We start from the raw sequence: 70,279 nt of genomic DNA, 5'->3' as shown, positions 1-70,279 counted from the left end.
TAGCATGAACAATAGACAATTATCATGAACAAAGAAATATAATAATAACCATTTTATTATTGCCTCTAGGGCATATTTCCAACAGTCTCCCACTTGCACTAGAGTCAATAGTCTAGTTACATTGTGATGAATCGAACACCCATGCAGTTCTGGTGTTGATCGTGTTTTGCTCTAGGGAGAGGTTTAGTCAACGGATCTGCCACATTCAGGTCCGTATGTACTTTACAAATCTCTATGTCTCCATTTTGAACACTTTCACGAATGGAGTTGAAGCGACGCTTGATATGCCTGGTCTTCCTGTGAAACCTGGGCTCCTTGGCAAGGGCAATAGCTCCAGTGTAGTCACAGAAAAGAGTCATCGGGCCCGATGCATTGGGTATGACTCCTAGGTCGGTAATGACCTTCACCCAGACTGCTTCTTGTGCTGCCTCCGAGGCTGCCATGTACTCCGCTTCACATGTAGATCCCGCCACAACACTTTGCTTGCAACTGCACCAGCTTACTACCCCACCATTCAAAATATACACGTATCCGGTTTGTGACTTAGAGTCATCCAGATCTGTGTCGAAGCTAGCATCGACGTAACCCTTTACGACGAGCTCTTCGTCACCTCCATAAACGAGAAACATATCCTTAGTCCTTTTCAGGTACTTCAGGATATTCTTGACTGTTGTCCAGTGTTCCATGCCGGGATTACTTTAGTACCTTCCTACCAAACTTACGGCAAGGTTTACATCAGGTCTGGTACACAGCATAGCATACATGATAGACCCTATGGCCGAGGCATAGGGGACGGCACTCATCTTTCCTCTATCTTCTGCCGTGGTCGGGCATTGAGCCGTGCTCAATCTCATACCTTGCAATACAGGCAAGAACCCCTTCTTTGACTGATCCAGTTTGAACTTCTTCAATATCTTGTCAAGGTACGTACTCTGTGAAAGACCAATGAGGCGTCTCGATCTATCTCTATAGATCTTGATGCCTAATATATAAGTAGCTTCTCCAAGATCCTTCATTGAAAAACACTTGTTCAAGTAGGCCTTTATGCTTTCCAAGAATTCTATATCATTTCCCATCAACAGTATGTCATCCACATACAATATGAGAAATGCTACAGAGCTCCCACTCACTTTCTTGTAAATGCAGGCTTCTCCATAAGTCTGCGTAAACCCAAACGCTTTGATCATCTCATCAAAACGAATGTTCCAACTCCGAGATGCTTGCACCAGCCCATAAATCGAGCGTTGGAGCTTGCACACCTTGTCAGCATTCTTAGGATCGACAAAACCTTCCGGCTGCATCATATACAATTCTTCCTTAAGGAAACCATTAAGGAATGCCGTTTTGACGTCCATTTGCCATATCTCATAATCATAGAATGCGGCAATTGCTAACATGATTCGGACGGACTTCAGCTTCGCTACGGGTGAGAAAGTCTCATCGTAGTCAACCCCTTGAACTTGTTGATAACCCTTAGCGACAAGCCGAGCTTTATAGATGGTTACGTTACCATCCGCGTCTGTCTTCTTCTTAAAGATCCATTTATTTTCTATGGCTCGCCGATCATCGGGCAAGTCAGTCAAAGTCCATACTTCATTTTCATACATGGATCCTATCTCGGATTTCATGGCTTCCAGCCATTTGTCGGAATCCGGGCCCGCCATCGCTTCTTCATAGTTCGAAGGTTCACCGTTGTCTAACAACATGATTTCCAAGACAGGGTTGCCGTACCACTCTGGTGCGGAACGTGTCCTTGTGGACCTACGAAGTTCAGTAGCAACTTGATCTGAAGTTTCATGATCATCATCATTAACTTCCTCTCTAGTCGGTGCAGGCACCTCAGGAACATTTTCTTGAGCTGCGCCACTTACCGGTTCAAGAGGTAATAGTTCATCAAGTTCTACTTTCCTCCCACTTATTTCTTTCGAGAGAAACTCTTTCTATAGAAAGGACCCATTCTTGGCAACAAAGATCTTGCCTTCGGATCTGAGGTAGTAGGTATACCCAATAGTTTCTTTAGGGTATCCTATGAAGACGCATTTTTCCGATTTGGGTTCGAGCTTTTCAGGTTGAAGTTTCTTGACATAAGCATCGCATCCCCAAACTTTTAGAAATGACAGCTTAGGTTTCTTACCAAACCATAATTCATACGGTGTCGTCTCAACGGATTTCGATGAAGCCCTATTTAAAGTGAATGCGGCAGTCTCTAAAGCATAGCCCCAAAATGACAGCGGTAAATCGGTAAAAGACATCATAGATCGCACCATATCCATTAGAGTGCGATTACGACGTTCGGACACACCATTGCGCTGAGGTGTTCCAGGTGGCGTGAGTTGTGAAATTATTCCACATTTTCTTAAGTGTGTGCCAAATTCGCGACTCAAGTATTCTCCCCCACGATCTGATCGCAAGAACTTGATTTTCCTGTCACGTTGATTCTCAACCTCATTCTGAAATTCCTTGAACTTTTCAAAGGTCTCAGACTTGTGTTTCATTAAGTAGACATACCCATATCTACTCAAGTCATCTGTGAGGGTGAGAACATAACGATAGCCACCGCGAGGCTCAACACTCATTGGACCGCACACATCAGTATGTATGATTTCCAATAAGTTGGTTGCTCACTCCATTGTTCCTGAGAATGGAGTCTTGGTCATTTTACCCATGAGGCATGGTTCGCACATGTCAAATGATTCGTAATCAAGAGACTCCAAAAGCCCATCTGCATGGAGCTTCTTTATGCGTTTGACACCTATGTGACCAAGGCGGTAGTGCCACAAGTATGTGGGACTATCATTATCAACCTTACATCTTTTGGTATTCACACTATGAATATGTGTAACATTATGCTCGAGATTCATTAAGAATAAACCATTCACCATAGGAGCATGACCATAAAACATATCTCTCATATAAATAGAACAACCATTATTCTCGGATTTAAATGAGTAGCCATCTCGAATTAAACGAGATCCTGATACAATGTTCATGCTCAAAGCTGGCACTAAATAACAATTATTGAGGTTTAAAACTAATCCCGTAGGTAAATGTAGAGGTAGCGTGCCGACGGCGATCACATCGACCTTGGAACCATTCCCGACGTGCATCGTCACCTCGTCCTTCGCCAGTCTCCGCTTATTCCGCAGCTCCTACTTTGAGTTACAAATGTGAGCAACCGCACCGGTATCAAATACCCAGGAGCTACTACAAGTACTGGTAAGGTACACATCAATTACATGTATATCACATATACCTTTAGTGTTGCCGGCCTTCTTGTCCGCTAAGTATTTGGGGCATTTCCGCTTCCAGTGACCACTTCCCTTGCAATAAAAACACTCAGTCTCGGGCTTGGGTCCATTCTTTGGCTTCTTCCCAGCAGCTTGCTTACCGGGCGCGGCAACTCCCTTGCCGTCCTTCTTGAAGTTCTTTTTTCCCTTGCCTTTCTTGAACTTAGTGGTTTTATTCACCATCAACACTTGATGTTCCTTTTTAATTTCTACCTTCGCTGATTTCAGCATTGAATATACCTCAGGAATGGTCTTTTCCATCCCCTGCATATTGAAGTTCATCACAAAGCTCTCGTAGCTCGGTGGAAGCGACTGAAGGATTCTGTCAATGACCGCGTCATCCGGGAGATTAACTCCAAGCTGAGTCAAGCGGTTATGTAACCCAGACATAGTGAGTATGTGCTCACTGACAGAACTATTTTCCTCCATCTTACAGCTGAAGAACTTGTCGGAGACTTCATATATCTCGACCCGGGCATGAGCTTGGAAAACCATTTTCAGCTTTTCGAACATCTCATATGCTCCGTGTCTCTCAAAACACTTTTGGAGCCCCGGTTCTAAGCTGTAAAGCATGCAGCACTGAACGAGGGAGTAATCATCGGCACGTGACTGCCAAGCGTTCATAACGTCTTGGTTCTCTGGGACAGGTGCGTTACCTAGCGGTGCTTCTAGGACATAATCTTTCTTGGCAGCTATGAGGATGATCCTCAGGTTCCGGACCCAGTCCGTATAGTTGCTGCCATCATCTTTCAGCTTGGTTTTCTCTAGGAACGCGTTGAAGTTGAGGACAATGTGGGCCATTTGATCTACAAGACATATTGTAAAGATTTTAGACTAAGTTCATGATAATTAAGTTCATCTAATCAAATTACTCAATGAACTCCCACTCAGATAGACATCCCTCTAGTCATCTAAGTGAAACATGATCCGAGTCAACTAGGCCGTGTCCGATCATCACGTGAGACGGACTAGTCAACATCGGTGAACATCTTCATGTTGATCGTATCTTCTATACGACTCATGCTCGACCTTTCGGTCTTCTGTGTTCCGAGGCCATGTCTGTACATGCTAGGCTCGTCAAGTCAACCTAAGTGTATTGCGTGTGTAAATCTGGCTTACACCCGTTGTATTCGAACGTTAGAATCTATCACACCCGATCATCACGTGGTGCTTCGAAACAACGAACCTTCGCAACGGTGCACAGTTAGGGGAACACTTTCTTGAAATTATTACGAGGGATCATCTTATTTAAGCTACCGTCGTTCTAAGCAAATAAGATGTAAAACATGATAAACATCACATGCAATCAAATAGTGACATGATATGGCCAATATCATTTGCTCCTTTTGATCTCCATCTTCGGGGCTCCATGATCATCGTTGTCACCGGCATGACACCATGATCTCCATCATCATGATCTCCATCATCGTGTCTTCTTGAAGTTGTCTCGTCATCTATTACTTCTACTACTATGGCTAACGCTTTAGCAACAAAGTGAAGTAATTACATGACGTTTATGTTGACACGCAGGTCATAAATAAATAAAGACAACTCCTATGGCTCCTGCCGGTTGTCATACTCATCGACATGCAAGTCGTGATTCCTATTACAAGAACATGATCATCTCATACATCACATATATCATTCATCACAGCCTTTGGCCATATCACATCACAAAACACTTGCTGCAAAAACAAGTTAGACGTCCTCTAATTGTTGTTGCAAGTTTTTACGTGGCTGCTATAGGTTTCTAGCAAGAACGTTTCTTACCTATGCCAAAACCACAATGTGAATTGCCAATTTCTATTTACCCTTCATAAGGACCCTGTTCATCGAATCCGATCCGACTAAAGTGGGAGAGACAGACGCCCGCCAGCCACCTTATGCAACTAGTGCATGTCAGTCGGTGGAACCAGTCTCACGTAAGCGTACGTGTAAGGTCGGTCCGGGCCGCTTCATCCCACAATGCCGCCGAATCAAGATAAGACTAGTAACGGAAAGCAAATTGACAATATCGACGCCCACAACTGCTTTGTGTTCTACTCGTGCATAGGAACTACGCATAGACCTAGCTCCGATACCACTGTTGGGGAACGTAGCAGAATTTTAAAATTTTCTACGCATCACCAAGATCAATCTATGGAGTCTTCTAGCAACGAGGGAGAGAGGAGTGCATCTACATACCCTTGTAGATCGCGCGCGGAAGTGTTCAAGAGAACGGGGTTGATGGAGTCGTACTCAACGTGATCCAAATCACCGATGTACAAGTGCCGAACGGACGGCACCTCCACGTTCAACACACGTACAGTTGGGAAGACGTCTCCTCCAACTTGATCCAGCAAGGGGGAAGGAGAGGTTGATGAAGATCCAGCAGCACGACGGCGTGGTGGTGGATGCAGCAGGATCCCGGCAGGGCTTCGCCAAGCGCAAGCGGGGAGGAGAGGTGTTACGGAGGGAGAGGGAGGCGCCAAGAGCAAAGGTGCGGCTGCCCTCCCTCCCCCCTTTTTATATAGGGGCCTTGGGGGAGGGGCGCCGGCCCTAGGGAGATGGATCTCCAAGGGGGCGGCGGCCAAGGGGTGGCTTCCCCCCCCCCCCCCCGCAAGCCAAGTGGGGGGCGCCCCCACCCCTAGGGTTTCCCAACCCTAGGCGCATGGGAGGCCCAAGGGGGGCGCACCAGCCAACTAGGGGCTGGTTCCCCTCCCAATTCAGCCCATGGGGCCCTCCGGGATAGGTGGCCCCACCCGGTGGACCCCCGGGACCCTTCCGGTGGTCCCGGTACAATACCGGCGACCCTCGAAACATTCCCGATGGCCGAAACTGAACTTCCTATATAAATCTTTACCTCTGGACCATTCCGGAACTCCTCGTGACGTCCGGGATCTCATCCGGGACTTCGAACAACTTTCGGGCTACTGCATACTAATATCTCTACAACCTAGCGTCACCGAACCTTAAGTGTGTAGACCCTACGGGTTCGGGAGACATGCAGACATGACCGAGACGAATCTCCGGTCAATAACCAACAGCAGGATCTGGATACCCATGTTGGCTCCCACATGCTCCACGATGATCTCATCGGATGAACCATGATGTCGAGGATTCAATCAATCCGTATACAATTCCCTTTGTTAATCGGTACGTTACTTGCCCGAGACTCGATCGTCGGTATCCCAATACCTCGTTCAATCTCGTTACCGGCAAGTCACTTTACTCGTGCCGTAATGCATGATCCCGTGATCAACCACTTGGTCACATTGAGCTCATTATGATGATGCATTACCGAGTGGGCCCAGAGATACCTCTCCGTCACACGGAGTGACAAATCCCAGTCTCAATTCGTGCCAACCCAACAGACACTTTCGGAGATACCTGTAGTGTACCTTTATAGTTACCCAGTTACGTTGTGACGTTTGGCACACCCAAGGCACTCCTACGGTATCCGGGAGTTGCACAATCTCATGGTCTAAGGAAATGATACTTGACATTCGGAAAAGCTACAGCAAACGAACTACACGATCTTTGAGCTATGTTTAGGATTGGGTCTTGTCCATCACATCATTCTCCTAATGATGTGATCCCGTTATCAATGACATCCAATGTCCATAGTCAGGAAACCATGACTATCTTTTGATCAACGAGCTAGTCAACTAGAGGCTCACTAGGGACGTGTTGTGGTCTATGTATTCACACATGTATTACGATTTCCGGATAACACAATTATAGCATGAACAATAGACAATTATCATGAACAAAGAAATATAATAATAACCATTTTATTATTGCCTCTAGGGCATATTTCCAACACCCCTATACTTGTGGGTCATCAGTGCCCCCTGCCCCCGTATATAAAGGAGCAAGGGGGGAGGTCGGCCGGCCTAGGGGCGCGCCAAGGAGAGGGGGAGTCCTTTTGCTAGTAGGAGTAGGACTCCCCTTTTCCTAGTCCAACTAGGAAGGGGGAAGGGGAAAGGAAGGAGAGGAGAGAGAGAGGAAAGAGGGTGCGCCCCCTCCTTGTCCAATTCGGACCCCCAAGGGGGGGCAGCCCTAGGCCTCCTCCTATCTCTCTCACAAGGCCCATGTAGGCCCATTAGTTCCCTCGGGGGTTTCGATAACCCCCCGGCACTCTGAATATAGTCGCCCAATATATCAATCTTTATGTCTCGACCATTTCGAGACTCCTCGTCATGTCCGTGATCACATCCGGGACTCTGAACTATCTTCGGTACATCAAAACACATAAACTCATAATATTGATCGTCACCAAACGTTAAGCGTGCGGACCCTACGGGTTCGACAACTATGTAGACATGACCGAGACACGTCTCCGGTTAATAACCAATAGCGGAACCTGGATTCTCATATTGGTTCCTACATATTCTACGAACATCTTTATCGGTCAAACCGTATAACGATATACGTTGTTCCCTTTGTCATCGGTATGTTACTTGCCTGAGGTTTGATCGTCGGTATCTCAATACCTAGTTCAATCTCATTACCGGTAAGTCTCTTTACTTGTTCCGTAATGCTACATCCAATAACTAACTCATTAGCTACATTGCTTGCAAGACTTATAGTGATGTACATTACCGAAAGGGCCCAGAGATACCTCTCCGACAATCGGAGTGACAAATCCTAATCTCGATATATGCCAACTCAACAAACACCATCGGAGACACCTGTAGAGGACCTTTATAATCACCCAGTTACATTGTGACGTTTGGTAGCACACAAAGTGTTCCTCCGGTATTCGGGAGTTGCATGATCTCATAGTCATAGGAACATGTATAAGTTATGGAGAAAGCAATATCAACAAACTAAATGATCATCATGCTAAGCTAACGGATGGGTCAAGTCAATCACATCATTCTCTAATGATGTGATCTCGTTAATCAAATGACAACTCATGTCTATGGTTAGGAAACATAACCATCATTGATTCAACGAGCTAGTCAAGTAAAGGCAAACTAGTGACACTCTGTTTGTCTATGTATTCACACATGTACTAAGTTTCCGTTTAATACAATTCTAGCATGAATAATAAACATTTATCATGATATAAGGAAATATAAATAACAACTTTATTATTGCCTCTAGGGCATATTTCCTTCAACCATCTCATTGGAGCAAACTTGTTGAGACCTAGGAGTTTGTAAAGGTTGTGAACGGAAGTTGTCGATATAGGTTAGAAGATGTTGACAACCGTGATGCATGTAGAAAATAATTGTCTCGGAGAAAAATGTGAGAGAGGGCATGTATAACACTCCAAGTTCAGTCGGGCGGAGTTGGAGAACACAACTCTCACATGCTCCTCGACGTAGCTGAAGCCGGCAAACCTTCATCCGTCGAAACTGGAGCCTAAGGAGCAAGACGCACAACTGTACCATCCGCTCCACATGACTGCGCACTGAGACAAACCTGCAGAAGAAAAATCACAACCCGGACAATCAGATCTGGGGACACACCACCCTTCACATGCCTCCCAACGATGACAAGAAGTACCATCAGAATGAGGACACGGCGAGGAGGAGTTATCCTATGCTGACATCCGTGCCATCGTCTTGCCACCGACGATCAGGAACCAAAACCTCAACCTACTACCACAGGTCTGAAACAGCAGGGATCACTTCCGCCTTCCTTCGCCGGATCGACGGATGGAGGGAGGGGGCGTGATCTCACCGGGGAGGAGGTAGATCGCCGCTGCCACTGAATCCCGTAGGGTTTCACGGGGAGGAGGGATGAAAATGCTCCCAAAAGAAGATTTTTCTTTTTTCCATGAGGAAACAAAGTAAAAGTCAGGGATAAAAGGATGAGAATAACAAAGACTCACAACTTGTAATATCGTGACAACTACAGTCAGGATTCCAAAAGCAAGGGTTCCGCCGATGAGTTCAGCCCTCCCTTTGGTCGGTAGCCATTGAGACGACTGAGAGTGGGGAACTTCGAAGTGTCCAAGTGTCCTTCTTCTGGCTTGCATGAAACGTTTTTATTAGGTTTTATAGTGCCATGGTGTCACTTCACCCTAGCATAGAACCCGGTACTCGGAGGTCAATATCCGAAGCTCGAACCTGAAAACCGAGAAATATTTTCTGATAGAAACTCTAGTAACCTGAAATTTATTAGGAGAATTCAGGTTTATAGTCCCGATACCCGAACAACCCTAATAACCCAAAATTAGGAAAAAGAACAGAAAAAGTTGTTGCTCTAGCGAAGGCCCGGCCTAACATAGCACTCTTTCCCTCGTGACCTAGGCGCCATCCAGTTATTGTTGGCCAAATAACACCCGCGTTGATAACTGTTAGATGCTCAACGCATGGCCGTCTGATCTTGTCTTTGCCGGCCTCTTTCTTCCCATCTCGTTGTCCTCGTTGCAGCACCTCTTGCCTGCACCATGGTCCGCCCAACACCAATGCAGCACCGCTCCCAGCAAAAAGCCGTCGACCAACACACGTGACTCCAGTAGCAACTCCAGCGACCTTGTAGCAGTTGCTCGCAACAATACCGTTTATCATAGAGTCTCCGGCGACCTCGCAACAGTGGCTCACAACAATACCACCCATAGTAGCAAACTTCGGCAACCTCGCAACGGAGCTCACAACAACGCCACCATTGTAGCAACTCTGACGGCCTCACAGCAGTGGCTCATAGCAACATCGTCACGGTTTGTCGCAGCCTCTCCCTGCTGCTCCGGCTCCATGCGTCAACAACTACACATTTTTTATCACGTACATGAATTAGATGTTAACATGCACTCCCTCGGTAAAGAAATATAAGAGCGTTTAGATCACTAAAGTAGTGATCCAAACGCTCTTATATTTCCTTACGGAGGGAGTAGTAGTTACTAGTTATTCTATGTGTGATTACACATTATTTTATCTATTGATTGGTGTATTTATTGATGAAGTATATATTATTCATTGCTTATTAAACCGACAATCGAACCGGTCTGACCGATAAACTAGAACCGACAGCTTTGCCGGTTCGATAATTGGTTCGGTTTTTTAAACTATGAAAATATGTCTATATACATCTGTATGTAGTCCTTATTGAAATCTCTAAAAAGACTTATGTTTAGGAACGGAGGGAGTAGACGAGTCTTGGTGCTTCGGTTTCATTCATTTCTAGTGGATGGACGTAGAGTAGTATATATGGACACTGTTGTAAGGAAACTCTACTCACTTCGTTCCAAAGAATCAAAGTATAGTGCACATTAGATTTTCTATAGTCAAAATTTGTATACTTTCACTAACTTCATAGAAAAATTATCAATTTCTAGAATGCCAAATCATTATCATTAGATTCATGACGAAATATAATTTTATACGGTATAAATTCAGTATTCTAGTTTTTAAAACGTTTCTATTTTTTTAGAATGGGTTTCTCTATAAATCCTGTCAAAGCTTAAGAAACTTGATTTTTAGAAAACCAACTATATATTAAGGAACTGGGGGATAATAAGCCAGATGAAGCCAGTTATCAACTCTCAAGTTTTTTGCAGTCAGCTATAGCGCGACGTCTAGCACTGGACATCGACCTCGCTTCCACAGCGAATGGCCAGGAAGCTCATCGCGCTCCAATGCTTTCAGCTGAACAAGTGCAATCTACTTGCATCATTCACATTCAGGCACCAAACATTCCAGCAGAAGCAAAAAATAGCTATACAAGACCGCACCAAGCGTGGACCCAAAAGCCCACACTGCCCATATGCCCAGCCAAGCAACAATATCCAAAATTATAACTGAAATCCCATTGAACTTTGTGACACTTAGAACTGTATCATGGATCCAACAGACCACTTACAAGACAACGACCAACACAGAGAAAGCTTCTCCACATAAACTATACGATACAACATGCAACAACGACATACAAAGGCAACACATAAACACGCACATATATTACTAAGTAAATGCAGTAGCAGCTGGCCCACGTACATCAGCTACTCTGTTCATTGCCCTTCAGGGATGAAACTGAAATCCACGACTGAAGCGTCTGATACTGCACATAAGACAGGACGCAATTAACTCTGCTGAGTGAGATATCAGATCAGGTCTGTAATTCAGGCTGCACCACCAGAGTCAAGTCGGCTCTCAGATATAGCACACCATCAATGAAGAGGCTGTCATCAGCAATGAACGTCGACCATGGCATTCCGAAAAGATCACCGCATCCCTGCGACCGATCACCAGTCATGGTGTTCTTATATCCGTACTTGCTCACAAATTTTCCTAACGGCTTTGTCCTTGCAGCAAACTCAATATCTAAACATATTGAGCCTGCCGGCTCATCAAAAATATGTAATGATAGGGCAAAGCTGTACGATGTTGCCTGCTCAACCATTTTACAGTTTGCCAAGAGATAGAATTTGTGCCCTGCGAGATGGAACATTTGCGAGCATATACCTCCTGATGGGAAGAGTCGGGAACACTCATCACGCTATAGATCCATGTAAACTCTAACCTGTGGGCAGGGTTGATTAAAAGCAATCACTCTCACAAGTTTGAAGTCGTAAGCTCGCTCAGCAAATTGCCAACATGTTGTCCCGTTTGCTGCAAGAGCACCTTCCATCTGGTTTGGGTATGCTTTGTGTAGAAGTACCTCAGCAATATGCTTAGTTAAGTACTCATGGTCTATATCAACATCTTCACATCTTAGGACCTTCTGCAGTGCATCACAGCTCATATTACTGAAGCGTACCAGTGGAAGTAAGCGATAACTCAAGACCTTGCGTCTTTCCTCCTCCGAATAATAGTATCGCACACGGGCCCACTTGAGCAAGAAGTAATAAACCACATCTTCACATAATACGTGTAGGTCACTGCTCGAAAAGATGGCTTCGATTCCAACAAGAGAGATGTTCATCAGTTCATCTTGGAACCTGAAATGAGATAAATAATGCTATGAGTGACATATAAACAATATAATTAGTGACATCAATGTCAACATTTTCTCCGAAACAAAAAGAAAAAATCATTGCTCCATCAAATAGTGGTCACTTACTTATCAAAATCCTTGTATTTATTGGCAAGGAATCCCTTCGCTGCACGTACTAAACTCTGAACTTCAGCAGCCATTAAAATGGAGCATGGATGGCCTAGGTATAGCAGTGCACATTCTGTGGTCATAGGCCGGCATATGAGTAACTGAGTGCAGTACCTCATGCAAGCAGGAACCTCAAATTTGTCAGCAGCCATTAAGATGTCGAGCAGAAGAGTGGGCTCAATTGTTGTCAGCTTTCCACTGTACATGAATCTTATAAGCTCCATAAGGGAATTTTCTTCTGTTCCAAGTAGAAGGAAAACAGTAAAGGCACAAGGATTAAGAGAACGGTGCAAAAAAGAAGTAAGAAAAGCTCCACCTTGGATTAACCTTTTCCGATCATGGAAAAGTTATATCTATACTATAATAGAAAACGTATGAGTTGGCGGAATCCAAACGATATCAACCATTCGATACAATCAGATCCAATGGCTCATAAATTAAGTTTCACCTTGCAAAGCACCTCATAATTTCATATTAATTACAAAGATAATTGAGAGAGTTAATTAATCCACGAATTGCCCACATCACTGACTACAGAGACGACACACACTGGTGGATACTCTATATGATAGCCCTATAGTACTGGTTACCTACTGCCATTGCTTCGCAATCCACACTACGAGTTTGAATTATCAAATGAAATTAGTTACCATACAATTAATTATTAACCTCAATAAGGAAAGTTCTTCTGTAATTTTAAGAAAGTGCGAACATGCACTTAGAAACGTGTGTGTGAAGTCTGCGTAACTTTCTTTCAAAAAAAAATTCTGCGTAACTAGTCCTACAAGTGGTGGTAGAAACCGTACAAAACATAATATTTATTTACCACAAATAATCAATGTTTTATATACAAAATATAAACAGTAACACAACCACAATAGAGAATTAGAATAAAAAGTAAGAGGAAGAATGTTACAGTTAAGCTATAATATTACCTGAATCAGCAATCCTAATTCTTGGATGTGACTCATCAGATTCTTTCATCCCATTTGTGAAAAGCTAAGAAACTGAAGCTTATTAGAAACATGAACTGACTACATAACAAATACATTTCACATGGCTATGAAAATTACCTTTTGAAAGAAAGGACTTCTTGCGGCAAGAATCGCCGAGTTTATATAAAGGGCCTTTACTGCTGAAATTGCTTTGGCTGCCATGGTTGAGGAAGAGTCAATACTCTGTCCTTCATCAGCTGCAAAAAAACAAGATCAATGAGAAACAAGACAACTAGGAAAAAAATGTACAGAGCGACCATTAGATAGATTTTTTCTGTTAAAATGCTTGGAACATTCTGTTCAATGGTGCAGATTCGTTTAGTCAATCTTCAGATGTATGATAAAATGGTTAAAATTATCACAGAGATTGAACGGCCATTTACTGCAGCCAGCAAACATGCCTGTAGTTCACTGAGCAAAGTGATCATAGATGTTATCCTAATGACCCAACAAGAATTTCATATAACTTTATCAGATAATTATTTGTCAATAGCCAAACTTACACAATGCCTTTTGAAAGGTTTCAGAAACTTGACCAAGAATTTCAGAACCCGCGATTCCAGAAAGGACAACAAAGTAGTAGAACTTCAGGTTTCAGTTCGAGTAACTTCTTTCCAAAATTTCTGAATTGCATCGTTGAGCACTTCCACCGTCCAGTCGCTAGTATCAATTGCAGTGGATTGATCTTATTTTACGTTTGCAGGGACAAGGAGTATTGAAAAAAAGAAGAAGTTAACAGCACTGCCACATCAAAATGTTGGACGAGATATTTGTTGCATCATTGTCATATGTATGGACACTGGAAGACATTTGTTGTTTTCTCTGAATAACTTTGATGTTGATTTAGTCGAGCCCAAATTTCATTGTCATTTGTGTCATACATTTCCACGATAAGACCTCAGGTGAAAACTTACAATCTATGCAACATGAATCTGTAATACTTAAACATAAGAGGTTGTCAAGCAGCCTAATTGACATATTACATGCTTGAACAGGCAAGTGCGGCAACATGGCAGTGGAGACTGCAGAGTTCTAAAGTTTTATGTAGTTCTTCCCTCCACATCTCCTCTCCAAATATAAAGGATCATATTACTAACATATGAAATAGAATTATGAAGTCGCGAAATATTTTCGCGTTCCAAATTCAAATCCATAGTCAAGCACTAACATATATAGTAACAATATGTTCTTCCGTTTCTGGGATACATTCAGAAACATAATATAATTGGCAGATTTGGCATGTGGATAATGTACAATCTCTGGTTCAAAACTAATGTTCATTGGTTAACTACTTTTTCTCTACAAAATTGAGTTCGATTAAATGAGCATGCACCGCTGTCAATATCGGAGACCCTCTCTTATGGGCCAAAGAAAAAAATCGTAGAAGGCCAGTGATCGTGTGCCATTCCTCCCTCCAAGTCATGTCCTCGTTCAAGTTCGCTGACGCAGGCACAGAAAGCCGTTCCCGGGAACAGATTTGTCGCTCGGCCTTAACTCTCATCCACACGCGCACATATTAGCGCATTAATAAACGAACAAGAGATTTGCGGTGTCATTAAAGAGGTGTGTTGCCGTGGTGCTCACGCCTTTGGTTACCGGGGATGTTTCCTCCCGCCCTATATACCGGTCCCAAGGGAGTGACTCTTACATATACACAGCATATATACTAGTCACCCACAGCACATAACTTATGGATTCTCTCTATTACATTGTTTACACCTTATGCTAAACCCTAAAATTAAACCACATTGATAGAGGGTCAGCCTGAAGCCCTGAACCACTTTCAGAAACGAAACTAGGCCAAGCATCACAAATCAAGCGCAATAACCCCACACGCGCACAGATCTACTGTATGTACGAATCGCATCAAACATGCAGGTAATTACAAACGCCTAGATCCATCCAGCGGCGATAAGGGGGAAGGAATTAGGGGAGGGGGTGAACGAGACTCTACGCACCTTTCTCCTGGCTGGCGGCGTCGCGGAGAGATTCTCCTCCTCCGTCGTCGCCGGCGACGACCTCTACCTCCAGAACGATGTTCGAGAACGCCTTCGAATTGAAGGCGAACTCGAAATCGGGAACCTCGTCGCAGCGTGAGAACTGCAGGCCCGTCTCCGCTTCCGCAGGTACCGTCGCAGTCTCGCCGCCGGCCATGCGCTCCGCGCGCGACGACAGGAAGGATGCGCGGGAGGACGGCGGAAACCCTAGCTCCCGGAGGGTTCTTCCAGGAGGCGAGAGGGCCGTCGCCGGTCGGATCTACGAGTAAACAGTTTCAATGATCGCGAACCACTTTTCGAACATTTTTCAGTTTGTCCTTTTTTTCACTGGAACCTTTTTCTGTCTGTTTTAAGATTTGTTTTGATCGGCTGACCTATCGCTTTTTTTTTTTGATGAGTGCTGACGGCTGACTTATCTTTTTTTCTTTTTGACCAAAAGGCTGACCTATCTGCTCTCTTTTTTTAGGGGAACCAACCATGGACACGTACCTATATATGTGAACTAAGTGCCCAAGGCAGACTGTTAGATTTGTGTTGCAGTCGAGGACCAGTACAAGACGGCGTTCTAACATGAAATCATCTATAAATTCCTTGGGATGTCATTCGGCCTCATCAACGCTTCAACAACCTTCCAAAGCATCTTTAATCAAATCTTCAAGCCAGTATTGTGGCGCTATGTACTCGTATTCATCGACGATATCTTAGTACAACCCCATGGAAGAAGCTCACCTGATGCCCTTGCGCGGGGTGTTTGAACTTCTTCAGTAGCACTAGTTACTCCTGAAGAAGAACAAGTGTTCATTCGTCCAACAAGAGCTAGAATACATGGGCCACATTATTGACATTAATGATGTTGCTATAGATGCGAACAAGATCCAATAAATTGCAGATTGGGCTCAACCCACAACACTCAAGAGCTTGCGAGGTTTCCTGTATTTATTCTCTGCTTCTTATTGCTCACATTTTGATCTCCTCTATTTGTGCATCATTCTGAAATCCCTTTGATGGGATTGTTTATTGAATCTAGCCAAAATGATAGATACCTTTGGAAAGTTGCTTAAAGGGAGTTCTTCCACATCTTCTTTCCCGAGAATAAGGTCCAAGTCAAGGCTCCCTGTGATCTGCCTGAGGAGGCCGACATGCATGAGGATGCATCGGAACAAGAGCCATCGCATGCACGAGCGTTTCCTCCCTGCTGCAGCAGCGCTGTTTCTAGGGTTCGCCGCCACGGGAGACAAGGGTTCCCTGCTGTTGTTGTTGGGCGCGCGAGGAAGGTTCGTGGCCCGTCTGGCGTGTTCACGGCGTTGGCGGTCGGCGGGTACGTGATGCCGCCTAAGGCTCCGACACAGGCGAAGGCCGTGCCTGTGACGAAGACGGCTTCGGGGGCTGCTGGAGCTGCTCCGGCGCATGCTTCGGGTTCAGCCGCGCCAATGCCCGCGCGGGCCGCGGTGCCTCCTGCCAGGGCTACGACGCCGTCGCCGCCCAAGGTTGCGCCCCCTCCGCCGCAACGCACTTGGCCTAGGCAGATGGCCGGTGGGCGGGGTGGTTCTGCTCATGGCGCGGGTGGCCGCGGTACGGGAGCTTTTGCGGGAGACAGCGGCAATCCTCCTCGTGGTCATTGGGGTGACGATGGTTTTAATGCCTATGGAGAAGGCCTTCATCGAGGTTCGTCATCTACCGGAGGTGGGCGCGGCTATGCTTGGACAGATCACGGGGCTACCGGTAGAGGTTTTCAAGGACCGCCGGGAAACTTTGCGGAGGGTGCGGTTGGCCCCAATAACCGGTCATTCTGAGGCCGCTTCCGCGGAGGTCATGGCAGCTACTAGCGCCCTCCTCCTTCGCGTCCTCTGCCCGCTGCTATAGGTTCAGCAACGAGCCTAGAGGAGGTGCCTACTGATGGTTCGGGCCTTGGCCGATGTGATGGTGCCGAAGCCCATTCAGCATGGTAATAATGCGTTTGACACGGAAAAGTCCGGTGGTGACAAACCGTCCAAGTAGGCGATTAAGAAGAAAAAGTTGACCTGTTTTCGTTGGAGTGAACCGGGACACGTTATGGCTGAATGCACGGCTGAGTTATGTGATTTATGCCGGAAATCGAAGCATATGGCGGCTGAGTGCCCGCTTCTTTTAGGGCCCAAGCCTTCAGTTAACATCTATGGGGTCTGTTGCTTAGAGTTGATGTTCTCCGAGTCACCAAACACTAGTAGAAAACAGGGCTTTGGTCCAGGCCGGGTCAGCCCATTAGTCCCGGTTCAGTCTAGAACCGGGACCAATATGGGCATTGGTCCCGGTTCATGAGCCCAGGGGGCCGGCCGGGCCACGTGGGCCATTGGTCCCGGTTCATCTGGACCTTTTGGTCCCGATTGGTGGGATGAACCGGGACCAATGGGCCTCGCTCCTGGCACACCACCATTGGTCCCGGTTGGTGACTTGAACCGGGACCAAAGGCTCCCCTTTAGTCCCGGCTCATGTCACCAACCGGGACCAATGAGGTGCCTATATATACCCCCTCGCGCAAGAGCAGAGCACAGTGCTCTGTTTTTTCTGGCCGAGGGGGAGAGGGCTTTGTGGTGCTCTAGCTCACCTCCTATGCACATGAGGTGTTCGATGGAATGCCTGAGCCACACTACATAAGCTTTCTCCTCTCGAAGCTCGACCTCCAAGCTCCATTTCCCTCGAGATTTGTCTAGATTTAGCAGTCCGTCACGCCCCGTCCCCGTCTTCACCGCCGTCGATCACCCGCGCCAATCTCATCACCGACACCACCGTGGTGAGCCTCTTGTTCTTATCTTCTTTCTGAAAGAAAAAATATTCTTACTTGTATGTTTAGATAAATACTTGTATCATTTTCTTACATTTATTATTGCATCTTATATAGTGCGATGGTTTTGGTATCCGCCCCCGTCGGCCCTCGTCCTGTCTATGATTCGGATGTGGTATGTATATTATCTTTATAACTATTGGTTCATTTATTGTTTATGAAAATTATGCCGACCAACGTGACATAGATTTTATTTATCTAGGATGTATGTGAATCGGAAATGCCAACCGACCCTATTGTTGAGAGGTTAAATTTAGTTGAAGAAGAAAACAATTTGTTGAAGGAAAAAATAAAAAAAATTGAGGAGGAGGAGATGATATTGGAGTTGCATGTTGCGGATGTCGTCGATGATCACAAGATCAAGATGGATGCAATGCGCTTGAAGATTAGAAAGATTAGAAAATATGCCATTCATACCGAGGCTTGGTATCATTATGCCGTTGGATCAATTGTTACCTTGGTTGCGATTATGATCGCATTTGTTTTCGCATTGAAATGTTTTACATAGTTTCAATGTATGGTTTAATTAATTAGATGCTCTGGAGAGCTATATGTTGTTAGATGAGAACTATGTATGCACTTTGGTTTTAATGTGATGATGAACTTCTATTAATTTGGACACTTAATTATATATAATGCACGCAGATGAACCAGCAATGGATGTACGGTGACAGACACACCCGCGAGTACATTAAGGGCGTGCATGAGTTTCTCGATGAGGCTGAGGCAAACAAGCAGAATGGTTTTATGTGTTGTCCATGCACTGAATGTGGGAATACGAGGTCTTACTCTAACCGGAAAATCCTTCACTCCCACCTGCTTTACAAGGGTTTCATGCCACACTATAATGTTTGGACGAGGCACGGAGAAATAGGGGTTATGATGGAAGACGGCGAAGAAGAATACTACGATGACAACTATGTGCCCCCTGAATACGGTGATGCTGCAACGGGGGGAGCTGGTGAAGATCAAGAGGAATCAGACAATGTGCTCAATGATGCTGCAACGGGTGAAGCTGCTGAAGATCAAGAGGAACCAGACGATGTGCCCGATGATGATGATCTCCGCCGGGTCATTGTCGATGCAAGGACGCAATGCATTAGTCAAAAGGAGAAGCTGAAGTTCGATCGCATGTTAGAGGATCACAAAAAAGGGTTATACCCCAATTGCGAAGATGGCAACACAAAGCTCGGTACCGTACTGGAATTGCTGCAGTGGAAGGCAGAGAATGCTGTGGCTGACAAAGGATTTGAGAAGCTACTGAAAATATTGAAGAAGAAGCTTCCAAAGGATAACGAATTGCCCGACAGTACATACGCAGCAAACAAGGTCGTATGCCCTCTAGGATTGGAGGTGGAGAAGATACATGAATGCCCTAATGACTGCATCGTCTACCGTCGTGCATACAAGGATCTGAACGCATGCCCGGTATGCGGTGCATTGCGGTATAAGATCAGACGAGATGACCCTGGTGATGTTGACGGCGAGCCCCCCAAGAAGAGGGTTCCTGCGAAGGTGATGTGGTATGCTCCTATAATACCACGGTTGAAACGTCTGTTCAAAAACGAAGAGCATGCCAAGTTGATGCGATGGCATAGTGAGAACCGAAAGAAAGATGGGAAGTTGAGAGCACCCGCTGACGGGTCGCAGTGGAGAAAAATCGAGAGAAAGTACTGGGATGAGTTTGCAAAGGACCCAAGGAATGTATGGTTTGCTTTAAGCGCGGATGGCATTAATCCTTTCGGGGAGCAGAGCAGCAATCACAGCACCTGGCCCGTGACTCTATGTATGTATAATCTTCCTCCTTGGATGTGCATGAAGCGGAAGTTCATTATGATGCCAGTTCTCATCTAAGGCCCTAAGCAACCCGGCAACGAAATTGATGTGTACCTAAGGCCATTAGTTGAAGAACTTTTACAGCTGTGGAATGAAAATGGTGTACGTACGTGGGATGAGCACAGACAGGAGGAATTTAACCTTAAGGCGTTGCTGTTCGTGACCATCAACAATTGGCCCGCTCTCAGTAACCTTTCAGGATAGACAAACAAAGGATACCACGCATGCACGCACTGTTTAGATGACACTGAAAGTATATACCTGGACAAATGCAGGAAGAATGTGTACCTGGGCCATCGTCGATTTCTTCCGACCAACCATCAATGTCGAAATAAAGGCAAGCATTTCAAAGGCGAGGCAGATCACCGGAAGAAGCCCGCCATGCGCACCGGTGATCACGTGCTTGCTATCGTCAATGATTTACACTATGTAATCTTTGGAAAGGGTCCCGGTGGACTAGCTGTTCCGAATGACGCTGAGGGACACGCACTCATGTGGAAGAAGAAATCTATATTTTGGGACCTACCCCACTAGAAAGAACTAGAGGTCCGCTCCTCAATCGATGTGATGCACGTGACGAAAAACCTTTGCGTGAACCTGCTAGGCTTCTTGGGCATGTATGGGAAGACAAAAGATACACCTGAGGCACGGGAGGACCTGCAACGTTTGCACGAAAATGACGGCATGCCTCCGAAGCAGTATAAAGGTCCTGCCAGCTACGCTCTTATGAAAGAAGAGAAAGAAATCTTCTTTGAATGCGTGCTCAGTATGAAGGTCACGACTGGCTTCTCGTCGAATATAAAGTTAATAATAAATATGCCAGAGAAAAAGTTTCAGAACCTAAAGTCTCATGACTGCCACGTGATTATGACACAACTGCTTCCGGTTGCATTGAGGGGGCTTCTACCGGAAAACGTCCGATTAGCCATTGTGAAGCTATGTGCATTCCTCAATGCAATCTCTTAGAAGGTGATCGATCCAGAAATCGTACCAAGGCTAAGGAGTGATGTGGCGCAATGTCTTGTCAGTTTCGAGCTGGTGTTCCCACCATCCTTCTTCAATATCATGACGCACGTCCTAGTTCATCTAGTCGACGAGATTGTCATCCTGGGGCCCGTATTTCTACACAATATGTTCCCCTTTGAGAGGTTCATGGGAGTCCTAAAGAAATATGTCCGTAATCGCGCTAGGCCAGAAGGAAGCATCTCCATGGGCCATCAAACAGAGGATGTTATCGGGTTTTGTGTTGACTTCATTCCTGGCCTTAACAAGATAGGTCTCCCTAAATCGCGGTATGAGGGGAGACTGACTGGAAAAGGCACTCTTGGAAGAGACTCAATAATATGAAGGGACGGATATTCTTGGTCTCAAGCACACTACACAGTTCTACAGAACTCTACCTTGGGGACCCCGTATGTCGATGAACACAAGAACAGTCTGCGCTCCAAACACCCGGAGCAGTGCGACGACTGGATTACATGTGAACACATCAGGACTTTCAGCAGTTGGTTGGAAACACGTCTCAGAGGTGACAACACTGTTTGTGATGAGTTGTACTTGTTGTCCAGGGGACCATCTTTGACTGTATTGACTTACAAAGGATACGAGATAAATGAGAATACATTTTACACGATCGCCCAAGATCAAAAGAGCACCAACCAAAACAGCGGTGTCCGCTTTGATGCAGCAACCGAGAGCGGAAAGGATACATATTATGGTTACATAGTGGACATATGGGAACTTGACTACGGACCTGATTTTAAGGTCCCTTTGTTTAAGTGCAAATGGGTCAATCTATTAGGCGGCGGGGTACAGGTAGACCCACAGTACGAAATGACAACAGTGGATCTGAAAAATCTTGGGTACACTGACGAACCGTTCGTCCTAGCCAATGATGTAGCACAGGTTATCTATGTGAAGGACATGTCTACCAAACCGAGAAAAAAAAAGATAAGGAAGCAAATACATCATACGATGAGCCAAAGCGCCACATAGTTCTTTCAGGAAAAAGGGACATCCTGGGAGTGGACGGCAAGACAGACATGTCTGAAGATTATGAAAAGTTTCATGAAATTCCTCCCTTCAATATCAAGGCTGACCCAAGCATCCTGATAAACAATAAAGATTATCCATGGTTACGGCGCAATAAGCAAATGACACAAGCGAAGAAAAAGTGAAGACTTTCTCCCGCAACTATTATGATGATACCATGCCAAATTTGTAACACACGAGTATGCTATGCCAACTTTTTCAGAGTTCATTTGAAAACTATGAATTTAGGTCGAATTTTCTCTATAGGTGCATCTATGTTCAAATTTTAACTATTCAAATTTGAAAACTAATGGCACTAACAGAAAGTTTATATTTTTTTCTAAAACTAGTGGCACTAACAGAAAGTTTATAATTTTGCTGACCTAAAAGCAAAAAGAATTAAAAAATAAAGCAAAAAACAAAAGAAAATAAATAATACAGAAAACAAAACAAAAAAACTGGAACAAAAATAAAAATAGCAACAATAAGTATTTTGTTGTAAGTAGAAAGAAAAATAAAATAAATAAAGAAACAAAGAAAACAAAAAAAGTGTTTTCAAATTTGAAAAAATGGCACTAACAGATAGTTTATAATTTTTCTAAAACTAAAAGCAAAAAGAATTAAAAATAAAGCAAAAATAAAAGAAAATAAATAATGCAGAAAACAAAACAAAAAATTGGAAAAAAATAGCAACAATAAGTATTTTGTTGTAAGTAGAAACAAAATAAAATAAATAAAGCAACAAAGAAAACAAAAAACAAAAAAGTGTTTTCAAATTTGAAAACTAATGATTCACACAAATTTCAAAGAATTCAAATTTCAAAGAATTCAAATATTTTTATAGTAAATTTAATCACAAACTTGTGATTCACACAAATTTCAAAGAATTCAAATTTTAACTATTCAAATTTGAAAAGTAATGGCACTAACAGAAAGTTTATAATTTTTCTGACCTAAAAGCAAAAAGAATTAAGAAATAAAGCAAAAAAAGGAAATAAATAATGCAAAAAACAAAACAAAAAACTGGAAAAAAATTGCCACCTATTGGGCCACCACGGCCTGAATACAACTAGAAGCCCAACATGGGCCAGGATTCAGGCCCGCAGAAGGCCCAATAGGCCCATAGGCAAAGCAGTGTCAGATTAGGCCCATAGGCCTGCAGTTCAGAGGAGTTCGAGAGGGAGGAGGCAGCAGAGCTTATAAACAGGTGTTGGGCGCTGTCAACTAGCGAGGTGGGACTAAACTTTTGGGTGCGGGGCAGCACAAGGCCATTGGTCCCGGTTGGTGCCACCAACCGGGACCAAAGGCTGCCGCTTCCCGCCCTTTGGGCTGCTGAAAAGAGGCCTTTGGTCCCGGTTCGTGGCTCCAACCGGGACTAAAGGGGGGGCATTGGTCACGGTTGGTGCCACGAACCAGGACCAAAGGCCTGGCTATATATACAACACTTGTCAAAATTTTCATTCAGTTCCTCAACTCCCCGCCGCCGACGCCACCCTCTGCCCCGACGCCCTGCTCCTCGTCGTCGTCGCCCCGTCGCCGCCCGCGCCCCGCGTCGCCCCGACGCCGTCGCCGCCGCCCTCGACGCCATCTGCCCCGACGCCCTGCTCCTCGTCGCCGTCGCCCGCGCCCATCGCCGTCGCCCCGTCGCCGCCCGCGCCCCGCGTCGCCCCGACGCCGTCGCTGCCCCGTGTCGCCCCGATGCCGTCGCCACCGCCCTCGACGCCATCTGCCCCGATGCCGGCGCCGCTCCCCTCTGTGAGCACCTGCCGCCATGCCCCTCTGCCCCGCCGGCGCCACCATGTTTTTTTCATATGTTGCAATATGTTTTTTTATTTTTATTAGTTTATTTTTTTGTTCATATGTGATGTATATGTGTATGTGGCTATAATGTATATGTGTATGTGATGTATGTGGCTAGAATTTGCTAAATATATATGATTTTTTAGGTTATTTTCATTTGTAGAAATTTTTGTTCATATATGGATATTTAGGGGGTCGAGGGTCGAGAACTAGTTTAGGGGGTCGAGGGTCAAGAATGTCGGACATTCATGAGAGAGGCGGGGAAGAAGGGGAAGAAGAGGGAGAAGAAGAGGAAGAAGAATAAAAAGAGGAGAAGAAAGAATAGAGGAGAAGAAGTTCTTCTCCTCTATTCTTTCTTCTCTTCTTTTTTCTTCTTCTTCTTCCTCTTCTTTTTTTATCGGGAACGAGGGTCGTCGAGGGGTCGAGGGGGGGGGGACGGCGAACATTCCTGAGAGAGGCGGGGAAGAGGGAGAAGAAGAGGAGAGGAAGAAGAGGCAAAAAAGAAGAGGAAGAAGAGGCAAAAAAGAAGAGGAAGAAGAAGAATAAAAAGAGGAGAAGAAAGAATAGATGAGAAGAACTTCTTCTCCTCTATTCTTCTCCTCTATTCTTTCTTCTCCTCTTTTTATTCTTATTCTTCCTCTTCTTTTTTTTATCGGGAACGAGGGAATGTCGAGAGTGTCGTCGAGCGGTCGAGGGTCGGGAAACTAGGGCTTACCCGAAGAAGGAGAAGAAGAGAAGAGGAAGAAGAGGAGAGAAAAAAGAAAAGGAAAAAAGAGGAAGAAGAAGAAAAAAAATAGGAGAAGAAGAAGGAATGGAAGAGAAGACTTTGTCAGTTCTTCTTCTCCTCTAGCTATTCCTTTCTTCTTCTCCTCTTTCTTCTTCTTCTTCTTCTTCTTAATTTTTATCGGGGGTTCGAGGGTTCGAGGGGTCGAGGATCGCCGAGGGGTCGAGAGAGGTTTCCTAGTGTCAAAGTATTGAAGAAATCCATTCCTTCATCATTAGCCGGAAGTAACCAGGGCATGTTGGTACGAAGTTCTGCAAAGTTGTTCTGGAATGGAGTCCCGGATAGAATAATCCGCCTTTTGGTATGAATTCAACAAAGGCCTTCCAAATAGCGATATTCGGAAGGCTCTTGCTGAACTTTGTACCAAAAAGCGAATTATCCTATCTGGGACTCCGTTCCAGAACAACTTTGAAGAGCTTCGTACCATCATGCACATGTTACTTTCGCCTAATGATGAAGACATGGTTTTGTTGAATCCTTTGACACTACGCAACCTCCCGACCCCTCGGCGATCCTCTCGAAAATGAGAGGAAGAAGAGGGTCGTCTAGGGGTCGAGGGTTCCAGGGTCGTCCAGGGTTCGAGGGGTCGAGGATCGCCGAGGGGTCGAGAGAGGTTTCCTAGTGTCAAAGTATTGAAGAAATCCATGCCTTCATCATTAGCCGGAAGTAACCAGGGCATGTTGGTACGAAGTTCTGCAAAGTTGTTCTGGAATGGAGTCCCGGATAGGATAATCCGCCTTTTGGTACGAATTCAGCAAAGGCCTTCCAAATAGCGATATTCGGAAGGCTCTTGCTGAACTTTGTACCAAAAAGAGAATTATCCTATCTGGGACTCCGTTCCAGAACAACTTTGAAGAGCTTCGTACCATCATGCACATGTTACTTTCGCCTAATGATGAAGACATGGTTTTGTTGAATCCTTTGACACTAGGCAACCTCCCGACCCCTCGGCGATCCTCTCGAACATGAGAGGAAGAAGAGGATAAAAAAAGAAGAGGAAGAAGAAAAAAAAGAGGAGAAGAAAGAATAGAGGAGTTCTTCTCCTCTATTCTTTCTTCTCCTCTTTTTTTTTCTTCTTCTTCCTCTTTTTTTATCGGGAACGGGGGTCGTCGAGGGACATAGATGTAGTGTCGTCGTTGTCGATATATACCCCCTCCCGATAGCTTACTATGATTAGGTAGCTAGTTCTACGTTTGGCACTAATATATCCATCTGTCATGTTTGAATAATAATTGCCATGTTGTAAATATTTGTAGAAACTATGGACACCGCCCTAGACGAAGCAAAAGAAGCGTTGTTGAGGGACATAATCGCAGAAGGAAGTGATGCCGTCTCGTTTTTTCTCAATGAAACCGATGGTCTGGAAGGAGAGGGTGAACAAGCTGGCTACGGTGACCTAATGCCGGTGCAAGAAGAAGAACATGAGGACGGCTCTGGTGACCCAATGCCGGTGCAAGAAGGAGACCTTGATGACGGCTCCGGTGACCGAACCGAGTCCGGCCAGGTATATATATTAGTTAAGCCTGTGCTGACTAGATGATTGATGCATTCATTGTTTTGGTATGTACACATATTAATTAAGTCGTTGTTCTTTTTTTCAGCCCTCCGGATCGAGCACAACTTCGGTAAAGAGACGAGGCCCGAAGAAAAAGTTGAGCTCGGATGAAAAGTTTGAGATCACAGCAATCGCGCCCGACGGCCAACCGGTTGATCCCATCTGAACAAAGAACGCATTTGTTGCTTAGTGCGGGGTTCTGGTTAGGGACAAGATCCCGATAAGCATCCAGCAATGGTTTAAGCCGGCTACAGAAGACCCTGAGGTGTCTTATGTCAATGATATGCAGAAAAATGATCTTTGGACTGAGCTGAAGTCAAATTTCACCCTACCGCCAGAGGATAATCCAGAGAACCTAGTTAAAGAGCAATTAATCAAGTCTTTTTCTCTTAAGAGGATGGCAGAACTATTCAGGAGGTGGAAGAAAGAGCTGAATAAGTTTGTCAAAAATAATGAGACACCAGAATTCAAGGGCAGATATGAGAGGATCAGAGATCACTGGCCCGCATTTGTGGCCCACAAGACATCGGAAAAGAGTAAGAAGATGTCGGCGACAAACAAGCAAAATGCTGCGAAGAAGAAGCTTCACCATCACACGGGGTCAGGTGGCTACCTCGTAGCCCGGCCTAAGTGGGCCAAGACTGAGAATGATCTGGTTGGTAAAGGGATCGAACCAGAGACAATTACCTGGCCAGACCGTTGCCGGACTTGGTTCTTCGGGGCTGGCGGAACCTTGGACCCTGTAACAGGGAAGTGCATTTGGACGAACGATCAAATGGACATACTAGTCAGGAAGCTTAAGCAGTATATTGAAGCAGCGCAGCAAGGGAAGTTCTTTCCAGACAGAGAGAACGACGAGCTCACAATGGCCCTCGGGAATCCTGAGCACCCTGGACGGACACGAGGCACGCCAGGCTCCATTCCGTGGAAGGTTGGGTTTCCGGACACAGGCGGTTACAAATCCCATGAGAGAAGGAAAAAAGTGCAGCAGACCCAAATGCAGGCGCTGCAAGCAAGGGTATACGCGATAGAGGAACGAGAAGCAAATCGCAGCAAACGTACTGCCGAAGCCTCCCCCGAAGCTACCCCGCCATCTCAGCGCAGAAGCAGCGTGGCTTCCACCAAGCTGCTTCAGCCGGAGCATGCCTTGATGGCTCCTGCCAGCTATCCCGTGGATGCTATCACGGAGTCTCAAAATTGCCACCTTATGATGCAATGGATGAATTTAAAGGTCAAGGCGGCTGTTGGCTCTGTTTATCCTACTGAACCCCGCGCAACTTTTCACTGTCGGCCGATTCCAGAAGGATATGCTAGGGTGATGGTGGATGAAATAACGAAGGGATTTGAGGACCTCCAGCTTGACCACCCTACCGGTGAAGGGGAGACTCGGCTGGGGTCTGGTCTCAAGATTCCATGCCTATGGCGGAAGGAGCTCATCAACCTTCCGAACTAGACGCCTCCGCCTCCTCCTCCTCCTCCGGCGAGTCAGGGCACTCCGCCTCCTCCACCGCTCTTCCTTCGGCGAGTGACGATCAGGGCCCTCGGACGGCTCCTTCTCCGGCGCGTGGCGGCACTCCGCCTCCTTCTCCGCCTGCGCCGACGCGCCCGAGCAGCCAACCTCCTCCTTCTCCGCCTCGTCAGCAAGGGCGGAAGAGACCTGCCGCCGCTCCAGCTGCTCCGGCGCGTCGTAGTCCTTCTCATCCGCCTCGTAAGCAAGTAAAGAAGACAACCGCTCCGTCTGCTCGGCCGGCGTCTAGCAGTACAACCAGAGGCGGGAGGACATACAGATTCGGTCCTTCTCTGAAGACTCCAGAGAAGTTACCATATGAGAGGACCCCGGAGGAGAACGCTGAGATCGCGTGAACCGAAGTGGATGACTGGTTTCAAGGGTTGAGAGCAAAGAGACATCCACCTCCGGAGGAGAAGGTAGATCCGGTGAAAGTGAAGCGCACTCTGGCTGCCCTGGCAAAACCACCCAAGTCTCCGCCGAAAGGCAACTATGAGCGCATTATTGCAAAGACATGGGCCGAAGCGGAGCGGTCGGGAAGTACAGTCAGTGATCAAAGGCTGAAAGAACGACGAGCAGCTGGGAAACAAATTGCCCAGCTCGGTGAACAAGCGAAGCAATCGTGCCCCCCCCCTCAAGGTGCCTAGCGACATCGTCGATCCGAGGATGGTGCCCGGTTATGGCAATATTGACGATTACCTGCCCGACGATGTACATTATGATCCCATGGAGGTGCAGATACACAGATACGAGTATGGGAAGCCTCTCATCAAAGATGAAAAATCTTTAACAACGATGATGCAAAGATTACATGATTGGTATTTGAAAATCTGCAGAGAGTCTGGGGGGAGGAGTACTTTGTATGCGAGAGTTAAACAGGTGCATGACCTCGTTGGAATTGAACTGTTGCCTATTGTTGGGGAACGTTGCAGAAAAACAAAAATTTTCCTACGGTTTCACCAAGATCCATCTAGGAGTTCATCTAGCAACGAGTGATCGGATTGCATATACATACCTTTGTAGATCGCGAGTGGAAGCGTTCAAGGAACGGGGATGAGGTAGTCGTACACAACGTGATCCAAATCACCGGAGATCCTAGCACCGAACAGACCGCACCTCCGCGTTCAACACACGTACGGTAAGCGTAACGTCTCCTTCTTCTTGATCCAGCAAGGGGGAAAGAGAGGTTGAGGAAGATGGCTCCAGCAGCAGCACGACGGTGTGGTGGTGGTGGAGCTGCAGTACTCCGGCAGGGCTTCGCCAAGCACTATGGAGGAGGAGGAGGTGTTGGAGAGGGAGAGGGAGGCACCAAAGATCAAGTTAAGAAGTCCTCCATCTCCCCACTACATATAGGAGGGCCAAGGGGGGGCGCCGGCCCTAGGAGATCTAATCTCCTAGGGGGGTGCGGCCAAGGGGAGGAATCCCTCCTCCCCAAGGCACCTAGGGGTGCCTTCCCCTTTTGGGACTCTTCCCCCTTGAAACCCTAGGTGCATGGGCCTCTTGGGGCTGGTGCCCTTGGCCCATGTAAGCCAAGGCGCACCCCCTACAGCCCATGTGGCCCCCCGGGACAGGTGGCCCCACCCGGTGGACCCCCGGGACCCTTCCGGTGGTCCCGGTACAATACCGATGACCTCGAAACTTGTCCCGATGCCCGAAATAGCACTTCCTATGTATAATTCTTTACCTCCGGACCATTCCGGAACTCCTCGTGACGTCCGGGATCTCATCCGGGACTCCGAACAACATTCGGGTTACTGCATATACATATCCCTACAACCCTAGCGTCACCGAACCTTAAGTGTGTAGACCCTACGGGTTCGGGAGACATGTAGACACGACCGAGACGACTCTCCGGTCAATAACCAACAGCGGGATCTGGATACCCATGTTGGCTCCCACATGCTCCTCGACGATCTCATCGGATGAACCACGATGTCGAGGATTCAAGCAACCCCGTATACAATTCCCTTTGTCAATCGGTATGCTACTTGCCCGAGATTCGATCGTCGGTATCCCAATACCTCGTTCAATCTCGTTACCGGAAAGTCACTTTACTCGTACCGTAATGCATGATCCCGTGAACAGACACTTGGTCACTTTGAGCTCATTATGATGATGCATTACCGAGTGGGCCCAGTGATACCTCTCCGTCATACGGAGTGACAAATCCCAGTCTTGATCCGTGTCAACCCAACAGACACTTTCGGAGATACCCGTAGTATACCTTTATAGTCACCAAGTTACGTTGTGACGTTTGGCACACCCAAAGAACTGCTACGGTATCCGGGGGTTACACGATCTCATGGTCTAAGGAAAAGATACTTGACATTGGAAAACTCTAGCAAACGAACTATACGATCTTATGCTATGTTTAGGATTGGGTCTTGTCCATCACATCATTCTCCTAATGATGTGATCTCGTTATCAATGACATCCAATGTCCATAGTCAGGAAACCATGACTATCTGTTGATCAACGAGCTAGTCAACTAGAGGCTTACTAGGGACATGTTGGTGTCTATTATTCACACATGTATTACGATTTCCGGATAACACAATTATAGCATGAATAAAGACAATTATCATGAACAAGGAAATATAATAATAATGCTTTTATTATTGCCTCTAGGGCATATTTCCAACAGTCTCCCACTTGCACTAGAGTCAATAATCTAGTTACATTGTGATGAATCGAACACCCATGGAATTCTGGTGTTGATCATGTTTTGCTCTAGGGAGAGGTTTAGTCAATGGATCTGCTACATTCAGGTCCGTATGTACTTTACAAATATCTATGTCTCCATCTTGAACATTTTCACGAATGGAGTTGAAGCGACGCTTGATGTGCCTTGTCTTCTTGTGAAACCTGGGCTCCTTGGCAAGTGCAATAGCTCCAGTGTTGTCACAGAAGAGCTTGATCGGCCCCAACGCATTGGGTATGACTCCTAGGTCGGTGATGAACTCCTTCACCCAAATTGCTTCATGCGCTGCCTCCGAGGCTGCCATGTACGCTTCACATGTAGATCCCGCCACGACGCTCTTCTTGCAACTGCACCAGCTTACTGCCCCGCCATTCAAAATATACACGTATCCGGTTTGGGACTTAGAGTCATCCAGATCTGTGTCAAAGCTAGCGTCGACGTAACCCTTTACGACGAGCTCTTCGTCACCTCCATAAACGAGAAACATTTCCTTAGTCCTTTTCAGGTACTTCAGGATATTCTTGACCGCTGTCCAGTGTTCCTTGCCGGGATTACTTTGGTACCTTCCTACCAAACTTACGGCAAGGTTTACATCAGGTCTGGTACACAGCATGGCATACATAATAGAACCTATGGCTGAGGCATAGGGGATGACACTCATCTCTTCTATATCTTCTGCCGTGGTCGGACATTGAGCCGAGCTCAATTTCACACCTTGCAACATAGGCAAGAACCCCTTCTTAGACTGATCCATATTGAACTTCTTCAATATCTTATCAAGGTATGTGCTTTGTGAAAGACCTATGAGGCGTCTTGATCTATCTCTGTAGATCTTGATGCCTAATATATGAGCAGCTTCTCCAAGGTCCTTCATTGAAAAACATTTATTCAAGTAGGCCTTAATGCTGTCTAAGAGTTCTATATCATTTCCCATCAAAAGTATGTCATCTACATATAATATGAGAAATGCTACAGAGCTCCCACTCACTTTCTTATAAACGCAGGCTTCTCCATAAGTCTGCGTAAACCCAAACGCTTTGATCATCTCATCAAAGCGAATGTTCCAACTCCGAGATGCTTGCACCAGCCCATAAATCGAGCGTTGGAGCTTGCACACCTTGTCAGCATTCTTAGGATCGACAAAACCTTCCGGCTGCATCATATACAATTCTTCCTTAAGGAAACCATTAAGGAATGCCGTTTTGACGTCCATTTGCCATATTTCATAATCATAGAATGCGGCAATTGATAACATGATTCGGACGGACTTTAGCTTCGCTACCGGTGAGAAAGTCTCATCATAGTCAACCCCTTGAACTTGTCGATAACCCTTAGCGACAAGCCGAGCTTTATAGATGGTCACATTACCATCCGCGTCTGTCTTCTTCTTAAAGATCCATTTATTTTCTATGGCTCGCTGCTCTACGGGCAAGTCAGTCAAAGTCCATACTTCGTTTTCATACATGGATCCTATCTCGGATTTCATGGCTTCTAGCCATTTGTCGGAATCCGGGCCCGCCATCGCTTCTTCATAGTTCGAAGGTTCACCGTTGTCTAACAACATGATTTCCAAGACAGGGTTGCCGTACCACTCTGGTGCGGAACGTGTCCTTGTGGACCTTCGAATTTCAGTAGGAGCTTGATCAGAAGTATCTTGATCATTATCATCAACTTCCTCTCTAGTCGGTGCAGGCACCTCAGGAACATTTTCTTGAGTTGCGCTATTTTTCGGTTCAAGAGGTAATACTTCATCAAGTTCTACTTTCCTCCCACTTACTTCTTTCGAGAGAAACTCCTTCTCTAGAAAGGATCCATTCTTGGAAACAAAGATCTTGCCTTCAGATCTGAGGTAGAAGGTATACCCAATAGTTTCTTTAGGGTATCCTATGAAGACGCATTTTTCCGACTTGGGTTCGAGCTTTTCAGGTTGAAGTTTCCTGACATAAGCATCGCATCCCCAAACTTTTAGAAACGATAGCTTAGGTTTCTTCCCAAACCATAATTCAAACGGTGTCGTCTCAACAGATTTCGATGGAGCCCTATTTAAAGTGAATGCGGCAGTCTCTAAAGCATAGCCCCAAAAAGATAGCGGTAAATTGGTAAGAGACATCATAGATCGCACCATATCTAATAGAGTGCGATTACGACGTTCGGACACACCATTACGCTGAGGTGTTCCAGGCAGCGTGAGCTGTGAAACTATTCCACATTTTCTTAAGTGTGTGCCAAACTCGTGACTCAAGTATTCTCCTCCACGATCTGATCGTAGAAACTTGATTTTTCTGTCACGTTGATTCTCAACCTCACTCTGAAATTCCTTGAACTTTTCAAAGGTCTCAGACTTGTGTTTCATTAAGTAGACATACCCATATCTACTCAAGTCATCAGTGAGGGTGAGAACATAACGATAGCCACCGCGAGCCTCAACACTCATTGGACCGCACACATCAATATGTATGATTTCCAATAAGTTGGTTGCTCGCTCCATTGTTCCTGAGAACGGAGTCTTGGTCATTTTACCCATGAGGCATGGTTCGCACGTGTCAAATGATTCGTAATCAAGAGACTCTAAAAGTCCATCAGCATGGAGCTTCTTCATGCGTTTGACACCTATGTGACCAAGGCGGCAGTGCCACAAGTATGTGGGACTATCATTATCAATCTTACATCTTTTGGTACTCACACTATGAACATGTGTAGCATTACGCTCGAGATTCATTAAGAATAAACCATTCACCATCGGAGCATGACCATAAAACATATCTCTCATATAAATAGAACAACCATTATTCTCGGATTTAAATGAGTAGCCATCTTGAATTAAACGAGATCCTGATACAATGTTCATGCTCAAACTTGGCACTAAATAACAATTATTGAGGTTTAAAACTAATCCCGTAGGTAAATGAAGAGGCAGCGTGCCGACGGCGATCACATCGACCTTGGAACCATTCCCGACGCGCATCGTCACCTCGTCCTTCGCCAGTCTCCGCTTATTCCGCAGCTCCTGTTTTGAGTTACAAATGTGAGCAACCGCATCGGTATCAAATACCCAGGAGCTACTACGAGTACTGGTAAGGTACACATCAGTTACATGTATATCACATATACCTTTTGTTTTCCCGGCCTTCTTGTCCGCTAAGTATTTGGGGCAGTTCCGTTTCCAGTGACCACTTTCCTTGCAATAAAAGCACTCAGTCTCGGGCCTGGGTCCATTCTTTGGCTTCTTCCCGGCAGCTTGCTTGCCGGGTGCGGCAACTCCCTTACCGTCCTTCTTGAAGGATTTCTTACCCTTGCCCTTCTTGAACTTAGTGGTTTTATTCACCATCAACACTTGATGTTCCTTTTTGACTTCTACCTCTGCTGATTTCAGCATTGCAAATACTTCAGGAATGGTCTTTTCCATCCCCTGCATATTAAGGTTCATCACAAAGCTCTTGTAGCTTGGTGGAAGCGACTGAAGGATTCTGTCAATGACCGCGTCATCCGGGAGATTAACTCCAAGCTGAGTCAAGCGGTTATGTAACCCAGACATAGTGAGTATGTGCTCACTGACAGAACTATTTTCCTCCATCTTACAGCTAAAGAACTTGTTGGAGACTTGATATCTCTCGACCCGGGCATGAGCTTGGAAAACCATTTTCAGCTCTTCGAACATCTCATATGCTCCGTGTCTCTCAAAACGCTTTTGGAGCCCCGGCTCTAAGCTGTAAAGCATGCCACACTAAACGAGGGAGTAGTCATCGGTACGTGCCTGCCAAGCGTTCATAACGTCTTGTTCTGCAGGGAGAATAGGTGCGTCACCTAGCGGTGCTTGTAGGACATAATCTTTCTTGGCAGCTATGAGGATTATCCTCAGGTTCCGGACCCAGTCCGTGTAGTTGCTGCCATCGTCTTTCAGCTTGGTTTTCTCTAGGAACGCGTTGAAGTTGAGGACTACGATGGCCATTTGATCTACAAGACATATTGAAAAGCTTTTAGACTAAGTTCATGATAATTAAGTTCATATAATCAAATTATTCAATGAACTCCCACTTAGATAGACATCCCTCCAGTCATCTAAGTATAACATGATCCGAGTTAACTAGGCCGTGTCCGATCATCACGTGAGACGGACTAGTCAACGTCGGTGAACATCTTCATGTTGATCGTATCTTCTATACGACTCATGCTCGACCTTTCGGTCTTCTGTGTTCCGAGGCCATGTATGTACATGCTAGGCTCGTCAAGTCAACCTAAGTGTTTTGCATGTGTAAATCTGTCTTACACCCATTGTATGTGAACGTTAGAATCTATCACACCCGATCATCACGTGGTGCTTCGAAACAACGAACTGTCGCAACGGTGCACAGTTAGGGGGAACACTTTCTTGAAATTATTATGAGGGATCATCTTATTTACTACCGTCGTTCGAAGCAAACAAGATGAAAAACATGATAAACATCACATGCAATCAAATAATAATAGTGACATGATATGGCCAATATCACATAGCTCCTTTGATCTCCATCTTGGGGCTCCATGATCATCTTGTCACCGGCATGACACCATGATCTCCATCATCATGATCTCCATCATTGTGTCTCCATGAAGTTGCTCGCCAACTATTACTTCTACTACTATGGCTAACGCGTTTAGCAATAAAGTAAAGTAATTTACATGGCGTTTCTCAATGACACGCAGGTCATACAAAAAATAAAGACAACTCCTATGGCTCCTGCCGGTTGTCATACTCATCGACATGCAAGTCGTGATTCCTATTACAATAGCATGAACATCTCATACATCACATATAGATCATTCATCATTCATCACAACTTTGGCCATATCATATCACAAAGCACTTGCTGCAAAAACAAGTTAGACGTCCTCTAATTGTTGTTGCAAGTTTTACGTGGCTGAAGTAGGGTTCTAGCAAGAACGTTTTCTTACCTACGTGAAAGCCACAACGTGATTTGTCAACTTCTATTTACCCTTCATAAGGACCCTTTTCATCGAATCCGCTCCAACTAAAGTAGGAGAGACAGACACCCGCCAGCCACCTTATGCAACTTGTGCATGTTAGTCGGTGGAACCGGTCTCACGTAAGCGTACGTGTAAGGTTGGTCCGGGCCGCTTCATCCCACAATACCGTTGAAGCAAGATAAGACTAGTAGCGGCAAGAAAGTTGACAACATCAACGCGCACAACAAATTGTGTTCTACTCGGGCAAGAGAACTACGCATAGACCTAGCTCATGATGCCACTGTTGGGGAACGTTGCAGAAAAACAAAAAATTTCCTACGGTTTCACCAAGATCCATCTAGGAGTTCATCTAGCAACGAGTGATCAGATTGCATCTACATACCTTTGTAGATCGCGAGCGGAAGCGTTCAAGGAACGGGGATGAGGTAGTCGTACACGACGTGATCCAAATCACCGGAGATCCTAGCACCGAACGGACGGCACCTCCGCGTTCGACACACGTACGGTAAGCGTAACGTCTCCTTCTTCTTGATCCAGCAAGGGGGAAGGAGAGGTTGAGGAAGATGGCTCCAGCAGCAGCACGACGGCGTGGTGGTGGTGGAGCTGTAGTACTCCGGCAGGGCTTTGCCAAGCACTATGGAGGAGGAGGAGGTGTTGGAGAGGGAGAGGGAGGCACCAAAGATCAAGGTAAGAAGTCCTCCATCTCCCCACTATATATAGGAGGGCCAAGGGGGGGCGCCGGCCCTAGGAGATCTAGTCTCCTAGGGGGGTGCGGCCAAGGGGAGGAATCCCTCCTCCCCAAGGCACCTAGGGGTGCCTTCCCCTTTTGGGACTCTTCCCCCTTGAAACCCTAGGCGCATGGGCCTCTTGGGGCTGGTGCCCTTAGCCCATGTAAGCCAAGGCGCACCCCCTACAGCCCATGTGGCCCCCCGGGATAGGTGGCCCCACCCGGTGGACCCCCGGGACCTTCCGGTGGTCCCGGTACAATACCGGCGACCCCGAAACTTGTCCCGATGCCCGAAATAGCATTTCCTATATATAATTCTTTACCTCCGGACCATTCCGGAACTCCTTGTGACGTCCGGGATCTCATCTGGGACTCCAAACAACATTCGGGTTACTGCATATACATATCCCTACAACCCTAGCGTCACCGAACCTTAAGTGTGTAGACCCTACGGGTTCGGGAGACATGTAGACATGACCGAGACGACTCTCCGGTCAATAACCAACAGCAGGATCTGGATACCCATGTTGGCTCCCACATGCTCCTCGATGATCTCATCGGATGAACCACGCTGTCGAGGATTCAAGCAACCCCGTATACAATTCCCTTTGTCAATCGGCATGCTACTTGCCCGAGATTCGATCATCGGTATCCCAATACCTCATTCAATCTCGTTACCGGAAAGTCACTTTACTCATACCGTAATGCATGATCCCGTGACCAGACACTTGGTCACTTTGAGCTCATTATGATGATGCATTACCGAGTGGGCCCAGTGATACCTCTCCGTCATACGGAGTGACAAATCCCAGTCTTGATCCGTGTCAACCCAACAGACACTTTCGGAGATACCCGTAGTATACCATTATAGTCACCCAGTTACGTTGTGACGTTTGGCACACCCAAAGCACTCCTACGGTATCCGGGAGTTACACGATCTCATGGTCTAAGGAAAAGATACTTGACATTGGAAAACTCTAGCAAACGAACTATACGATCTTATGCTATGTTTAGGATTGGGTCTTGTCCATCACATCATTCTCCTAATGATGTGATCTCGTTATCAATGACATCCAATGTCCATAGTCAGGAAACCATGACTATCTGTTGATCAACGAGCTAGTCAACTAGAGGCTTACTAGGGACATGTTGGTGTCTATTATTCACACATGTATTACGATTTCCGGATAACACAATTATAGCATGAATAAAGACAATTATCATGAACAAGGAAATATAATAATAATGCTTTTATTATTGCCTCTAGGGCATATTTCCAACACCTATTCCATTTGAGGAGTTCTATCAGTTTTTCAATCAATTGGCCCTCGATAAAGCAACGATCACCTGCTACTATCTGTAAGTACTACTACTTCTATCATTAAGTCTCTCTATATAGCTCATCTCTTTCATTGCATGTATTTAAAATTATCCTCACTATATTATGCAGAATGAAGATCGCCGAATTGAAGAAAAGACAAATCGGTGATATTGGGTTCATTAACACATATCTCATAGATGCAACTGAGGTTCAATGTCATCCCGGAGATACCGAGGCCAACTTGCTACGATCATTCAAAAAAAATGAAAACAAAGATATAATACTCTTTCCTTACAACTTCAAGTGGGTGTTACTGTCTTGTGCATATTCGGTTTCCCTTATATATTAGTCCAGGTTATAGTAATGTAATTGATGAGTTATGCATGCGTGTGCAGTTTCCACTATATTCTCCTAGAGATTAGGTTTGAGCAGGGAGTAGTAACCGTCTTGGACTCTAAACGAAAAGATCCCCAGGAGTATGCGGACATGACTGAAATCCTCAAGAAGTAAGTTAAATCGATCATTATCCACCATATCAGCAACTTTGTTCATTTCCTAATATCAAGTAATTGTTTTGTTTGACCGGCAGGGTTTGGAGAAAATTCACCAAAACAGTCTCGGGACTGCCGAAGGAGCTGGAATTTAGACACCCGAAAGTAAGTACTATAGTAGCATGTTTCGCGCATCTCCTAGTGATTCAAGCGCTAGTTTCATCAATACCATTTAGCATTCTTGCTTATCAGTTTGATTGACCTCTATTTCTTGTAAAGTGGTTGTGGCAGGAAAAAGGGAATGATTTCTGTGGATACTACGTCTGCGAGTCCATCCGCCACACGACCTGTGAGCGGGGCAGGTACTCTGACGAACAATATGAAGTACGTAAATAACAACATTCACAATTTTATTTTATTACCATCATTTGTATTGAGTTTCATTCATTCATATATATATGTATTGACCCCCTTCTTCAAATTAGATGTTTCGGAAGCGGGGTGAACTCCTAGCACCAGCTCGCATGCGAGCAACCCTTCTTCAAATTAGATGTTTCGGAAGCGGGATGAACTCCTAGCACCAGCTCGCATGCGAGCAATTCAAGAGGAATTGGCGGCATTCTTTATTGACCAAGTGATCGCTGAAGATGGAGAATACTATGTGGACCATGAGTCCGTATGATTATATTTGTAAGAGATAATTATTGTATATATGTAGCCGGTAGTGTCGGATAGATATATGAGAACTTGTTGTTCGACCAATCTCTCGGAGAAGGAGAGGTGATCGATATCACTTCTCTCTGTATGCATATATGTTCATGACGATCTTCTGTTTCCTTCGTTTGCTTACTAGCTAACTAGCGTGTCTAGTCCTCTCTATACGTATGTATAGTACGTAGCATCGACCAAGCACGGACGTAAGAGAGGACACTTCTCTCTATTAATTATAGCTAGCTAACACAATATATGAAACACCTAAATTAACCCCCCAAAACCCCCAACCCCCCCCCCCCCCTTTCAAAACAAAAAAAAAACCCCAGCCACAGAAATGCTGACGCGTGGATGCCTATTGGTCCCGGTTGGTGCCACCAACCGGGACCAAAGGGTCTCCTGCCTGGGCTCTGCGCACTGCCCACATGGAGGGCCTTTAGTCCCGGTTCTAGATTGAACCGGGACTAAAGGGGGGAGGTATTAGTACCGACACTTTAGTCCCGGTTCCGGAACCGGGACTAAAGGCCCTTACGAACCGGGACTACAGGCCCTTTTTCTACCAGTGAAATGTGGCACCTGTGACACCCGTGATTGAAACTTCCTTTCCCAGGTGTGGTGAAGGTGGTTCATGGCCCTCTGACTGAAGCTCAAATTATTCAGCAGTTACGGGAGTTGGCACCGGGTAATTTTCAGTGGTCTTTGCTGAAGTTAACATATCAGACTTACAAAGTGGAGTTTCCTTCTAAAGAGGATCAGTTGAGAATCCTCAAATTTGGCATGTGTAGAGTCACTGGAACAAGTTTTGTGTTGCAGTTTGATGAGTGGAAAAAGAAGGAGCCTCAGGGTACGCTGATACGTCTCCAACGTATCTATAATTTTTTATTGCTCCATGCTATATTATCTTTTGTTTTGGACATTATTGGGCTTTATTATCCACTTTTATATTATTTTTGGGACTAACCTATTGACCCAGAGCCCAATGCCAGTTCCTATTTTTTTCCCTTGTTTCAGTCTTTCGAAGAAAAGGAATATCAAACGGAGTCGAAACGGAATGAAACCTTCTAGAGAAGTTATTTTTGGAAGGAAAGCAACCCGGGAGACTTGGAGTCCAGGTCAAGAAATCAACAAGGAAGCCACGAGGCAGGGGGCGCGCCCACCCCCCTGGGCGCGCCCTCCACCCTCGTGGGCCCCTTGTGGCTCCCCTGACGTACTTCTTCCTCCTATATATACCCATATACCCTAAAACTATCGGGGAGCACAATAGATCGGGAGTTCCGCTGCCAGAAGCCTCCATAGCCACCGAAAACCAATCTAGACCCGTTCCGGCACCCTGCCGGAGGGGGGAATCCCTCTCCGATGGCCATCTTCATCATCCCGGCGCTCTCCATGACGAGGAGGGAGTTGTTCTCCCTCGGGGCTGAGGGTATGTACCAGTAGCTATGTGTTTGATCTCTCTCTCTCTCTGTTCTTGAGGTGTTACGATCTTGATGTATCGCGAGCTTTGCTATTATAGTTGGATCTTATGATGTTTTCTCCCCCCTCTACTCTCTTGTAATGGATTGAGTTTCCCCTTTGAAGTTTTCTTATCGGATTGAGTCTTTAAAGATTTGAGAACACTTGATGTATGTCTTGCCGTGTGTATCTGTGGTGACAATGGGATATCACGTGATTCACTTGATGTATGTTTTGGTGATCAACTTGCGGGTTCCGCCCATGAACCTATGCGTAGGGGTCGGTACACGTTTTCTCGTGATTCTTCGGTAGAAACTTTGGGGCACTCTTTGAGGTTCTATCTGTTGGTTGAATAGATGAATCTGAGATTGTGTGATGCATATCGTATAATCATACCCACGGATACTTGAGGTGACATTGGAGTAACTAGGTGACATTAGGGTTTTGGTTGATTTGTGTCTTAAGGTGTTATTCTAGTACAAACTCTAGGGATGTTTGTGACACCTATAGGAATAGCCCAACGGATTGATTGGAAAGAATAACTTTGAGGTGGTTTCGTACCCTACCATAATCTCTTCGTTTGTTCTCCGCTATTAGTGACTTTGGAGTGACTCTTTGTTGCATGTTGAGGGATAGTTATGTGATCCAATTATGTTATTATTGTTGAGAGAACTTGCACTAGTGAAAGTATGAACCCTAGGCCTTGTTTCCTAGCATTGCAATACTGTTTACGCTCACTTTTATCTTTAGTTACCTTGCTGTTTTTATATTTTCAGATTACAAAAACCGTTATCTACTATCCATATACCACTTGTATCACCATCTCTTCGCCGAACTAGTGCACCTATACAATTTACCATTGTATTGGGTGTGTTGGGGACACAAGAGACTCTTTGTTATTTGGTTGCAGGGTTGCTTGAGAGAGACCATCTTCATCCTACGCCTCCTACGCATTGATAAACCTGAGGTCATCCACTTGAGGGAAATTTGCTACTGTCCTACAAACCTCTGCACTTGGAGGCCCAACAACGTCTACAAGAAGAAGGTTGTGTAGTAGACATCAAGCTCTTTTCTGGCGCATTGCCGGGGAGGTGAGTGCTTGAAGGTATATCTTTAGATCTTGCAATCGAATCTTTTTGTTTCTTGTTTTATCACTAGTTTAGTTTATCAAACAAAACTACAAAAAAATGGAATTAAGTTTGCCTCATACGCTTCATCTTTTTAATATCTTTCGTGAGTATGATGGAAAGGAAAATTGTGCCAAAGTATTAGAAGAAGAATGCATTAATATGTTTGGCACTAAATATTTGAATGATGAGCATGATTGCAATGTTGTTAGTATGAATTCCTTGAATATCCATGATGCTAATGATATGCAAAGCCACAAGCTTGGGGAAGCTATGTTTCATGAAGATGATATTTTTTTTCTCCCCCAAGTTTTGATGAGCAAATTTATTATGATGAAAGCATGCCTCCTATTTATGATGATTATATTGATGAAAGTGGTTTGGAGAGGTCATGACTTTATTTAGTGATGAATCCACTATTTCGGAAGAGGTTCCAATTGATTATGAGAACAAAGTTGCTATTTATGATGATTATTGTGATGACTTGTATGCTATAAAGAATAATGATAACCATGAAACTTGTCATCATGATTTTAGTTTTCAATTGGATTATTCCTCACATGATAGTTATTTTGTTGAGTTTGCTCCCACTACTATTCATGAGAAGAATTTTGCTTATGTGGAGAGTAATAAAATTTCTATGCTTGTAGATCATGAAAAGAATGCTTTAGGTGCTGGTTATATTGTTGAATTCATTCATGATGCTACTGAAAATTATTATGAGGGAGGAATATATGCTTGTAGGAATTGCAATAATATCAAGTTTTCTCTCTATGTGCTTAAAGTTTCAAAGCTATGCTTGTTTTGCCTTCCTATGCTAGTTGATTATTGTTCTCATAAGTTATTTGCTCACAAAATCCCTATGCATAGGAAGTGGGTTAGACTTAAATGTGCTAGTCATATTCTTTATGATGCTCTCTTTATGTTTCAATTCTTATCTTTTATGTGAGCATCATTGAAATCATCATGCCTAGCTAGGGGCGTTAAACGATAGCACTTGTTGGGAGGCAACCCAATTTTATTTTCGTTCCTTGCTTTTTGTTCCTGTTTAGTAATAAAAAATTAATCTAGACTCTTTTTAGATGTGGTTTGATGCTTTTAATTAGTGTTTGTGCCAAGTAGAACCTTTGGGAAGACTTGGGGAAAGTCTTTGCGATCATGCTGTAAAAAACAGAAACTTTAGCGCTCACGAGAATTGCTGCCATTTTTTATTGGAGGGTGCTATTTAGTTAATTCTTTTTGAAGAATATTAATAGACAAATTACTCAGGTCCACCAATTTATTTGAGAATTTTATGAGTTCCAGAAGTATACGTTTGATACAGATTACTACAGACTGTTCTGTTTTTGACAGATTCTGTTTTCCATGTGTTGTTTGCTTATTTTGATGAATCTATGAGTAGTATCGGAGGGTATGAACCATAGATAAGTTGGAATAAAGTAGATATTACACCAATATAAGTAAATAATGAGTTCATTACAGTACCTTGAAGTGGTGTTTTGTTTTCTTTCGCTAACAGAACTTACGAGTTTTTCGTTAAGTTTTGTGTTGTGAAGTTTTCAAGTTTTGGGTAAAGATTCGATGGACTATGGAATAAGGAGTGGCTAGATCCTAAGCTTGGGGATGCCCAAGGCACCACAAGGTAATATTCAAGGACAACCAAAAGCCTAAGCTTGGGGATGCCCCGGATGGCATCCCTTCTTTCGTCTTCGTTCATCGGTAACTTTACTTGGAGCTATATTTTTATTCGCCACATGATATGTGTTTTGTTGGAGCGTCATTTTATTTTATTTAGTTTCGCTTGCTGTTTGAATAAAATACCAAGATATGAAATTCTTAAATGTTAGAGAGTCTTCACATAGTTGCATAATTATTCGACTACTCATTGATCTTCACGTATATCTTTCGGAGTAGTTTGTCATTTGCTCTAGTACTTCACTTATATCTTTTTAGAGCACGGTGGTGCTTTTATTTTGAAGAAATAGATGAACTCTCGTGCTTCACTTATATTATTTTGAGAGTCTTTAGAACAACATGGTAGTTTGCTTTGGTATGAAACTAGTCCTAATATGATGGGCATTCAAGAGGGATATAATAAAAACTTTCATATAAGTGCATTGAATACTAAGAGAAGTTTGATACTTGATGATTGTTTTGAGATATGGAGATAGTGATATCAAAGTTGTGCTAGTTGGGTAGTTTTGAATTTGAGGAATACTTGTGTTGAAGTTTGCAAGTCTCGTAGCATGCACGTATGGTAAACGTTGTGTAAAAAATTTAAATCATGAGGTGTTATTTGATTGTCTTCCTTATGAGTGGCGGTCGGGGACGAGCGATGGTCTTTTCCTACCAATCTACCCCCCTAGGAGCATGCGCGTAATGCTTGGTTTTCGATGACTTGTAGATTTTTTTCAATAAGTATGTCAGTTCTTTATGACTAATGTTGAGTCCATGGATTATACGCACTCTCACCCTTCCATCATTGCTAGCCTCTTCGGTACCGTGCATTGCCCTTTCTCACATTGAGAGTTGGTGCAAACTTCGCCGGTGCATACAAACCCCGTGATATGATACGCTCTGTCACACATAAACCTCCTTATATCTCCCTCAAAACAGCCACCATACCTACCTATTATGGCATTTTCATAGACATTCCGAGATATATTGCCATGCAACTTTCCACCGTTCCATTTATTATGACACGCATCATCATTGTCATATTGCTTTGCATGATCATGTAGTTGACATCGTATTTGTGGCAAAGCCACCGTTCATAATTTCTCATACATTTCGCTCTTGATTCATCGCAATCCCGATACACCGCCGGAGGCATTCATATAGAGTCATATCTTGTTCTAGTATCAAGTTGTAAATAAATAGAAGTGTGATGATCATTATTAATAGACCATTGTCCGGAAAAAAAAAGGGCCAAAAAAAGTCAAAAAAATGCCAAAGAAAAAAAAGGCCAAATAAAAAAATTAAAAAATAAAAGGGACAATGTTACTATCCTTTTACCACGCTTGTGCTTCAAAGTAGCACCAAGATCTTCATGATAGAGAGTCTCTTATGTTGTCACTTTCATATACTATTGGGAAATTTTCATTATAGAACTTGGCTTGTATATTCCAACAATGCTCCTCAAGTGCCCTAGGTCTTCGTGAGCAAGCAAGTTGGATGCACACCCACTTAGTTTCTTTTGTTGAGCTTTCATACATTTATATCTCTAGTGCATCTGTTGCATGGCAATCCCTAATCCTTGCATTGACATCAATTGATGGGCATCTCCCTAGCCCATTGATTAGCTGGGTCGATGTGAGACTTTCTCATTTTTGTCTTCTCCACATAACCCCCTCATTATATTCTATTCCACCCATAGTGCTATATCCATGGCTCATGCTCATGTATTGCATGAAAGTTGAAAAAAGTTTGAGATTACTAAAGTATGAAACAATTGCTTGGCTTGTCATCGGGGTTTTCCATGATGAGAGCATTCTTGTGTGACGAAAATGAAGCATGACTAAACTATATGATTTTGTAGGGATGAACTTTCTTTGGCCATGTTATTTTGAGAGGGCATAATTGCTTAGTTAGTATGCTTGAAGTATTATTATTTTTATGTCAATATGAACTTTTATCTTGAATCTTTCGGATCTGAATATTCATACCACAATTAAGAAGAATTACATTGAAATTATGGTAAGTAGCACTCTGCATCAAAAATTCTGTTTTTATCATTTACCTACTCGAGGACGAGCAAGAATTAAGCTTGGGGATGCTGATACGTCTCCAACGTATCTATAATTTTTGATTGCTCCATGCTATATTATCTTCTGTTTTGGACATTATTGGGCTTTATTACCCACTTTTATATTATTTTTGGGACTAACCTATTGACCCGGAGCCCAGTGCCAGTTCCTGTTTTTCCCTTGTTTCAGTGTTTCGAAGAAAAGGAATATCAAACGGTGTTGAAACAGAAGTTATTTTTGGAAGGAAAGCAACCCGGGAGACTTGGAGTCCACTTCAAGAAAGCAACGAGGAAGCCACGAGGCAGGGGGCGCGCCCTCCACCCTCATGGGCCCCACGTGGCTCCCCTAACGTACTTCTTCCTCCTATATATACCCATATACCCTAAAACTACCGAGGAGCATGATGACCCACAAGTATAGGGGATCTATCATAGTCCTTTCGATAAGTAAGAGTGTCGAACCCAACAAGGAGCAGAAGGAAATGATAAGCGGTTTTCAGCAAGGTATTCTCTGGAAGTACTGAAATAAGTGGTAACATATAGTTTTGTGATAGGATAAATTGTAACGAGCAACAAGTAACAAAAGTAAATAAAGTGCAACAAGATGGCCCAATCCTTTTGTAGCAAAGGACAAGCTGAAAGAAACTCTTATAATAGGAAAAGGGATCCCGAGGACACATGGGAATATCGTCAAGCTAGTTTTCATCACGTTCATATGATTCGCGTTCGATACTTTGATAATTTGATATGTGGGTGGACCGGTGCTTGGGTGATGTTCTTACTTGAACAAGCATCCCACTTATGATTAACCTCTATTGCAAGCATCCGCAACTACAACAAAAGTATTAAGGTAAACCTAACCATAGCATGAAACATATGGATCCAAATCAGCCCCTTACGAAGCAACGCATAAACTAGGGTTTAAGCTTCTGTCACTCTAGCAACCCATCATCTACTTATTACTTCGCAATGCCTTCCTCTAGGCCCAAAGAATGGTGAAGTGTTATGTAGTCGACGTTCACATAACACCACTAGAGGATAGACAACATACATCTTATCAAAATATCAAACGAATACCAAATTCACATGACTACTCATAGCAAGACTTCTCCCTTGTCCTCAGGAACGAATGTAATTACTCACAAAGCATATTCATGTTCATAATCAGAGGGGTAATAATATGCATATAGGATCTGAACATATGATCTTCCACCAAATAAACCAACTAGCATCAACTACAAGGAGTAATCAACACTACTAGCAACCTACTAGCACCAATCCCGGACTTTGAGACAAGAATTGGATACAATAGATGAACTAGGGTTTGGAGATGAGATGGTGCTGGCGAAGATGTTGATGGAGATTGCCCTCTCCCGATGAGAGGAGCGTTGGTGATGATTTCCCCCTCCCGGAGGGATGTTTCCCCGGCAGAACAGCTCTGCTGGAGCTCTAGATTGGATCCGCCAAGGTTCCGCCTCGTGGCGGCGGAGTCTCGTCCCGAAAAGTTCCTTCTTCTTTTTTCTCATTGAAAGACCACATATAGAAGAAGATGGGCGTCGGAGAGCCACCAGGGGGCCCACGAGGTAGGGGGGAGCGCCCCCCACCCTCGTGAGCAGGGTGTGGGCCCCCTGGCCTTCATCTTTGGCGTGGATTTTTCTTTATTTCTTTTAAGATGTTCCGTAGAGTTTCAGGACTTTTGGAGTTGCGCAGAATAGGTCTCTAATATTTGCTCCTTTTCCAGACCAGAATTCCAACTGCTGGCATTCTCCCTCCTTATGTAAACCTTGTAAAATAAGAGAGAATAGCCATAAGTATTGTGATATAAAGTGAAATAATAGTCCATAATGCAATAAATATTGATATAGAAGCATGATGCAAAATGGACGTATCAACTCCCCCAAGCTTAGACCTCGCTTGTCCTCAAGCGAAAAGCAGATAACAATAAATATGTCCTCATGTTTAGAGGTAGAGACGTCGATAAAAATAAAATACGGACATGAACCTTATGTTCAAGTGATGATCTATTCACAATGCAAAAGCATAAATCATAAACCTTATTGGGCTCCAAAAAACTATAATCTCAATCATTGAAGCAATTGCAATTTATCATAACATCGGAAAGAGTCTATGTCAGAGCTAAAAAGCAAGTCCACATACTCAACTATCATTTAGTCCTCCATAATTGCTAACACTCACGTGATACTTGTGGTTACGAAGTTTTAATCGGACACAGAGAAAGATAGGGGCTTATAGTTTTGCCCCACAACCTTTTACCTCAAGGGTAATGTCAACAATAATGGTTCATGCTCCCCTTCATCCAATTAGATATATATATCATGTTCTTTCCAACATGCTGAGCTTGCCAAAGGATAAAATGAAAAAGAAAAGGTGAAGATCACCATGACTCTTGCAGAAGGTAGAAGGTAATAATAAAGGATATGCCCTTCGTAGAGGGAAGCAGAGATTGCCATGTGCTTTTATGGTTGGATATATAAAATCTCAATGCGAAAGAACGTCACTTTATATTGCCCCTTGTGATATGAACCTTTATTATGCAGTCCGTCGCTTTTATTACTTCCACATCACAAGATCGTATAAAGCTTATTTCTCCCACACCAATCAATCATACATATTTAGAGCAATTTTTATTACTTTGCACCGATGACAACTTACTTGAAGGATCTTACTCAATCCATAGGTAGATATGGTGGACTCTCATGGCAAAACTGGTTTAGGGATTTTGGAAGCACAAGTAGTATTTCTACTTAGTGCTGAGGATTTGGCTAGCATGAGGGGGAAAGGCAAGCTCAACAAGTTAGACAATGCATGACAACATACTTTATCTCAGATATAAGAAATACATAACTCATTACGTTGTCTTCCTTGTCCAACATCAACTCTTTAGCATGTCATATTTTAATGAGTGCTCCCAATCATAAAAGATGTCAATGATAATGTATCTATATGTGAAAACCTCTCTTTCCTTATTACTTCCTATTAATTGCAACAATGACCAAAGCTATGTCTGCCAACTCCCAACAACTTTTAATCATCATACTCTTTCTATGTGAAGTCATTACTCTCAATAAGATCAATATGAACTTTTTGTTTCTTTTTATTCTTTTTCTCTTTTCTTTTGTTCAACCAAGATCATGGCAAAATAATCAAGGCCTTGACTCAACACTAATATTTATTATATATAGCTCACGGACTCGATTACATAGAGAGATCATAAAGCGAAACTCAAAATTAGATCATGCCATAAACTTTATTCTACTAGATCAAGATACTACTAATAGGATCGAACTAAGAAAAACGGTAAAGATAAGAGTTGTGATTGTGATACGATACCGGGGCACCTCCCCCAAGCTTGGCAGTTGCCAAGGGGAGTGCCCATACCCATGTGATTATGTCTCCTTGGTTGGTGAAGAAGGTGGAGGCGTCGGATAATCGCACATTGAGCGTAAGAGGTCCTCCAGCTTGTGAATAATGCCCTTGAGTGCGACAATATGCTCCTTCAACAAAATATTTTCTTGTGTGAGATACTTGTTTTGTACACGATCTAACTCAATCATCTTGAAAGCTTCGATCTCAGTTGGGGTAAGAAGGTTATGATCAAGTTGGAGGGTGTCTTTTGCTGCGGGAGCTTGATCCTCTGTGGCCTTCTTGATCCTTTCATCCTTGTTGACCCTCGTGGGTTCTTCCCTCTTCAGATCTATCTTCATTAGCCAAGCATCGTTGTCACCATTGTTGGAGGAGGGAGACGACATGATGCCTAGCCTGGAAAACCCTGACAGAAAATAGCCCGAAACAAGAACAGAGGAGGTTTGCGTGATACGGGAGTCAAAACCTCCGGGAGATTATATAATGAATTTTTACCGACCAAAATACGTAACATGCAAGAAAACGGAGTCCGGAAGGCACACGAGGTGCTCACGAGGTAGGGGGGTGCGCCCAGGGGGGTAGGGCGCGCACACCACCCTCGTGGGGCCCTCGTGTCCTTCCTGTTGGGGAACGTAGCAGAAATTCAAAATTCTCCTACGTGTCACCAAGATCTATCTATGGAGAAACCAGCAACGAGGGGAAGGAGAGTGCATCTACATACCCTTGTAGAACTCTATGCAGGAGCGTTCAAGAGAACGGGGTTGAACGAGTCGTACTCGTCGTGATCCAAATCACCAGAGATCCTAGTGCCGAACGGACGGCACCTCCGCGTTCAACACACGTACAGCCCGGTGACGTCTCCCATGCCTTGATCCAGCAAGGAGAGAGGGAGAGGTTGAGGAAGACTCCATCCAGCAGCAGCACAACGGCGTGGTGGTGGTGGAGGAGCGTGGTACTCCAGCAGGGCTTTGCCAAGCACCGCAAGAGACGAGGAGGAGAGAGGTAGGGCTGTGCCAGGGAGAGATCAAATCGTGTGTCTTGCAGCCCCCAATACCTCAAGTATATATAGGGGAAGGGGAGGGGCTGTGCCCCCATCTAGGGTTGCCTCCCTAGGGGTGGCGGCTGCCCCCAAACCCATCTAGGGTTGCGGCCAAGGGGGAGAGAGGGGGCGCACCTAGGGTGGGCCTTAAGGCCCATCTACCCTAGGGTTTGCCCCCCTCCCCTCTAGGAGGCGCCTTGGGCCTTGGTGGGAGGCGCCCCAGCCCACCTAGGGGCTGGTCCCTTCCCACTATTGGCCCATGTATGCCTCCGGGGCCCGTGGCCCCTCCCGGTGGACCCCTGGACCCCTCCGGTGGTCCAGGTACACTACCGGTGATGTCCGGAACACTTCCGGTGGCCAAAAACCATACTTCCTATATATCAATCTTTACCTCCGGACCATTCCGGAACTCCTTGTGACGTCCGGGATCTCATCGGGGACTCCGAACAACATTCGGTAACCACATACAAACTTCCTTTATAACCCTAGCGTCATCGAACCTTAAGTGTGTAGACCCTACGGGTTCGGGAACCATGCAGACATGACCGAGACGTTCTCCGGTCAATAACCAACAGCGGGATCTGGATACCCATGTTGGTTCCCAAATGTTCCATGATGATCTCATCGGATGAACCACGATGTCGAGGATTCGATCAATCCCGTATACAATTCCCTTTGTCTAGCGGTATTGTACTTGCCCGAGATTCGATCGTCGGTATCCCGATACCTTGTTCAATCTTGTTACCGGCAAGTCTCTTTACTCGTTCCGTAACACATCATCCCGTGATCAACTCCTTGATCACATTGTGCACATTATGATGATGTCCTACCGAGTGGGCCCAGAGATACCTCTCCGTTTACACGGAGTGACAAATCCCAGTCTTGATTCGTGCCAACCCAACAGACACTTTCGGAGATACCTGTAGTGTACCTTCATAGCCACCCAGTTACGTTGTGACGTTTGGCACACCCAAAGTATTCCTACGGTATCCGGGAGTTGCACAATCTCATGGTCTAAGGAAATGATACTTGACATTAGAAAAAGCTTTAGCATACGAACTACACGATCTTTGTGCTAGGCTTAGGATTAGGTCTTGTCCATCACATCATTCTCCCAATGATGTGATCCCGTTATCAACGACATCCAATGTCCATGGTCAGGAAACCGTAACCATCTATTGATCAACGAGCTAGTCAACTAGAGGCTTACTAGGGACATGGTGTTGTCTATGTATCCACACATGTATCTGAGTTTCCTATCAATACAATTCTAGCATGGATAATAAACGGTTATCATGAACAAGGAAATATAATAATAACTAATTTATTATTGCCTCTAGGGCATATTTCCAACACTTCCCTGACTGTTACTTATTTTTCTATTTTTCTAAATATTCCGAAACGGAGAAATATTGCCTTAAAAATTTTTTTGGAGTCGGTTTACTTACCGTACCACATACCTATTCCTTTTTGGAGTCTGAAACGTTCCGGAAAGTGTCCCTTATGTATTCCTCAGGGGTTACGGTTTCAATAATATTGGTTTCAACATTTATGGGATTACCTGAGATATAATTTTTGATTCTTTGACCGTTTACCACCTTCGGATTTGTGCCTTCGAAGTTGTTGATTTTTATGGCACCGGAATGATAGACCTCTTCGATAACATAGGGGCCTTCCCATTTAGAGAGAAGTTTTCCTGCAAAAAATCTTAAACGAGAGTTGTATAGCAGTACATAATCACCTACATTAAACTCACGCTTTTGTATCCTTTTGTCATGCCATCTTTTAACTTTTTCTTTAAACAACTTGGCATTTTCATAAGCTTGGGTTCTCCATTCATCAAGTGAGCTAATATCAAAGAACCTCTTCTCACCGGAAAGATTAAAATCATAGTTGAGCTCTTTAATAGCCCAATATGCCTTATGTTCTAGTTCGAGAGGTAAGTCACATGCTTTTCCATAAACCATTTTATATGGAGACATACCCATAGGATTTTTGTATGCAGTTCTATAAGCCCATAATGCATCATCAAGTTTCTTGAACCAATTCTTTCTAGACCTATTAACAGTCTTTTGCAAAATTAATTTGAGCTCTCTATTGCTCAATTCTACTTGACCACTAGACTGTGGGTGATAAGGAGATGCAATTCTATGATTAACATCATATTTAGCAAGCATTTTACGGAAAGCACCATGAATAAAGTGTGAACCACCATCAGTCATTAAATATCTAGGGACTCCAAACCTCGGGAAAATAACTTCCTTAAGCATTTTAATAGAAGTGTTATGATCAGCACTACTAGTTGGAATAGCTTCTACCCACTTATTAACGTAATCAACAGCAACTAGAATATGTGTGTATCCATTAGAGGCAGGAAAAGGTCCCATATAGTCAAAGCCCCAAACATCAAACAATTCAATAACAAGAGAACAATTCATAGGCATTTCTTGACGTCTACTAATATTACCAATTCTTTGACATTCATCACAAGACAAGACAAACTTACGGGCATCCTTGAAGAGAGTAGGCCAATAAAAACCAGATTGCAATACCTTATGTGCAGTTCTATCTCCAGCGTGATGTCCTCCATAAGACTCGGAATGGCACTTGCGTAGGATTTGTTCCTGTTCATGCTTAGGTACACAACGTCTAATAACACCATCTACTCCTTCTTTATAAAGATGTGGGTCATCCCAAAAGTAATGTCTCAAATCATAGAAGAACTTTTTCTTTTGTTGGTATGTGAAGTTAGGTGTTATAAATTTAGCAACAATATAATTAGCATAATCAGCATACCATGGAGTACTATGAGAAGTACTTATAACATTTAATTGTTCATCAAGAAAGCTATCATTAATAGGTAGTGGGTCATCAAGAATATTTTCTAACCTAGATAAGTTGTCTGCAACGGGGTTCTCAGCTCCCTTTCTATCAACAATATGCTAATCAAATTCTTGTAGCAAGAGAACCCATCTAATAAGTCTAGGTTTAGCATCTTTATTTTCCATAAGATATTTAATAGCAGCATGATCAGTTTGAATAGTTACTTTAGAATCAACAATATAAGATCTGAACTTATCACAAGCAAATACAACTGCTAAAAGCTCTTTTTCAGTAGTAGCATAATTTCTTTGAGCATTGTCTAGAGTCTTACTAGCATAATGAATAACATTTAATTTCTTATCAACTCTTTGCCCTAGAACAGCACCTACAACATAATCACTAGCATCACACATAATTTCAAATGGTAGGTTCCAATCAGGTGGCTGAACAACAGGTGCAGAGACTAATGCTTTCTTAAATATTTCAAATGCTTCTACACAATCATTATCAAAGACAAATGGTATATCTTTTTGCAATAAATTAGTCAGAGGCCGAGAAATTTTTGAGAAGTCCTTAATGAACCTCTTGTAAAATCTGGCATGACCAAGGAAACTTCTTATACCTTTGATGTCCTTGGGACATGGCATCTTTTCAATAGCATCAACATTGGCTTTATCAACTTCAATACCTCTTTCAGAAACGTTGTGCCCCAAGACAATACCTTCATTAACCATAAAGTGGCACTTTTCCCAATTCAAGACAAGATTAGTTTCTTCACATCGCTGCAAAACTCGATCAAGATTGCTCAAGCAATCATCAAAAGAGGAACCATAGACGGAAAATTCGTCCATGAAAACTTCACAAATCTTTTCAGAAAAGTCAGAGAATATAGCCATCATGCATCTTTGAAAGGTAGCAAGTGCATTACATAAACCAAAAGGCATGTGTCTATAAGCAAAAGTACCAAAAGGGCATGTAAAAGTAGTCTTTGATTGATCTCTAGCCGACACAGGTATTTGAGAGAAACCAGAATAACCATCTAGAAAGCAATAGTGTGTATGTTTGCATAATCTTTCTAGCATTTGATCAATAAAAGGTAAGGGGTTATGATCTTTCTTAGTAGCTTTATTTAATTTGCGGAAATCAATTACCATCCTATAACCTGTGATAATTCTTTGTGGAATCAATTCATCTTTATCATTAGGAACAACAGTAATACCTCCCTTCTTAGGGACACAATGGACAGGACTTACCCACTCACTATCAGTAATAGGATAGATTATAACTGCCTCCAGAAGCTTTAGTATTTCTTTTCTTACCACTTCTTTCATTTTAGGATTCAGACATCGTTGAGGATCACGAACTGGTTTGGCATCTGCTTCCAAATTTATTTTGTGTTGACATAGAGTGGGAATAATGCCCTTAAGATCATCAAGAGTATATCCAATAGTAGCACGATGCTTATTTAGAGTTTTCAATAATCTTTCTTCTTCATGCTCTGAAAGGTTAGCACTAATAATAACAGGATATATCTTATTTTCATCAAGATAAGCATATTTAAGATTATCAGGCAAAGGTTTAAGCTCAAACACGGGATCACCCTTGGGTGGAGGAGGATCCCCTAAGATTTCAACAGGCAAATTGTGTTGCAGAATAGGTTCCTATTTAAAGAATACTTCATCTATTTCCCTTCTTTCATTCATGAACATATCATTTTCATGGTCTATCAAATAGTGTTCTAAAGGATCACTAGGAGGTACGGCAATAGAAGCAAGACCAATAATTTCATCCGTACTAGGTAATTCTTCCTCACGATGTTGTTTATTGAATTTAGAGAAGTTAAACTCATGAACCATATCATCCAAGCCAACAGTAACAACATTCTTAGTGCAATCTATGGTAGCATTGATAGTATTTAAGAAGGGTCTACCAAATATAATGGGACAATAGCTATCTTGCGGAGAGGTAAGAACAAGAAAATCAGCGGGATATTTAGTTTTCCCACACAAGACTTCAACATCTCTAACAATTCCCATTGCTGAAATAGTATCTCTATTGGCAAGTTTAATTGTGACATCAATATCTTCTAACTCAGCAGGTGCAATTTCATTCTTAATTTCTTCATACAAGTCATAAGGTATAACACTAGCACTAGCACCCATATCACATAAGCCATGATAACAATGATCTCGTATTTTAACAGAAATAACAGGCATGCCTACCACAGGTCTATGTTTATCTTTATCACAAGGTTTAGCAATTCTAGCAGTTTCACCTTCGAACTGAATAACATGCCCATCAATATTATCAGACAAGAGATCTTTAACAATAGCAATATTAGGTTCTACTTTAACTTGCTCAGGAGGTGTATAAGTTCTAATATTGCTTTTACGAACAACGGTTGAAGCTTTAGCATGATCCTTTATTCTAACAGGGAAAGGTGGTTTCTCAATATAAGAAGTAGGAACAATAGGATCATTATAAGTGATAGTCTTTTCTTCAACTTTAATAGGTGCAGCTACTTTTACTTCTATGGGAGAATACCACTTCTCCTTAGGGAGATCAATATAAGTAGCAAAAGATTCACAGAAAGAAGCTACTGTCTCAGAGTCAAGTCCATATTTAGTGTTAAACTTACGGAAAATATCGGTGTCCATAAAAGATTTAACACAATCAAACTTAGGTGTCATACCTGACTCCTTACCTTCGTCGAGGTCCCAATCTTCAGAGTTGCGTTTAATTCTATCCAATAAATTCCATCTGAATTCAATAGTCTTCATCATAAAAGAGCCAGCACAAGAAGTATCAAGCATGGTGCGATTGTTATCAGAAAGCCGAGCATATAAATTTTGAATAATTATTTCTCTCGGGAGCTCATGATTGGGGCATGAATATAACATTGATTTAAGCCTCCCCCAAGCTTGAGCGATGCTTTCTCCTTCGCAAGGCCATAAATTATATATATAATTGCGATCACGATGAACAAGATGCATAGGGTAATACTTTTGATGAAATTCCAACTTCAATCTTTTATAGTCCCATGATCTCATATCATCACATAGCCTATACCATATCAATGCATCTCCCTTCAAATATAAAGGGAAGACCTTCTTCTTAGCAACATCATCGGGTATACCTGCAAACTTAAATAATCCACAAACTTCATCCACATATATTAAGTGCTCATCAGGATGCTTTGTTCCATCTCCTGTAAAAGGATTAGCTAGCAGTTTTTCTATCATACCCGAAGGATACTCATAAGGAATTTCATTTTCAATAGGTTCAGTAGGTTGAGGAGCAACTCTTTGCTCTACTGGACGGGGTGAAGATACCCCGAACAAGCCCCTCAGAGAATTACTTTCCATAGTAACAAGTGACAGTAAATTTCAGCACAATATATAAATTTTTCCTTACCAAATTCCACCTACCAAAGGCGCTACACTCCCCGGCAACGATGCCAGAAAAGAGTCTTGATGACCCACAAGTATAGGGGATCTATCGTAGTCCTTTCGATAAGTAAGAGTGTCGAACCCAACGAGGAGCAGAAGGAAATGATAAGCGGTTTTCAGCAAGGTATTCTCTGCAAGTACTGAAATAAGTGGTAACAGATAGTTTTGTGATAGGATAAATTGTAACGAGCAACAAGTAACAAAAGTAAATAAAGTGCAGCAAGATGTCCCAATCCTTTTGTAGAAAAGGACAAGCCGAAACAAACTCTTATAATAGGAAAAGCGCTCCTGAGGACACATGGGAATATCGTCAAGCTAGTTTTCATCACGTTCATATGATTCGTGTTCGATACTTTGATAATTTGATATGTGGGTGGACCGGTGCTTGGGTGCTGTTCTTACTTGAACAAGCATCCCACTTATGATTAACCTCTATTGCAAGCATCCGCAACTACAACAAAAGTATTAAGGTAAACCTAACCATAGCATGAAACATATGGATCCAAATCAGCCCCTTACGAAGCAACGCATAAACTAGGGTTTAAGCTTCTGTCACTCTAGCAACCCATCATCTACTTATTACTTCCCAATGCCTTCCTCTAGGCCCAAATAATGGTGAAGTGTTATGTAGTCGACGTTCACATAACACCACTAGAGTCTAGACAACATACATCTTATCAAAATATCAAACGAATACCAAATTCACATGACTACTCATAGCAAGACTTCTCCCTTGTCCTCAGGAACGAACGTAATTACTCAAAAAGCATATTCATGTTCATAATCAGAGGGGTAATAATATGCATATAGGATCTGAACATATGATCTTCCACCAAATAAACCAACTAGCATCAACTACAAGGAGTAATCAACACTACTAGCAACCTACTAGCACCAATCCCGGACTTTGAGACAAGAATTGGATACAAGAGATGAACTAGGGTTTGGAGATGAGATGGTGCTGGTGAAGATGTTGATGGAGATTGCCCTCTCCCGATGAGAGGAGCGTTGGTGATGACGATGGTGATGATTTCCCCCTCCCGGAGGGAAGTTTCCCCGGCAGAACAGCTCTGCCGGAGCTCTAGATTGGATCCGCCAAGGTTCCGCCTCATGGCGGCGGAGTCTCGTCCAGAAAAGTTCCTTCTTTTTTTCTCATCGAAAGACCTCATATAGGAGAAGATGGGCGTCGGAGAGCCACCAGGGGGCCCACGAGGTAGGGGGCGCGCCCCCCACCCTCGTGAGCAGGGTGTGGACCCCTGGCCTTCATCTTTGGCGTGGATTTTTCTTTATTTCTTTTAAGACGTTCCGTGGAGTTTTAGGACTTTTGGATTTGCGCAGAATAGGTCTCTAATATTTGCTCCTTTTCCAGACCAGAATTCCAGTTGTCGGCATTCTCCCTCCTTATGTAAACCTTGTAAAATAAGAGAGAATAGCCATAAGTATTGTGATATAAAGTGAAATAACAGCCCATAATGCAATAAATATTGATATATAAGCATGATGCAAAATGGACGTATCAGAGCACAATAGATCGGGAGTTCTACCGCCAGATGCCTCCATAGCCACCGAAAACCAATCTAGACCCGTTCCGGCACCCTGCCGGAGGGGGGAATCCCTCTCCGGTGGCCATCTTCATCTTCCCGACGCTCTTCTTGACGAGGAGGGAGTAGTTCTCCCTCGGGGCTGAGGGTATGTACCAGTAGCTATGTGTTTGATCTTTCTCTCGTGTTCTTGAGGTGTTACGATCTTGATGTATCGCGAGCTTTGCTATTATAGTTGGATCTTATGATGTTTTCTCCCCCCTCTACTCTCTTGTAATGGATTGAGTTTCCCCTTTGAAGTTTTCTTATCGGATTGAGTCTTTAAAGATCTGAGAACACTTGATGTATGTCTTGACGTGCGTATCTGTGGTGACAATGGGATATCACATGATTCACTTGATGTATGTTTTGGTGATCAACTTGCGGGTTCCGCCCATGAACCTATGCATAGGGGTTGGCACACATTTTCGTCGTGATTCTTCGGTAGAAACTTTGGGGCACTCTTTGAGGTTCTATCTGTTGGTTGAATAGATGAATCTGAGATTGTGTGATGCATATCGTATAATCATACCCACGGATACTTGAGGTGACATTGGAGTATCTAGGTGGCATTAGGGTTTTGGTTGATTTGTGTCTTAAGGTGTTATTCTAGTACAAACTCTAGGGCTGTTTGTGACACCTATAGGAATAGCCCAACGGATTGATTGGAAAGAATAACTTTGAGGTGGTTTCGTACCCTACCATAATCTCTTCGTTTGTTCTCCGCTATTAGTGACTTTGGAGTGACTCTTTGTTGCATGTTGAGGGATAGTTATGTGATCCAATTATGTTATTATTGTTGAGAGAACTTGCACTAGTGAAAGTATGAACCCTAGGCCTTGTTTCCTAGCATTGCAATACTGTTTACGCTCACTTTTATCTTTAGTTGCCTTGCTGTTTTTATATTTTCAGATTACAAAAACCATTATATACTATCCATCTACCACTTGTATCACCATCTCTTCACCGAACTAGTGCACCTATACAATTTACCATTGTATTGGGTGTGTTGGGGACACAAGAGACTCTTTGTTATTTGGTTGCAGGGTTGCTTGAGAGAGACCATCTTCATCCTACGCCTCCTACGGATTGATAAACCTTAGGTCATCCACTTGAGGGAAATTTGCTACTGTCCTACAAACCTCTGCATTTGGAGGCCCAACAACGTCTACAAGAAGAAGGTTGTGTAGTAGACATCATACGCCGTTGACTCAGATTTGGGTCCGTTTCGTGGGGGCACCATCTGAACCACTGGATAATTTCTTGGTCACATGGAGCCTAGGATCCCTGCTTGGCAAGACGGAACAGGTGGATATGCCCTTCATACGCGCTCATGGGGCGGCATGTTTGCTTGTAAGTGTTGCTAACATTGAGTTCTTGCCGGATGTGGTAAGATGGACTCATGAGGGCATCATGTATTTGCTGGATGTCGAGTATGAGGATCCAAACTTATTTCAGGACTTTGAGGAGGTACATCATATGGATACTTCTGAGGGTGGAGGTGCCTCCGGGAACCAGGATGATAGTGCACAGAACAATGGTGACAAGGCTAGAGGGACTTCAACTTCATCTAAAGCAGGAGAGCCTGCTAATGAGAAGTCTCCGGTTTCTGCTCCGACCAACATGCTGCAACTTGGATCCTTGGGGGCTTTCTCCACGCCTCCTTGTCTTTGGAGTGATCGAGTTGATTTGGACGACCCGTCGGAACATCTTCCGCCGGCGGCTGTGGGGTGTGAGTCTTTGATAGTGCTGGATGGACAGGGTGGAGCCGGTGGACAGGAGGCCGCCATTGCCCCTTCCTCATCTTCGTTGCATAGGTTGGAGGTGGCGGCTGCTTTGGACGCCGTGGCGGGAGGAGGCGGGCAGATGGTCCGGCCTTCTTCCTCGACTTCTTCATCTCCGCTGAAGGGGCCCAGGGAAGGATCTGCGGCCATGGGTTCCCGAGGGGGACCGGCGGACCTCGGAGGGGCATGTGGGCAGGAGGCCTGCGTACCCCTTTCTCCCCCTCAGGCGATGCACCCTCTGACGCCTCCGGTGGCGCCGTCACCGGCGACGGCAACCCTGGTGGGAGGGTCGGCTGGGGCTGGCGGCCAGGGGCCCTGTTCGCCCTTCATCGCTTTGACGCGACATCCAGCGGCATCGCCTGTTTCAGGTGCTTCGGCTGCGCCCGTGGTTGGTGGGGCTCCCGTGGCGTCCCCGGGATTCGAGCATCGGCCGATGCCGCGGGAGGCTTCGAGGCCTCTTGGTGACTCTTCGGTTGTTCTAGTTTAGTTGAGCTCTGTTGGGGGCCGGGCAGGAGGCCCTACCCCAAACAGGGTCACGCGGGAGGAGGTCATTGCTTATGGAGGGATACCGGATCCTGTTTCTGAGGGGCGACGGATGAGCAGTCGTCTCCAGGAGCAGCCGGATGTGGATGACATGCAGCTAAGGTGCGCTATGCGGGCGGCCAAGCTTCGTGACATTGAGGTCACTACTGGTATGTCAGTCAATACATCAAATTCCATTCTTCATTTTTATGAGATTGTTCACAATGCAAATTGATACGTCTCCGGCGTATCTATAATTTTTGATTGTTCCATGTCAATATTGTACAACTTTCATATATAATCGGATGCGGATTTTCGTGCTGAACATTTTAATATATTATACGTTTTTTTCGACGTCGTATACAAAAGTTATAGCCGTTTTACTTTTTCATGACACTTTTTTGCAAAACATGTCCAAATTTAAGTTTTCTAATTTTCCTAACTAGTAGATGTAGTAATATAACTACATCTCAAAGGATTTTATTTTTTGAAGTTTTTATCATTTTCTTTTGCTTTTTACAAAACTGAAAAGGTGATCTCGGGGTGGAGTTTGAAAATGGGACCTTTAGTCCCGGTTTGAGACACGAACCGGGACTAAAGGGCATCGCACCCTTTAGTCCCGGTTCGTGTCTCAAACCGGGACTAAATGGCTCATTTGAACCGGGACTAATGCCTTTAGCCGCACGAACCGGGACCAATGCTCACATTAGTCCCGGTTCATGACTGAACCGGGACTAATGGGCTTATCTGGCGCAAAAGAAAGCCCTGTTTTCTACTAGTGAGGCAAATTCATCAGACGTTGCACCCCCCCCCCCCCCTCCGCAACCACCCTTTCTCGGCGCCCTGGTGCATCGACCCTGCCGCTCCAGCTCCGCGTGGCAACAACTACACATTTTTTATCACATACATGAATTAGATATTAACATGTACTCCCTTGGTAAAGAAATATAAGAGCATTTAGATCACTAAAGTAGTGATCTGAACGCTCTTATATTTTCTTACGGAGGGAGTAGTAGTTACTAGTTACTCTATGTGTGATTACACATTCTTTATCTATTGATTGATGTATTTATTGATAAAGTATATATTATTCATTGCTTAGAAAGCCGACAATCGAACCGGTGAACTGGCGGTCTGATCGATAAACCAGAACCGATAGCCTTGCCGGTTCGATAACCGGTTCAGTTTTTTAAACTATGAAAATATGTTTATATACATCTGTATGTAGTCCTTATTGAAATCTCGGAAAAGACTTATATTTAGGAACGGAGGGAGTAGATGAGTCTTGGTGCTTCAGTTTCATTCATTTCTAGTGGATGGACGTAGAGCAGTATATATGGACACTGTTGTAAGGAAACTCTACTCACTTCGTTCCAAAGAATCAAAGTATAGTGCACATTAGATTTTCTATAGTCAAAATTTGTATACTTTCACTAACTTCATAGAAAAATTATCAATTTCTAGAATGCCAAATCATTATCATTAGATTCATGACGAAATATAATTTTACACGGTATAAATTCAGTATTCTAGTTTAAAAAATGTTTCTATTTTTTTAGAATGGGTTTCTCTATAAATCCTGTCAAAGCTTAAGAAACTTGATTTTTAGAAAACCAACTATATATTAAGGAACTGGGGGATAATAAGCCAGATGAAGCCAGTTATCAACTCTCAAGTTTTTTGCAGTCAGCTATAGCGCAACGTCTAGCACTGGACATCGACCTCGCTTCCACAACGAATGGCCAGGAAGCTCATCGCGCTCCAATGCTTCCAGCTGAACAAGTGCAATCTACTTACATCATTCACATTCAGGCACCAAACATTCCAGCAGAAGCAAAAAATAGCTATACAAGACCGCACCAAGCGTCGACCCAACAGCCCACACTGCCCATATGCCCAGCCAAGCAACAATATCCAAAATTATAACTGAAATCCCATTGAACTTTGTGACACTTACAACTGCATCATGGATCCAACAGACCACTTATAAGACAACGACCAACACAGAGAAAGCTTCTCCACATAAACTGTATGGTACAACATGCAACAACGACATACAAAGGCAACACACAAACACACACATATATTACTAAGTAAATGCAGTAGCAGCCGGCCCATGTACATCAGCTAGTCTGTTCATTGCCCTTCAGACTGAAGCGTCTGATACTGCACAAAAGACACTACCCAATTAACTCTGCTGAGTGAGATATCAGATCAGGTCTGTAATTCAGGCTGCACCACCAGAGTCAAGTCGGCTCTCAGATATAGCATGCCATCGATGAAGAGGCTGTCATCAGCAATGAACGTCGACCATGGCATTCCGAAAAGATCACCGCATCCCTGCGACCGATCACCAGTCATGGTGTTCTTATATCCGTACTTGCTCACAAATTTTCCTAACGGTTTTGTCCTTGCAGCAAACTCAATATCTAAACATATTGAGCCTGCCGGCTCATCAAAAATATTTAATGATAGGGCAAAGCTGTACGATGTTGCCTGCTCAACCATTTTACAGTTTGCCAAGAGATAGAATTTGTGCCCTGCGAGATGGAAAATTTGCGTGCATATACCTCCTGATGGGAAGAGTCGGGAACACTCATCACGCTTTAGATCCATGTAAACTGTAACCTGTGGGCAGGGTTGATTAAAAGCAACCACTCTCACAAGTTTGAAGTCGTAAGCTCGCTCAGCAAATTGCCAACATGTTGTCACGTTTGCTGCAAGAGCACCTTCCATCTGGTTTGGGTATGCTTTGTGTAGAAGTACCTCAGCAATATGCTTAGTTAAGTACTCATGGTCTATATCAACATCTTCATATCTTAGGACATTCTGCAGTGCATCACAGCTCATATTACTGAAGCGTACCAGTGGAAGTAAGTGATAACTCAAGACCTTGCGCCTTTCCTCCTCCGAATAATAGTATCGCACACGGGCCCACTTGAGCAAGAAGTAATAAACCACATCTTCACATAATACGTGTAGGTCACTGCTCGAAAAGATGGCTTCGATTCCAACAAGAGAGATGTTCATCAGTTCATCTTGGAACCTGAAATGAGATAAATAATGCTATGAGTGACATATAAACAATATAATTAGTGACATCAATGTCAACATTTTCTCCGAAACGAAAAGAAAAAATCATTGCTCCATCAAATAGTGGTCACTTACTTATCAAAATCCTTGTATTTATTGGCAAGGAATCCCTTCGCTGCACGTACTAAACTCTGAACTTCAGCAGCCATTAAAATGGAGCATGGATGGCCTAGGTATAGCAGTGCAGATTCTGTGGTCATAGGACGGCTTATGAGTAACTGACTGCAGTACCTCATGCAAGCAGGAACCTCAAATTTGTCAGCACCCATTAAGATGTCGAGCAGAAGAGTGGGCTCAATTGTTGTCAGCTTTCCACTGTACATGAATCTTAGAAGCTCCATAAGGGAATTTTCTTCTGTTCCAAGTAGAAGGAAAACAGTAAAGGCACAAGGATTAAGAGAACAGTGCAAAAAAGAAGTAAGAAAAGCTCCACCTTGGATTAACCTTTTCCAATCATGGAAAAGTTTTATCTATACTATAATAGAAAACGTATGAGTTAGCGGAATCCAAACGATATCAACCATTCGATACAATCAGATCCAATGGCTCATAAATAAAGTTTCACCTTGCAAAGCACCTCAATATTATGTTTTGTAGTTTCTACCACTTATAGGACTAGTTACGCAGACTTCACACACACGTTTCTAAGTGCATGTTCGCACTTTCTTAAAATTACTGAAGAACTTTCCTTATTGAGGTTAATAATTAATTGTATGGTAACTAATTTCATTTGATAATTCAAACTCATAGTGTGGATTGCGAAGCAATGGCGGTAGGTAACCAGTACTATAGGGCTATCATATAGAGTATCCACCAGTGTGTGTCGTCTCTGTAGTCAGTGATGTGGGCAATTCATGGATTAATTAACTCTCTCAATTATCTTTGTAATTAATATGAAATTATGAGGTGCTTTGCAAGGTGAAACAGTAACACAACCACAATATTAGCTCTCTCAATTAGCCTTTTTCGGTATATACAAAATATAAACAGTAACACAACCACAATAGAGAATTAGAATAAAAAGTAAGAGGAAGGATGTTACAGTTAAGTTATAATATTACCTGAATCAGCAATCCTAATTCTTGGATGTGACTCATCAGATTCTTTCATCCCATTTGTGAAAAGCTAAGAAACTGAAGCTTATTAGAAACTTGAACTGACTACATAACAAATACATTTCACATGGCTATGAAAATTACCTTTTGAAAGAAAGGACTTCTTGCGGCAAGAATTGCCGAGTTTATATAAAGGGCCTTTACTGCTGAAATTGCTTTGGCTGCCATGGTTGAGGAAGAGTCAATACTCTGTCCTTCATCAGCTGCAAAAAAACAAGATCAATGAGAAACAAGACAACTAGGAAAAAAATGTACAGAGCGACCATTAGATAGATTTTTTCTGTTAAAATGCTTGGAACATTCTGTTCAATGGTGCAGATTCGTTTAGTCAATCTTCAGATGTATGATAAAATGGTTAAAATTATCACAAAGATTGAACGGCCATTTACTGCAGCCAGCAAGCATGCCTGTAGTTCACTGAGCAAAGTGATCATAGATGTTATCCTAATGACCCAACAAGAATTTCGTATAACTTTATCAGATAATTATTTGTCAATAGCCAAACTTACACAATGCCTTTTCAAAGGTTTCAGAAACTTGACCAAGAATTTCAGAACCCGCGTTTCCAGAAAGGACAACAAAGTAGTAGAACTTCAGGTTTCAGCTCGAGTAACTTCTTTCCAAAATTTCTGAATTGCATCATTGAGCACTTCCACTGTCCAGTCGCTAGTCTCAATTGCAGTGGATTGATCTTATTTTACGTTTGCAGGAACAAGGAATATTAAAAAAAAAGGTTAACAGCACTACCACATCAAATTGTTGGACTAGATATTTGTTGCATCATTGTCATATGTATGGACACTGGAAGACATTTGTTGTTTTCTCTGAATAACTTTTATGTTGATTTAGTCGAGCCCAAATTTCATTGTCATTTGTGTCGTACATTTCCACGATAAGACCTCAGGTGAAAATTTACAATCCATGCAACATGAATCTGTAATACTTAAACATAAGAGGTTGTCGAGCAGCCTAATTGACATATTACATGCTTGAAAGGGCAAGTGAGGCAACATGGCAGTGGAGACTGCAGAGTTCTAAAGTTTTATGTAGTTCTTCCCTCCACATCTCCTCTCCAAATATAAAGGATCATATTACTAACATATGAAATAGAATTATGAAGTTGCGAAATATTTTCTCCAGCATTCCAAATACAAATCCATAGTCAAGTACAACATATATAGTAATAATATGTTCTTCCTTTTCTGGGAAACATTCAGAAACATAACAATTGGCAGATTTGGCGTGTGGATAGTACAATCTCCGGTTCAAAGCCAATCTACATTTCTCTACAAAATAAAGTTCGATTAAGTGAGCATGCACCGCTGTCATTGTCAGAGACCCCTCACATGGGGCAGAGAAAAAAAAACTCGTAGAAGGCCAGGGATTGTGTGACGTTCCTCCAAGTCATGTCCTCGGGCACAGAAAGCCGTTCCCGTGAACAGATTTGTCGCTCAGCCTTAACTACCATCCGCACACGCACATATTAGCGCATTAATAAATGAATAAGAGATTTGGGGTTTCATTAAATAGGTGTATTCCGGTGACGCGCACGGCTTGGTTACCGGGGATATTTTACCTCCCGCCCTATATACCAGTCTGGAGGGAGTGACTATATACAGACGCTACTCTCAAATGCAGTGTATTCATCTTATTTTATGTTTGCAGGGACAAGGAATATGGAAAAAAAAGTTAACAGCGCTGCCACATCAAAATGTTGGACTAATATTTGTGGCATCTTTGTCGTATGTATGGACACTGGAAGACATTTGTTGTTTTCTCTGAATAAGTTTGATGTTGATTTAGTCGAGCCCGAATTTCATTGTCATTTTTGTCGTACATTTCCATGATAAGACCTCAGGTGAAAACTTACAATATATACAACATGAATCTGTAATACTTAAACACAAGAGTTTGTCAAGCAGCCTAATTGACATATTCCATGCTTGAAGAGGCAAGTGAGGCAACATGGCTGTGGAGACTGCAGAGTTCTAAAGTTTTATGTAATTCTTTCCTCTCCACATCTCCTCTTCAAATAAAAAGGATCATATTACTAACATATGAAATAGAATTATGATGTCGTGAAATAATTTTTCCAGCGTTCCAAATACAAATCCATAGTCAAGCACTAACATATATAGTAATAATATGTTCTTCCGTTTCTGGGATACATTCAGAAACATAATATAATTGGCAGATTTGGCGTGTGGATAATGTACAATCTCTGGTTCAAAACTAATGTTCATTGGTTAACTACTTTTTCTCTACAAAATTGAGTTCGATTAAATGAGCATGCACCGCTGTCAATATCAGAGACCCTCTCTTATGGGCCAGAGAACAAAATCGTAGAAGGCCAGTGATCGTGTGCCATTCCTCCAAGTCATGTCCTCGTTCAAGTTCGCTGAAGCAGCCACAGAAAGACGTTCCCGGGAACAGATTTGTCGCTCAGCCTTAACTCTCATCCACACGCGCAGATATTATAGCTCATTAATAAACGAACAAGAGATTTGCGGTGTCATTAAAGAGGTGTGTTGCCGTGGTGCGCACGCCTTTGGTTACCGGGGATGTTTCCTCCCGCCCTATATACCGGTCCCGAGGGAGTGACTCTTACATATACACAGCATAGTAGTCACCCACAGCACATAACTTATGGATTCTCTCTATTACATTGTTTACACCTTATGCTAAACCCTAAAATTAAACCACATTGATAGAGGGTCAGCCTGAAGCCCTGAACCACTTTCAGAAACGAAATTAGGCCAAGCATCACAAATCAAGTGCAAGAAGCCCACACACGCACAGATCTACTGTATGTACGAATCGCATCAAACATGCAGGTAATTACAAACGCTAGATCCATCCAGCGGCGATAAGGGGGAAGGAATTAGGGGAGGGGGTGAACGAGACTCTACGCACCTTTCTCCTGGCTGGCCGCGTCGGGGAGAGATCCTCCTCCGTCGTCGCCGGCGACGACCTCTACCTCCAGTAGATGTTCGAGAACGCCTTCGAATTGAAAGCGAACTCGAAATCGGGAACCTCGTCGCAGCGCGAGAACTGCAGGCCCGTCTCCGCCTCCGCAGGTACCGCCGCAGTCTCGCCGCCGGCCATGCGCTCCGCGCGCGACGACAGGAAGGACGCGCGGGACAGCGGCGGAAACCCTAGCTCCCGGAGGGTTCTTCCAGGAGGCGAGAGGGCCGTCGCCGGTCGGATCTACGAGTAAATAGTTTCAATGACCGCGAACCTCTTTTCGAACATTTTTCAGTTTGTCCTTTTTCTACTGGAACCTTTTTCTGTCTATTTTAAGATTTGTTTTGATCGGCTGACCTATCTGCTTTTTCTTAAGGAGTGCTGACGGCTGACTTATCTTTTTTTCTTTTTGACCAAAAGGCTGACCTATCTGCTCTCTCTTTTTTAGGGGAACCAACCATGGACACGTGCCTAAGGGCACGTACAATGGTGGCATATGAATACAGGTGCCTCATGACAAAAAGTAATTTGAGGTATATGCATTGATTTTTTCTCTCTAATGCAAGCTACTATTAGTGGACCTCATCAAAGAATAGAAAATGACTCTCACTACACATGCATCCCTCATCTCCACTTCAACTTTTTCAACTTTATGCACCGGACCACACTTTTTTTCTCTAAGCACCCGCCTCCTGAAGAGGATCCTGTTTCCCCATCCGAACCTACTTTTTCTGTTATCCGATCCTACATGGCATGTGAGGCATCACCCTGGGGCTATGCATTGGCCATGCCCTAACTAAGGCCCAAGGCAGACCGTCAGATTTGTGTTGCAGTCAAGGACCAGTACAAAACGGCATTCCAAACTCATGAAACCATGTATGAATTCCTTGGGATGTCATTCGGCCTCATCAACGTGTCAGCACCCTTCCAAAGCATTGTGAATCAAATCTTCGAGCCAATATTGTGGCGCTATGTACTCGTGTTCATCAACGATATCTTAGTACAACCACATGGAAGAAGCTCACCTGATGCCCTTGCACGGGGTGTTTGAACTTCTTCAGTAGCACTAGTTACTTCTGAAGAAGAACAAGTGTTCATTCGTCCAACAAGAGCTAAGAGTACATGGGCCACATTATTGGCATCAATGGTGGTGCAATAGATGCAAACAAGATCCAAGCAATTGCAGATTGGGCTCAACCCACAACACTCAAGAGCTTGCGAGGCTTCCTGTATTTGTTCTCTACTTCTTATTGCTCACATTTTGATCTTCTCTATTTGTGCATCATTCTGAAATCCCTTTTATGAGATTGTTTCTTGAACCTAGCCAAAATGATAGATACCTTTCGAAAGTTGCTTAGAGGGAGTTCTTCCACATCTTCTTCCCCGAGAATAAGGTCCAAGTCAAGGGGGGTTACTACCTCAAGACCGAGATGGTGCTCGTGGGAGCGGACCAGCTAGGATTGATGATGGCAAGTGCAGCGTTGCACGCAAAGGCACGGTTAGTGCCCGTTGTTGAGCCCCGCATTCTTCGATTCGCGTAGAGCCGACATGAGGACCTGCTATAGGGTGGAAGGTCCTCGTCTTTGTTTTTAGTTGTCGAGGGAGAGATTGCAAAGTTGTCCACGTCCTCCGGGTGGTATCCATCCCAGATACAATCTTCTAGCTCATGATGGTATAATAGTGGGCAACTTGCGCACATCATTGTGATCGGATGGGATGCATGGGTGGTTTGGAGGGTTAATGCAGTGTCGTTGCAACTTCAGCAATGTGATCTTGGCGAGAGTTGGTGGTCAATAATCGTCGGGCGCTGGGCTGGAGGACGAAGCTGGGGCGTGCTCCATAGCGTGCTCGGGAGACGCATCGACATCCAGGATGAAAATCCTTTTCTTGGTCATTTCTGGCCAGATGGAATGACGCGGCGCGAGTGCGTTTATCCCCACTTAAAGGCGTCGCTATGGAAGATGACGACTTAGTTGTAGGTGTTTACTTCATATGTTGTAATAATGCTTCTATCATAGTAGTCCATGGCATGTACTCTATCCTTGATGCCTTTGACCCTGTTACAGTGCAACAACTTTTAATAAAAATGATTGTGTGCATTACGTTGATGAGGCCGGGAGTTTCAACCTCCTTTTACAAAGAAAAAAAAGTAAGTTCACGGGTTAATAATACCTTACAGAGTGAGTGTGACGTTATGATGCATGGGCACCATGGTGCTCGTTTAAAAAAAAATCAAAAAACATATTTAGAAGTTTCAAAAAAAATCTGTGGAAACTTGTATGTGTTCTCTACATATCCATGAATTTTGTTTTGAAAAAAAAGTAATTGTAAGCTTTACAAAAAAAGTTCCAGCCCAAAACAAACAAAAAGCGGCCTATTTGAAAAACATATTTGTCTTTTTTTGTAAGCCACCTGTGAAAGTAAGATGTTGTGGAAATTTGCACATACGTGTTATACATGTTTGTGTGTTTACAAAAAATATTCAACATTTTTTATGTTGCAGAAAATGTTTTTCTTGGAACGGGCACCACAACATTTGCATTTTCTGTTAGGGGGTTCTATATATGCGTCACGAGATATTTGAGGGAACTCATACAACCGGTTGCCCAACACATCACGTGAAGACCATTGACCCCTCCATCCTGATATAGGAAAACAAAGAAGATCAGTAACTTTTCTACAATGGAAAGCATCACTTTCTTGCTGATGCATACAAACACAAAGAGCATCTCCAAGCAAAGAACAACACAAAATTGGGGCATGTACATACCAAAAAGTTCAAATTGACAGCTAATAACATCGATTCAATTGGCATTATAAGGACTTCAATTTTGAGACAAACAAGTGCGCCTTCGACCCTGAGTTTAGCTGGGGTTTCCAGCTTACAGGAGCACTTACAAAGCATCATAAGACATAGAAAAGGCTCCCATGTTTGAAACATAATAGCCTACCAAGTAAACAGCGAACCTTCGATTCAGGAAAAAGGTAAACAGCGAACCTAAGAAACAAAAGCAACTCCAGGTCCAGGATACAGATTCCACTGATAGTACAAGAAAAGCAAAGTGGCATGCACCTCCCGGTGCATGGCACGCGAAACCTCACCCATTCCATCAAAAGGAACAACAGACGTACGTACCGAAACACTGCCAGGGACGGAAGGACCTACTACTGCTATCCTCTTGCAGCTCCCAGATATAAGACTCTGACAACAACACACATTTGGTTCGCGGTGGCTAAAGTATAAACAATCTGCTGACAAGACGTGCTCTTTCTTCCTAGTTTGCCATGACCTCACAAATCATCTCGATGTGCCGGATTATGCAAGGATCACAAGCAAGCCAGACCCAACTTTGGGTAAGATATCATGTTTGCAGTTATGTCTGCTCCACCACCTTCAAATCAAATCCGAGATGCAGCACTCCATCTATGAAGAAGGGGTTGTCATCAGCCAAGAACGTCACCCATGGAACCGAAAAGAAATCCCTGGATCCACTTGAAGACCTATCAGTAAAGGTGTTGCTAGCATTGTACTTGCTCACAAAGTGCCCAGATGGTCTTGTCCTTGCCGCAAACTCATAATTTACCGACACACCCGTTGAATCCTTCAGCTTCAAATTGGTACATAAGAAGATGCCAA

General features: G+C 43.8%; 1 protein-coding gene and 2 pseudogenes across 2 annotated transcripts; all 3 read right to left on the bottom strand.

Annotated features, from left to right (window-relative positions):
- Positions 1–11,031: 11,031 nt before the first annotated feature.
- LOC125554325 (BTB/POZ domain-containing protein At2g46260-like) lies at positions 11,032–15,580 on the bottom strand (annotated as a pseudogene). Its single transcript, XR_015602180.1, has 5 exons — positions 15,277–15,580; positions 13,397–13,515; positions 13,259–13,322; positions 12,282–12,561; positions 11,032–12,159 (listed from the first exon to the last, which is right to left on the bottom strand). The product of XR_015602180.1 is annotated as a BTB/POZ domain-containing protein At2g46260-like (transcript).
- Positions 15,581–61,374: 45,794 nt separating this feature from the next.
- Positions 61,375–66,893, bottom strand: LOC125554326 (BTB/POZ domain-containing protein At2g46260-like). The gene is made up of 5 exons (XM_087519866.1): positions 66,592–66,893; positions 63,763–63,881; positions 63,625–63,688; positions 62,639–62,918; positions 61,375–62,516 (listed from the first exon to the last, which is right to left on the bottom strand). Exons 2-5 carry the CDS (start codon positions 63,844–63,846, stop codon positions 61,685–61,687), a joined length of 1,260 nt encoding a protein of 419 aa, XP_087375992.1. The 5' UTR covers positions 63,847–63,881; positions 66,592–66,893; the 3' UTR covers positions 61,375–61,684.
- Positions 66,894–70,004: 3,111 nt separating this feature from the next.
- The window catches only part of LOC125554327 (BTB/POZ domain-containing protein POB1-like), a 10,105-nt pseudogene continuing 9,830 nt past the window's right edge, over positions 70,005–70,279 (bottom strand).

This window comes from Triticum urartu, chromosome 4A, assembly GCF_056163025.1.
Source record: "Triticum urartu cultivar PI428250 chromosome 4A, HENAU_Tu73, whole genome shotgun sequence".
Taxonomy (NCBI): domain Eukaryota; kingdom Viridiplantae; phylum Streptophyta; class Magnoliopsida; order Poales; family Poaceae; genus Triticum; species Triticum urartu.
The sequence above is the reverse complement of the archived record's forward strand: the minus strand, read 5'-3'. Positions and strand labels throughout refer to the sequence as shown.

Excerpts from the sequence above, each read along its gene's own strand:
- LOC125554326 (XM_087519866.1), bottom strand. The coding sequence starts at position 63,846 with ATGGCAGCCAAAGCAATTTCAGCAGTAAAGGCCCTTTATATAAACTCG. Across the intron at positions 63,689-63,762 it reads GAAGTCCTTTCTTTCAAAAG|CTTTTCACAAATGGGATGAA; the intron begins GTAATTTTCATA and ends TCAGTTTCTTAG. Across the intron at positions 62,919-63,624 it reads AATTAGGATTGCTGATTCAG|AAGAAAATTCCCTTATGGAG; the intron begins GTAATATTATAA and ends TACTTGGAACAG.